The sequence below is a fragment of the Mirounga leonina genome, unplaced genomic scaffold (genome assembly GCF_011800145.1).
Source record: "Mirounga leonina isolate KUSES-001 unplaced genomic scaffold, KU_Mleo_1.0 Mir_115, whole genome shotgun sequence".
NCBI classification, from domain to species: Eukaryota; Metazoa; Chordata; class Mammalia; order Carnivora; family Phocidae; genus Mirounga; species Mirounga leonina.
Genome location: NW_023270268.1, coordinates 84,260,818 through 84,331,724, shown reverse-complemented (window position 1 = coordinate 84,331,724; position 70,907 = coordinate 84,260,818). Strand labels below are relative to the sequence as shown.

General features: G+C 49.1%; 1 protein-coding gene across 3 annotated transcripts; it reads right to left on the bottom strand.

Moving 5' to 3' along the window:
* Positions 1 to 26,114: 26,114 nt before the first annotated feature.
* BDH1 (3-hydroxybutyrate dehydrogenase 1) lies at positions 26,115 to 64,877 on the bottom strand. 3 transcript variants are annotated; one of them, XM_034999868.1, is made up of 7 exons: positions 64,650 to 64,877; positions 57,415 to 57,541; positions 44,957 to 45,026; positions 44,181 to 44,291; positions 34,447 to 34,588; positions 28,141 to 28,293; positions 26,115 to 26,940 (listed from the first exon to the last, which is right to left on the bottom strand). In XM_034999868.1, the coding sequence occupies exons 2-7, from the start codon at positions 57,495 to 57,497 to the stop codon at positions 26,471 to 26,473; spliced, it is 1,029 nt and encodes a 342-aa protein (XP_034855759.1). In that variant the 5' UTR covers positions 57,498 to 57,541; positions 64,650 to 64,877; the 3' UTR covers positions 26,115 to 26,470. The 3 variants fall into 3 exon arrangements, with proteins under 3 accessions (XP_034855759.1, XP_034855756.1, XP_034855760.1); XM_034999865.1 differs by lacking the exon at positions 64,650 to 64,877 and adding an exon at positions 63,120 to 63,393; XM_034999869.1 differs by lacking the exon at positions 64,650 to 64,877 and adding an exon at positions 63,178 to 63,393.
* Positions 64,878 to 70,907: the final 6,030 nt, after the last annotated feature.

Genomic DNA, 70,907 nt, shown 5'->3' with positions numbered 1-70,907 from the left:
AAACATTTTGCGAATGAATGAGTATTTTCAACTGGACTCAGTAGAATATAGTGAGCTGATTTCCAGAGCAGCCAACACAAGGGCCTGGGGCTGCCCCTGTAAGCGAAAGGAAGTGTGCAAATCTATCATGCCAAAGCAACACACTAGAAAGAGAACATTGACATAAACCCGTTGTTGGGTATTACACCACTTCTGAAAATCTTAGAAATCAAAGGGAAAAAAAAAAAAGAAAATTTTAGAAATCAAATTTAAATTTTTTCTCACTGATTTCATCAAGTGAGCCATCAAGGCAGCCTGCAGTTTATAAAGGCCTCTCCCTATAACCTGTCTTTAGCTTCTCACAGGAGTGTGCACACATCATTGCAGAAGGGGCAGAAGCTCCGAGGGAGGACGTGGTTTGCCCGGGGATGGCAGGGCCAGGATAGGGGCCCAGGCTGGTCAGACTCCTTGGCCAGTGTCCCCGAAGGCAGCCAGTGTTGGTTTCATGGGCCCTGGTCAAGGTCAGTCAGACAGTGTTTGTGCAGAGCGGTGTGATAAAGTCTGAAGAATGAGGAAGAAGACAAGATGGGAGGAACATTGTTTAGCTTTAATAGAATCTAACTAGCCAGGACTTGGATATTCAGAAATGAGACCGATTCTGCACATCGATTCCATTTTAAAAAACAGCAACAACAACTCTATTTTAGAGTAACATCTTTTGAGATCACAGCTTCATAGTATTTTAGAGCTGGAAGACACTGTTAGGTTGTGGGAAGAGGCCCTTGTCCTCAAGCAGGATGATAGCTCAGGAGTGGGATTAAGTCCCGAATGGCTCTAGGACAAGCAGAACATCCTAAGATTGTCACCAAAGTTCCAGGGGCTTCAGAAGTGAGACTGAGTCTCTCTTGCTTTTATCCTTAAGGAAACTTCATAGGGGAGGGGAAGTCCCTTTGACATTGGTCTGGAGGGAACAAAGTGCAAGTTTCACAGTGGAAATGCATTCTGAAAAGAAGGAAGAGCTTGAGCGAAGGAGACTAGAAAGGACTGGATATGTTAGTAATGTGGGGAACAGTGGGGGACATGATGAAAAAGCAAGTTGAGACAAGCAGCTCATTTTTCATGGGGACCCTTCAGTGGGGTTCCAGCCCTCGCCAGGCCCCGATTCCCCAAGGGACCTCTCCCTGGGTCTCTGGGCCTGTTTTCTCATCTATAAATAAGAGGGTTTTCTAAAGATATTAAGTGAGGCCTCACGTTCTATAAAGATGCTGCATTGCTAGGCTTCCACGTTGAGCTGCATGGTAAGATTTTATTTTAAGAATGGTTTTTGGGCTTTAAAAATGTTTAAAAGTCACTGCTCTCCATTATCAAGTTCCCTCCAACTGTACAATTCTATTTCTTTCTGCTGCAGGATTGAGCGTCCCTCTGGTTTGTTATTCAAATGAAGCATGACTCATTTAGGATTTACCAGGTCCCTCTGAATTGTCTATGGCTGTATTAAGTCATTTGACCTGTTTCCAGTGGAAAATCCATTTTTATTTATATCCTTAGGAGAAAGAGCCTGGTGTGGCTAAAAGAGTCCTGAGAAGCAAGTCAGCAGATCTGGTTCTGTGCTGGAATAACAAATATCATTCATAAATAAGTACAAATAAAACAATGAAATTTTGTTGAATAAATGCTAACTAGGGACACCATCTTGAGCAAGTGCCCTTGCCTCTCTAACCTTGGCTTTTACCATCTCTAAAATCAAGACAACACCTGCCGGGTCTGCCTCAGGCCCTTTTGTGAGGCTCAAATGAGAGAATACACTTGAAAGCTCTTTACAAACTAAGGCACTCCACATGTATAATGTACCAGGTGGTGCTGGGTGGGGGGCAGAGGTCGGGGCTTGAGAGAGCCATTCTCCTGGGTGACTGTGGAGGGGTGGTCTGATGCTGAGACCTCAGGAAGTGGCTGATATTCTCTGTCAAGCATTTCTCAACTTGATCATATTAAAAAAAAAAAAGCAAAAACTAAAAAAGAGAAGAAGAAATGCATGTGCTTCCCGCTTTAGATGTTTCACCTCACTCCAGGTCCCAGCTAGCCTTCCAAGCCACAAGGTAACCAACACTAAGACTTGTCCTAAAAACCGGGGGAGGCCCACTACAAGGAGACATAACCAAGACAAACCCGCAGGGAAGACAGAAGCAGAAAGTCTTGTCTGGCTTCCAAATATACTTAGTAAGTCTTTGCAATACTTGCGAGCTCAAGACGGGGCTTTAAAAATCATTGTTGAGTTCCTAATTAAAGCCGTATCATTGGGTCAATGAATAAATGGGCATGATTTCTCCTGCAGCTTAAGGAAGCACTGATTCTTCCATTGAACTTATTCACTGACAATTTGTCTATTTACCAAAACTTAACCAATGACATCTGTCCTTCTTGAGCCCAAGCCACCATCCCCACAGTCTCTTTGACCTGGCATTGTTGGAGCTATTTCTCAAATATGCCGGATTGAGACACCCGGAGATCACGGTCCCAGCTGGGCTGTCAAACAAGAATGCCAGAAGGGAGGCCTTTGCCCAAACACATTCTATGGCTCCCCATCTTGTGGAACCCACATGCCTTAGCCTGAAGGTCTCTCCAGTCTGGCCCCACCCTGGAGGACGTTGGTTCTACCGGCAGAAGCCCTCAGCTGGGGAGAGGAGACAGACCTCAATTCTTAGGTGTCTCTGCTCGGGAGAGCAAATGATCATGTTCCCTTTGCTCTCTACGCCTCAGGCTCCCTGCTGGTCTGCTAAGGAAGTTGAACTGGTCCAGCTGTAAAGCTCCATTCATTTTCTGGGGACTAACCCTGGGGTAAGAGGAAAGTTGAGAGGACCGAGCAGTTCCGCTTTGAGCAGGTTGACACATTCTGAGTAACATTTCTTTGGGTGAAGGATTCTACTGCCAAAAAAAAAATGCTTGAAAAACACTGGCCTTCACCCAATTCCAAAGCTGCCTGGACACCCTTCCTGCCCCTGGGCCCACGAGAAGCTCTTCTATATTCTTGCTACAGTGACCTTACCCAAGACGCTCATCCCAACGTGCAATGCTTGGGCTCATCTGCAGAAGATAACACCCCTAACACGGTCCTGAGGTTGAGGGCTGCCTAGAAGAGGGTCACTCCCAACTCTGGGCCCTCCCCACCCCAAAGTGGGGGCAGTGCAAGGGGCGGAGGTGAGGTAGCTTCCCAGGGCTGGCAGAAAATGGGGCAAGTCTGATCCAGACTGGCTCAGCTCCCTCTCTTGGTATCTTCCCACTCCCTGCTCCCACTCCCCTTGCCCAGCCTGGGGTGAAGCTGTTGCTGCCCTATTAATAGGATCTGCTGCTCTACTCCGTTTCCTCAGGGACTTGCTCTGTTGTTCCGGCTGCCTCTTCCTCTCTGTTCTGAGCCTACCTCTTCATCCTCTGAAGAGCCCAACCCTGCCTCTAATTCGTCTCTGCCCCCTGACAGTGGGTGAGCTTCAGCAGGTCCCTTCTGCTCTCTGGACTTCTGTTTCTGATGTCCTGCCTCATTGGATTTTCCAGAATTCTGGAATTTCAGAATTCCATCCCTTTGCACGGATGCCTTGTTAGGCTCCATCCTGCCTGTGCCCCAGAGGTACTCTGGGACCCTCATTCTTGGCTCTCAGGCTCCAGCCCTGGGTCCTGCATTGCCACAGACACCAGCCTAATTTGAGGCTTCAGGCCTCATCCTAGCAAGGGAGTTGGTAGAAAGCAGGCTTGGTCTTCTGACGTTGTTCACATCATAGACTGGGGGCCTCCGCCTGGGCCCTGCTGTGGAATAGCAGATGCCTTGGGGTCTGGTATCAGTGACTCTTGTGGGTGATAGAGAGCCAGCCTTACCTGCTGAGGGCACTGATTAGAGTGGGCAGTGCTGAGAGGGGGACGAGCAGCTCTCCTAGTGGCCAGCATGCCTCAAGAGAGAGGCCTACAGGGAGGCCCAGGTACCTGTGTGACCTTGGGCAAGTCTTCTTTCCCTCCACCCATCTTCCCTTACTTTCTCCTTGTCACAAACTTTTATTGAGCATTTTCTAATGACCAAACGCTCTGCTAGGCTTTGAGACTTCAAAAACATAGTCCTGACCCTAGAGAACCTCATAATCTAATTGTGGAAGCAGAAATGTGAACCAATAACTGTGCTTGTGACTCAGTTTCCTCATCTGTAAATGAAGGAGTTCTGGCCCCGATACTCTGTGATCCTCTCAATTCAAACACTACTCTGGGGGATGCCTCGGTGGCTCAGCCAGCTGGGCATCCAACTCTAGATTTCGGCTCAGGTCATGATCTCAGGGGCTTGGGATTGAGCCCAGCATTGGGCTCTGTGCTGGAGTCTGCTTAAGATTCTCTCTCTCCCTCTCTCTCTCTGTCCCTCTCCCGCCATGCTCACATGCATGCACCCTCTCTCTAAAAATAATAATAATAACAACAACAATAATAATAAAATAAACCACTACTCTATGATGCTCTTATCACAGTAGACTTGTCTGTACTCACCAGGTTGGAGAAGTGGTAGATGTCTTCCCAATCCAACAGAGGGTCTTCAGCTTGGGGTGAGAACCACTGGAATAACCATCTCCTTCAGGAAACCAATGTCTTCTTACCAGTTCTATACTAATGCATCAGTCTCGGTCACTTGTCTTTTCTTTTTTCTTACACTTGTGTCTTCTTGCTATCTTCTAGAATTTGGTTTTCAAGGTCCTTGCCTTACATTTGCATCATCTGCAGAGGAAGTGCCAGATATTGCATTAACCAGTCCCAGCTCCCATGAGCCAATTCCCTGGCCGAGGAGGGACAGACCTTTCAGGTACCCAGAAACGCAGGGGCTGACAGTGCACTTTGCACTGCATTGTCCCACTGGAGGATCAGGCCAGAGATGGGGACGTGACCAGGCAAACTTAAAGGGTAGTTGTGGAGTTACTGCGAGTCCTGTGATGAAAAATGGATCTAGAGACTTCCACCTCTAAATGTGCACTGTGGCTGCTGCCCGTTCAGTCCAAGCGGGAGCCATTCTAGCTGCTTCCCTGGGAGCTTCCGAAGATGAGAGGGCACATGGAAGCTAGAGGGAAAGAACAGTCTATCCCACACACCAGCTGAGTGTCAGCCCTGGACACAAGGAGTTAAGGAAACCTCCACAAGAAGCTTTCGGGGTGTCACTGCTGCCCCTGACAGGCGGATATCAAAGCATCCAGCTGGACCAACAGCATATCTCAGACTGTATTTGTCTGGCTTTACCTTTAACTTTGGAAGTAACACTCATCCCCAACGGTGCTATTGTTTTTGAAGGACAGCTCTGGAGTAGGCCTAGGATGGTATCTTGCAGCTTCTTCCTGAAATTTCTGGATGAACCCTGAGGCGAATGATGAAGGCTGCACTGACTGAGACACCCTGAGCAGCTGCATGGGTCACCACTGCTGTGAGCATGACTCACGGAGGAAGCCCAGGCCTGCCCAGAGGCGGGAAGGCTCGCACTTAGGGACTAAGGGGCCCTGTGCCGTGACAGACAGAAGCAGGTGGGGTGAGGACCACAGGGGCGATATGCCATTCTGGGGCGGACCTGGACAGTGCCAAAGGCAGACAAAACTGCCGGGAGGAGAGCTGTTCTCTCACCTGGCGGGCTTGCAAATTCTTTTCTTTCGCCGTTTTCTTAAAAAGAACCCTCTTCTGAATTGTCTGTGGTTTTAGTTCAGCTCTAGCCAAGCTTTCTTTGAAAAATAGGACACATTACATAGTTATTGAATTATCAAGCTTTGTCAACATCAACATCATCATTATCAAAATATGATCCAGGTGTTCAGCTGAGCAGATCCTTGCACAAAGTGATTTACATGAATAAACACCCTTCCTTCTCATCTTTGGGAATTTAGCTAAGAAGCAAAAAAACAAAAATTGGTGTGGATGGAAATATAAAAAGGCAGACATGCACCATGTGCATAAAATCTGAGAATAGAACATCATGAAGGGCTAAAAGGGGAGGGTGCTTGACCCTCAGTCTTACCAGTGTCCAGCTGAGGCACGCTGACGGCTGTCCGATTGGGCTGGGAGGGAGAGAAGAGTTGATTTGAAGGGTCATTTCAAACCTTTGAGTCAATGACCAGACTCAGAGCCCTTGAGGACAGAGATCATGTCTTGTTTATGTTTGAGTCCTCATTATCAGACATAGAGCTCAGCACTTCCACTGTAGTTTGATTATAAGAGCTATTATTTTATTGTTGTTATAATCTCTGTTATGAATGTCCCGGTATCACCTACTAACTATCCCAGAAGATGAGGCTGTCATAATGAGGGTTGATGCTCACAGACAGCTTCAACCTGTTCAATTTTGTGGGAAGTACCCTGTATCACTGTTCTGGAAGCTCTTTTCCCCAGAATTCTGTAAGCTGGACCCACTAGTTATGAACCCCATTTATGAAGAGATAACAGTTGCCAATACAATGAAATAGATGTCACGGGAAAATGAAATTTAGTGTTCTGGTCAAATAATTAAATATATATGCAGGGCAGAATGGGTTTTATATCCCTCTAACCCTTACTCTATTCAGGCTGCTCTATCAAAGTACCACAGCCCGGGTGGCTTACAAACAGCAGAAATTTATTGCTCACATTCCAGAGGCTGAAAGTCCCAGATCATGGTGCTAGCATGGTCTGGCGATCCACACATGGTGGAAGGGGCAAGGGAGCTCAGGTGGGATCTCTCTTCTAAGAGCACTAATCCCATACATGAAGACTCTACCCTCAGGGATCGAATCACCTGTCGAAGCTCCACCTACCAATACATACCCTTTGGGGGTTAGGATTTCAACATATGAATGGGGGGGCACAAATGTTCAGATGATAACAAACCCTCACCTCACTCTCCTGCCTTTTCCTGGGGCCTGACAAACCAAAGCTAGGCCAACTCAAGGGGGAGAAAGAGCAGAGATCCATAAACACATCAATACACAGGATATACCAAGGAGGCCAGCTTGGCCAAGAGCAAACTCTGCTCATCTTACAGAACCCATGGCCTGTTTCTCCAGCCCAGGCAGAGCAGAACCCAAGGTGACCAAATGCTGCCCTATCTTAGAGGCTGAGGATGGAGGTGGGATCTGGGAGTGGGAGCAGTGGGGTAAAACAGTCAGAAGGAGCAGGATTTGGGGAAGGGGTGCTGAAGGCCAAGTGGGAGGAACCCCCAGTCTACCTTGGTCTAGCTCCAAGGACCAAGGGCCGAGGAGGACCCAGGGACTATCCCCAGGAGTAAAAGAGCCACTTCTGAGCCCCAACCTCACAGTTTCTGACTGGTTTAGAAGAGACAACTCACTCTTGAAGGGCTGTTTTGGACATTCTTTGGATCCATGGTACATGGATAGGCTAAGAGTAAAACTCTAAAACTGAAAACTGCTCTTCCCTTCCACTCTTCAGGGAAAAGCTCCAGTTTTGTTTTGTTTTGTTTTGTTTTTTAAGATTTTATTTATTTATTTGAGAAAGAGAGTAAGCGGAGGGAGAGGGAGAGAGAATCAAGCAGACTCTGTGCTGAGTGCAGAGCCTGATGCAGGGCTTGATCCCACAACCCTGAGATCACGACCTGAACGGAAATCAAGAGTCAGACACTTAACCGACTTAGCCACCCAGGGGCCCCTTTAGGTTTGTTTTATATGCATTTTCCCTTAGTTCTCATACAATAAAAGGAATCATATTGTCATCAGTTTTCTAAAGGCAGTACCCAACTTCCTCTAATTTTCCTGTGTCTGATGGGGGCCAGCCAGTCTCAGGGACCTCACCACACAAGCAGGTAGAACTCTCCAAATGGACATTTATGAAGCCCTGGGTGCTGGCTGGGCAGGGCAGCTCACAGAAACACAAAGCATCCCAGGCATCAGGCCGGAATTTACTCCCACCCTCTCCTCTGCCCACAGAACAGCACCTCCAGGCCTCAGCATCCTCTACTTGGAGCTGAAGGCACCCTGAGACCTCTCATGGAGATTTACCCTGTTGGCCCAAGTGGAAAGAGGGGGGAAGAGGCCCAGGTCCGAGGGAATGCCTACTGAGTCATCATGCAGAAGGAAAGAGCAGAATTTGAACAGCTGCCTCTGCTGGAAAGGTCCAGAGAAAAGGCGTTTCCAGACCCATGAGTTAGGTGGACAAGCAAGCAAGAGGAGGACCCACGCAGTGGGGATAAGATTCCTGGAAAGTGGGCTGACTCGAGGGCTGGCTGGAGGGGCCGGGCCAGGGGTGCTCTCCCTTTAGTATAGCCTGACACCCTCAGTGGAGGCAGGATAAGAAGGAGGAATGAGAATGGGGATGAAGGATTAAAATAGGTTTCGATGGGGGCGGGGGGGGGGGGGCGCGTTCTAGCCTGAGGAGAGGAAACACATGAGAAAAAACACATATACCGAGAGACAGCCCAGCATATTCCAAGAAGAGGAGGCTTGGGGGCGAGGAAGCTTAGGACAAGCAGTTCTTTTGCAAACCTGGAACGGAGCAGGGAAAGGGCACCTACAGGGTATCCACTTGGCTAGCGAATGGCACGCCACCAAGTGTGGTCACAGCCAACACGCCCCAAAATAGGACCACAGGCTGGACAGGAGTGTCGCTGCCGCGCCCCACCTATTTTACGGATGAGAACACTGAGATCCGTGCCCGATCTCGCCTGCGGGGCTGCACCTCAGAGCAAGGGCAGGAGCCGACTGCTTGCCCACGAGGCCACTGAGGGCTTCACGGTGAGCGTTTTTACTTCAATGCCACACATTTGTTGTAATACGCCTTTAAAAATATAACTAAAACCATCAAACCTGTGGTTTCAGGGATACTGTTGCTTAAGAGGATGCGATGTTACAAAAGTGAGTTTATTTAAAGTTCATTTAAACGAAGTATCAAATAAATAATACTACATATGGCACTGGGTTTTGCTTTCTTTTAAAAAAAAAAAAGCAAAGGTGGGAAACCAAGTACTGATAATGATGAGGATGAGGATGACCAGGATAGCTACTCATTTTATAACGCTCACTATGTTCATACATGAAGTCTTATTCTCGAGACGGCTCCCTGGGGCTGGCACAGTTATTCTGGTTTTCCACAGGGGACTGGGAGAGACCCTGAAAGGCCCCCTGGGGTCAGGATCAGACTGCCTCTGGGTTCTGAGACCGCAGAACTGAGCTCAGCACAGAGGGACTGGCTGGGGCCTCTGGGGGGGGGGGGGGGGGGAGTCCCCGGGGGGGGGGGGGGGGGGGGGTCACATGTCCGCCCCGCTTCGGATGCAGAACTTTAGGAGACTGAATTTCACAGCAGCCTGTCCTCCTGATGCAAATGAGGACAAGCCAGTGACAACACACAGCGAGTCGAGCCGATTTCATTAGCAGCTCCAGGGCGGCCTGTTTTTTGCATCGATTTCATTACCAGCTCCAGGGCGGCCTGTTTTTTCCATCGAGCAGTGATTACGTTGCAGTTGACAAGAGGGCCTCGGGCAAAATCCCTGCTAACTCAATTTCAGGTTGGCCTTCCTGCCTGCCTGCTAAACTCTTCCAGATGATTCTGGTGCTGGATTTGCGAGGCTTTACCAGACAGGTTGTCTCTGCGTTAGACGAGAGGAGGGACATCTGGAAAATGGCTGGAGAGAGGAAAGGAGAGCTCTGAGTTCAAAGGCTCACCTTGGCGGGGACCAGGACGGGGAGAGAAAATCAGAGGCTAATAGGTCCTAGGATCCCTCGGCTGAGAGCATCAAAGACAGTTGTGCTTCTTACTTTTAACACGGTTCGTTAAAAATCTTCCAGGACATCCTCCAGGTCAGCCTGTTTAAGAGCAAGAGCGTTGGAATCTCAGATTCAGCTCTCATTAGCCAGATGGCCTTGTCTCTGGCCATTTAACCTCTCTGGGCCTTAGTTTCTGCATCTGCAGGGTGGGAATAAAAAAAAGTGGGGACGATTCAGTGCGATCATGTTAGCACAGTATAGGAGGGGTGTTAAGTGCTCAGACAGGGTACTTGTTACTGTTACAATCCTCCAGAATGGGGTGAAGGTTTACACCTCTCTGAGGAGACTTAGCTCACATTTTAAGTCCGGGCTGAGCTACCCACAGCCAAGTAAAATTTTAGAAATCCTTGTTTTGACGTAGTTCATGTCCCAAGATGATACTAATTTAAAAAGAGGCACGTGGGTAAGTACAGATTTAGTAGAACATTTTAGCCAAAGTTAAGAAATCAAAGGGGCTGGGAAAGGGGTCCAAAGCTGAATTCACGATCTCTCACTCAAAACCTACTGTTCCTTCAGTGTTCCCTACCTCAGGAAATACACCTCTCATTGCTGGGGCTTTGGTGTGGAGGGACTCCACTGTCAGGGCAGAACCATGGTTTGAGGCTGGCTGAACTGGTTATGTCAGCCTGAACTGAACGCGCATCCCAGAATTCGGGCTTCTACCTCCGGGGCAGAGCCGGCCCCACGAAGCTCCCTGCAGGGCTCAGAGAACACACTGAATCACACCTGTCTGTGGCAGGTAGAAGTGACCAGAAAACCCAGAAGGCTCTGAGTCACACTAGCCCAGTCCCTCCTCCCTAATACAGAAGGAGGAGCCAACAAGACGAAGCCCAGGAGTGTACTCTAATAGAAGTCCCTCCACATGGAAACATGAGTAGAGAACAAGCGTTCCCCTAACACCATCCACCTGGTTGCATTAGTCACAAGCCTTGAATCTGTTCGCTTTGTTCCATTCCATAGCCACCACTCAGTAGGCCAGGACATGATTATTTCTCACCTGGATCCTCATAAGCCCCCTTATCCACCTTTGCCCTCTCCAATCTGTTCTCCACTCTGCCGGCCCCAACTCCTCCTTACATTTTTTTTTTTAAACCATTCCTTATTGCTCTTTGTAAAAACTAAAATCCATGATGTGAGTCCAATGTTCTGCTGGTCTGGCCCATGCCTACCTCTCCAGTCTCGGGGGGCATGACTCGCCCCCTTGCAGTAGGAGCTCCAACCACCCTGCTTCCTTTAACTTCTGGGAGGAGATAAGTTTCATTCTGCCTCAGAATCCTTGCCCATGCTATTCCCTCTACGTAGAATGCCCTTCGTTCCTCCCTTCCCCCTTCCTTTCCCTTCCTCTGGCTAGCTCTTGCTCATCCTTTACATCTTAACTCAAATTGTCACCTTTCCATGGAAGCATCCCAGACCAGAGCAGGTCACCTACTAACATATTCAAGGTTTTGGTGAGCTTTCCCTTCCTAGTATTTATCCCAGTCGGTAATAAGATATTGTATGACTCTTTGATTAATGCCTGTGTCCTGCACTATAAGCTCCCCAGAGCAGGGTTGTCCTATTCCTCAGCACCCAGCACGGTCATTGGCACATATAGTTACCTGGTAAACATCACTGATTGGCTGGATGAGGGAGAAAAGTGATTGGAGAAAAAGGTATGATCCTAGCAGATGGTTTTGGAGATCAGATGCCCTTCCTCTGGGACAGTGGGGCAGACCAAGGAGACATGGGATAGGGTGTTTGTGCATGAGTGTTTGGGCAGGTGGACAAGGGTTGATCTGGAATGAGAGGCCAGAAGCTAGCAGCTCCAATAGTTGAGTGTGGAAAACATGACAATAGCATCATAATGAATAAATAGGGTAGAGCGAAGGAGAGGATTCCTGGTAGGACCCTTCTCAGATGGGATGCACATGGGACTCTGAAACTTCACTAGAAGAATAGGAAATGCAATTATTGGCACCAGCCACAGCAAAAATCACCGTTTCTTTGGCTGTAGAGTCTTTCCGGCTGCTCCGTCTACAGGTGAGTAGAGAACTTGTCATTTTGTGGGGTGCACAGCATCTAAATCCCCTCTTTGGTTTTGGGGAATCCCCACAGGATGAGTCTTTATGGGAGGCAGTCAGATTTGTTTCTACCTGTTTTCCAAGTCTGGCTCTCTAGCCTTGCTGGTGAGTCCCAGTGCTTCCCACTATCCTTAAATAAATTCCCTCTCAGCTTAAGTCAGCTGGGATTGGTTTCTGTTGTTTTCAGCCAAGAACCATAACTGGTATAGTCTGGGGCCAGCAGGGCAATGACATCTAGCCTCTCCATGAAACCATGCATGCAGATGCCAAGCATGCAGGCACTCCAGCAGTGGGCGGGCTGGAAGTGAGAGGCTCCTCAGGAACAGGGAGGGAAGGTGGCCATTTTGCGCCAGACAGAGCCCTTGGATGGAATCAGAATTCCCGTAAATCTGTGGGTAAAGGCCACATCACAGAACTCATCCTGTTGTTGGGATATGCCCACGGGGTAGGTCATCTAATACATCCCAGGCTGGTGGCCTGGGAAACACCTGATAGGTGGAGGTCCAAAGAACCCACAGCTGGCTCAGGGCCTCATGGGAATGCAAAGTCCTGCCTCTCCTGGGCCTTCTCGTATTTGTTGTATTTTTCCTGAAGAGGCTGTACTCTGGTAATCTGTTCAAGATATTTTCCACTTCTAGGACCCTGAGTCCACTATAAAGAATAAAACATGGAAGGAAATAAGCAGAGAGTCAAAGTGCACTTACCACACTTCCTGATGCCTCAAATAATAGGATGTCAGAGACCTCCTATAATACGGACCATCTAGTCTTGTGGTCTCAGACATCAGTGGGCCTCACAATCATCCAGGGAACTAGTTAACACTGTGGATTCCCACAGATTTCTCCATTCCTAGGTCTAGGGTAAAACCCCAAGATCTGGGTTTTGGACAAACTTTCCCAGGTGATCCTAATATGAATTGTTTGAGAATAGTGATTCCAGTCTTTCATCCCATCTTACAGGGGAAAAAAACTGAGACTGAAAAAGAAAAGCCCTCCTGACCAAGGCCCCCAGAGAGTCAGCTGTTGAGCCAGACCCCACACCCAGGCCTCCCGACTCCCACTCCCCTAGGCTGGTGGGGACTAGGACAGGGCATGGAAAGTGCCTATGTCCAAAGCCAGTTACAAGATTTTTGACCCCTAACAAGGCCCTCCCTTTTCTGACTGTAAGAGGTGCAGCTTGTCATGGGCAAGTGCTGGAGATAAAGATCGATCTGCTCTAGTCTCTGCCAGAGAGGCTACGGTGGTCTTCGCCGAGTAGGAAGCCCCACAGGCAAAACCAGGAATTGCCACAGCAAGGCCGTCAGCCTGACACAGCAGCAGCCCAGGTTCTAGTTCTGGGTCTTCCAATGCTATGCGTGAGCTTAGGTAAGTCACTCCCCTCCTGAGTCTCTGTTTTGTCCAGTTCATAAAATGGGGATAAATGTGCTCTCTGCTGTCCACCCTGCCTGCCTCCCTGGCCTCTGGTGTGAATGCGCTTTGTAAGCTCCCACGTGCTGCCCAAGCAGGAGGGATTACAGACTCTGGAGATGTGACTAGAATCCTGATTTCCACTCAGGGTCCCTTGAGGACGTGCTGGGCTCATCTTAGAAACAGCAGAGGAAGCTAAGAAGCTGCCAGCAATGCCCAAGGGAAGATTCTCAGAGCCTTGTGGGCTGGCTGGCAAGGAGGTCCCTTCTGCTCACACAGCACTCCTGTGTCAGGGAACCTGCCATGGGTGAGGACCCCTCTCACCGCCAGGTGCATGTGTGGGGGTGGGGATCACCAGATCAGGGTCTTCCTATCTCTGGTCTGGTTCTGCCGGAAACTTTGTCCATCTCTCAAAGTGTCCTAGCTCAGGAGCCCTAGGAAGTGTTCGGAGGACCCCGGGGGACCAAGAGAAGTCACACCCCACCCTTTCGGGCCACAGCCTGTTAGAGCAGGTTCAAGAGGGTGGATTCGCTCAGACCGTATCTTTCCATCTTGCCACATCACACTTCTCAGAGCCATTTCCCCAGCCGGCAGGAGTCCTGGCTCACCTGAAGTAATCAGAACGCCAGCATTCTGACACCATTCTGCTCAAAATTTGCTTTTTCACCTTGCTCAACCCCCTCCTCTTTGACCCTGTTTTCTCATCTGTAAAATGGGGGAACTAATTCCTGTCCCTCCCTCCGTTATAGGTTTGCTGGGTCAAATGAGAGCAGAGTGTGGGAAGGCTTCATTGTCGTTACCTTGTAGGAAAAGACAGAGGCCTGGAAAGGGAGGGAGAGGAGGTGGGCACAGAAATGACCTGCAACTCCAGGAAGCAGGAGAGCTCTGCAGAAGGACTGAATACCTGTCTCTCTTTGGGGCTACCCAGCAAGTCCTTTGTTGTATGATGCTCTTCATCCCTTCATTTTTCTCATCTCAATATTTATAGTGCATTTAACCAAATTATCACAATCATTACCTGATCCTCAAAGTGCGTCTTCACATTAGTAATACTTTACATCCTAAGAAGCCCCATCTAGCAGCCCCAGGTCATGAAAACTGGCATAGCTGCGTTTGACGAGCCAGTCCAACTTAGTACACAGACATGACCAGCCGTCCAGTTCACTTGGCATTTTTGTGCCTCATTCCCCAATAAGAACTTTCTATCGCATGACTATCAAGCACAAAGCATTCACTATCACATGCCAGACCCAGGGACCTCACAGTGATTAAGGCTAAGAAAGGTCTCCAGTCAGAAACCCAAGCAGACAATTCCTTGACGCAGGTATGAGGTCATCTACGTCGGTAGTTTTCAACCCCCCCCCCCCTTTTTAAAGCAGAATACTTTCTTCACAAGATCTTAAAGCAAACCCCTCATCAGCTACTTCTGAAGAATCGCTGAGACTCGAGGAAGCACCACTGATTTATTGCGCAGATGTGGAAAATGAAGCTCTCGGCACACAACAAACTAGTGGGGAAAACAAACCAACCTAAAAAACTGGTGCGGGAGTCGGGTTCTTGAGCTCACAACAGATAACGAGGCTGGACCCAAAAATCAAAGGTACAAGCAAGGGTTTACTTAGTTTACAGTTCAAGCTATGGGTAGATACAACACCGACAAACAGCAATTACATTACCCTACCGGGACAGCGGGGAGACCCTGCTTATATAGAGGAAGTTCCAGCTCAGGTTCCCATTTGGGTCCAATATACTAATGAGGGAAAGGGAGGAAAAAAATGCCTCATCCTGATTGGTTCGAAGGGCCGCGTCCTGATTGGTCGAGATCAGAGGCAACTCTCGCAGCTCATTGGTGTTTTTTGGAGCCGGGGTCCTCTGGTTTAAGTCTGGCTTGTATACGGGCGATATCCTGGCTGCATCCTGGTTCTGCTCTGTTAAGACTAGTGGTTTAAATGTTTAAAGATAACAGCCAAAGGCACCTGGGTGGCTCAGTTGACTAAGTGGCCAGCTCCACAAGGGGTATGGAGCCTACTTATTTAAAAAAAAAAAAAAAAAAAGATAACAGCCAACAGAAAGTGCCCTAGGTGCACAATGTTTTTCATTTGGGGCTTGGTCCCATGGTCCCTAACTGTCTCAAAACCACCTTCAGCTCAGGTCTCTAACCCGCAGCGCAGATGTCTCCAGCTCAGTGTGGCATCAAAGAGAAACAGAAAGTTTCCTTCATCCCAAGGCCATTTACACAGCCTGAGGAGAGGCTCATAAAGGGGGTATGGCTTGTAAACGGAGGAGGGGATGTATTGACACGGCGATAATAAACAAATCTGGCTGGGAAGCAAGGGACTCACCATCTCCTTTGAAAACAAGAATGTTTGGCAGGACGTTTCTGAGGCCCTGAGCCCCTTGCTGAAATAAAGCAGAAGCAGGCCTGGCGAGAATGGACAAATGGAAATTCCTTCCAGCTGCCCTGGCTCGGCCTTCTCCATGGTTCCCTGGAGCACTGGCAGCCAGGCGTTGCCAGTGGCCAGCCTGAGACTGACCCACCTGCAGAAAGGCCCCTGGTGTCTCCTACCAAGGGTCCACAGGGCACTTGCATGAGCCATGAGCCAGAGAGTGACTTTTTGGTGGGCCTTTGCGGTTGGCTTCCTGCCAAGGGGAGCTGACAGCCTGGGGGTGGGGAGTGAGCAGAGTCAGACACGCAAATCACCCCACCGTGTAAATATGGCAAAGGGGCTTGAAGGGAGGTGCACTCCACACAGGGGAGGGAAGGGCCGACAAGGACTGAAGGCCAGGCTCACGGCTCTGTCGCTAAGAGGTTGGCGAGCCTTGACCCAGGTCCCACCGTCATGAACCGAGCGGGGGCAGGGCGCGGCCTCCGATTTGTCTGACTCCCAGCGGCCCAGCTGCTCAGCCAGGAGCTGGGGAGGATCGCGACTGCGAAGCTTCAGGGGGGCACGCGTGGAGCCCGGCCGGGCGCCCGGCGAGGCCCGAGGCCCGAGTGCCGGGAGTGGCGCTGAGGACGCGGCGGGGGAGCGGCGCCTCGGGTGGCAGGAATGCGCCCCGGGGCCGGCGCGACGCCGGGGAGAGGGCGGGGACAGCGGCGCCTGCCCGGGACGAGCGGCTGCCGAGGGTCTGTCCGAAGGACGTCGCTGCCTGCGTTCCGCCGCTCCCGGGAGGAGGTGCTGCGAGTAGTTTGAAGCGGAGTTGCTTCCTGCAAGGAGCCGAGGTCAAGCAAGAAGCCCGGGGCCCCCAGTTCTCACCCGGAAAATAGGCCATTTGGTGGGGGGCGGGGGGGTTCATCATCGTGCAGGCGGACTCCCAGGCAAGTTCCGATCAAGCCCTTAGTCCCAGGCCGAGCAGGGATGGCAGGGCCCCACGTGCTCTGTTCAGGGCCTTCCAAACCCCAGAGATCCCCCGTCACCAGAGACTCTCAGGATGTTCCAACTGGAGAGCCCTTAGAGAGTTTGGTGGCTTTCACACTGTTCTAGAGCGCAGGGGAGGCCAAGGGGTGAGAGTTTAGCCCCGCCCCCATTCTACCCAAGACCCCCACTTTCTTCTTGACTGCGTGAGATGTCATTTAAACCAGAGACTGTTGCTGAGTTCCTCTTTCAAGTCGATTGTTCACATTTTCACTTTGTTGTGCTGACCTTGGGCAACTGGAAACCCTCTGTGTCCCAGGTTCTTCACCTGTAACATGAGAATAGTAATATGCCTCCTTCGTGGGGCTGTTATGTGGATTAAGTGAATTAATGCATGTAAATGCACTTAGAACATGTTGTGCCTGAGTCACAGTAAAAAAAAAAAGTGGTAAGATGGTTTTTGTTATCGTTAAGATTGTCGTTTTTGTTATCATTACTATTATTTTAAGATGAGGAGAAAGGCCCAGAGAGGAGAGGGACTTGCCCAGGTGACAAAGGAACTTGGTAGTAGAGTGGGGGATAGTATCGAGGTTTCCTGTCTAGATGAGTCCTTTATGTCTTAGGCATTTTGTGGTTGATGCTCCCTGGAAATATTAGCAGATAAACAAAAGCCCACCTGGAAGAGACCATGCTGTATAAGGGCCCTCTGGTACAACCTCCATGAATCTCAGGAAATGGAGCTGGGGGAGGGAGTTTGGAGAGAAAGAGGGAGAAGAGAGGAGGAAGGAGAAGGAAAGGAAGGTGGGGAGAGTAGGAAGAGGTGGAGGAAGAGAGGTCTTAAGCCCTCTTAGCTCAGCCATTCAACAGGAGATAGTGTCTTCATCAGCTTGGGCTGTTATAACAAGAGAGCACAGACTGGGTAGCTGATAAAAAACAGAAATGTAATTCTCATGGTTCTGGAGGCTGGAAGTCCAAGATCAAATCACCAGCATAGTCCAATACGGGCCCTCTTCCTGGTTCATAACTGGCACCTCTCACTACTGGGTCCTTCCATGCTGGAAGGGGGTTAGGGATCTCTCCAGAGCCTCTTTCATAAGGCATGAATCTCATTCCTGAGGCCTCCACTCTCATGACTTAAGCACAGAAGTTGGGCTGCCCAAGATCTCAGCATGATTTATGGTCAAGTTCAACGCAGTCACAACTTTATGAATCTCTCTCTCAATCTAAGTTGAGCCACAGGCTCCAGTGGCCCAGGGGAGGTCAGGGAGGCTGCCGTCAGCTTGGCAGGGACCCTCATCATTGCCTGAGGAATAGTCAGTGCTTGCACCGAGCAGTTAAAGGGAGTCTGGTTCTGAATCCTGTCACTTTCTGACTGACTGGGCAAGGTATTTAAACCTAAGCTTCAGTTTAATCATCTATAAAATTGGGATTATAAATCTTGCCTCATAGTATCACTGGGAGGATCAAATGGGATAATGCATATAAAGTGCTTAACCCAGGGCCTGGCAGTTAGGAAGTGTTCAATAAGTGCTCATCACTATTACCAAATGTGGCTTCCTGCCCCCATGTGTCACAATAGCTTCCCTATCTTCTGTCCATCAAGGACCTACATTAGTTAAGATTTGGTTTGCCTGCAAAGAAATAATCCCAAAATAGTGGTAATGCAGAAAAGATAGAAGTTTATTTCTTCTCTCATAAAATCTAAATGGGTGGCTAAGGGAGGAAAGTGGTTCCCCAGTGTCTGGGATTGAGACACTATCTGGTAATACCACACATGGCCTTGACCTCATGATTCAAGATGGCAGCATCCAGGTTCCCACCAGACAATCAAGTGAAGGGATAAAGGAGCCAAAGAGTGCCTATTAGTCAATCTCTTAAGGAAGGTTCCTGAAAGCTGTTGTACTACCATTGGCCAGAACATAGTCACATGACCACTTCTAACTGCAAAGGAAGCTGGAAAATGAAGTCTTTATTTTTTTAATTTAATTTTATTATGTTAGTCACCATACATTACATCATTAGCTTTTGATGTAGTGTTCCATAATTCATTGTTTGCGTGTAACACGCAGTGCTCCATTCAGTACGTGCCCTCCTCAATACCCATCACCAGGCTAACCCATGCCCCCACCCCCTCCCCTCTGAAACCCTCAGTTTGTTTCTCAGAGTCCATAGTCTCTCATTGTTCGTCTCCCCCTCCGATTTCCCTCCCTTGAGGAAATGAAGTCTTTATTATGGGCAGCCATGTGCCCAGCTAAACATTGATGGATATATTCCTATAGAAGGGGAGAATGGATATCAGAGACTTATCACAGTCTCTGCTCCAAGCCTCTCGGTTTGTCCAGGCCAGCTAGGCCGCTGGGAGCCAGGTTCCTAAGCACTAAAACGCAGGAATGGGAGCGTGCCGCTTTTCCTCAGCCACTCCCCGTGGCTCAGTCTGCCCCTGAGAACCTGGAACTGGAACTTAGCCCTCCTGCCACGGGTCAGAGAAAGTCCTGTCCTGTTTAATGACTTCCCACACCCTCCCTGGCCTCAACTGGAAAGGCAGGAAGGCTCCAGGAGAGGCAGCTGACTGCCCCCTCCTGGCTAAGGGGGGGGACACTGAGCAAAGCCGAGGTTCTGAGGGGCAAAGTGGCATAGCAAGCAGGTGGGCCTGTCCCACGCGTCTCCCCTAGATGTGAATGCCCAGCCAAGTGCCCTGCCTCCTGATCCTGCCAAAATCCTCTTCACACAACCTCTTTCAGGAAGCACCTGTAACCTGCCCTGTCAGAAGTCCCCTGTCCCTTTCCTGGGCTCCCACACGTGGTTGAACACCCAGTGTAGCACGGGCTGTCCTGAGTGATGGTCAGCTTCCCTAGATTGGTGCACAGCCCACCTGCCCCCCAACAGCTGGGAGCACCTCCAGGCTAGGAATGAAATCTTACCACAGATCCCTTGCGGCCTGATTCTAGATAGCACTTAACCCTCAGAACTTGGATGCCGAGAAAGAAAAGACGGGAAGGAAGCCAGGCCTGGCTAAGGCGTAACTGAGAGGCAACAGGAAGAGCCCAAACCCAGGCAGCTGGGGGCAGGAGGAACTGGACCGTCCTCCTCCCCTAAACTGAAAGATTGGGATGATCCCCCCCAGGCAGTTGCAAGAGTTGGTGCTTCAGAAAATACCCCCTTCTCTGCCTGGGATGCACTTGTTGCCTGGACTTTCGGGCAGAAGCCCTTCTGGCCAATAATTCCTTAATCCACCTAGCATCCCCTTCAGGGATTTCTGGCAAGGAGGTGATATAGGGCTGTTGAGTTTGTTCTGTGTTTAGCGATCAGAAGGAGGTATTGGGAGGAGGAAGTTTCCTCCTTTGCCCCAGGCCCCTGGAAGGAGCAGGGTGAGCAGGAAGGTGGGCTCTAGTCGCTGTGGTTCAGCCTTGAGTGTTTCCCGATTTCTGTCTCTGGCCCTGAAACACCCATGGATGAAGGCCTATGCATTCTCAGAAAGGCCAAGGTGGGGTGGGTGGGGATGGGAGAAGGTTATTTAGGCCCCGGCCACGCTAACTGGCGTGCCTCCAGAGTCTCTCCCCCGGTGCCAGGCGCTGGGCTGCGGAGGTTCCACACTCACCCCATCTATGTAACAGCCCTGCAGGAGACCCACTATCACCCCATGTAAGACAGAAAGAGCCCGAAGCTGGGAGAGGCTAGATTACTTGACCCTATTGTACAATTGAATGGTTGCAGAACAGGATTCTCCAATGGGACACAACCAGCAGGCTCCCTTCCCCAGGGGTTGTCAGCTCCAGGACCGCCAGATTTACCCCTTCTCTCTTTGCTTTCCCAGGAGCATCTCTCTAGTGTCCTATGGTATTTGTTGTACACTTAGCTTCACAGAAGATAAACACTCAAAGCTGAAAACTCCAATTTGTCACATTCCTCCAGGTGGTGTCCCCTCTTCCATGTCTGTGCTCAGCCTGAGCATCTGATCCGGTTCGGTCTTCAGCCTCCAGATCATGTGCCCAGCCCTGTGGGTCCGAGCCCCCTGCCTGGCCATTCTCCAAGTGGTTCCAGCACTGTTGGCTTGGCTACCTTATGTCTTTGGCATTTGGACAAGGCCCAGCCATGCTCTTCCAGGGACATTCACTTTTATGTTTCCTTTGAGAAAGTTAGGGACTCCCCAGGTAGGGAAGGATCCCTGTCCTTTCATGCCCACCCCCCATCTGCTGTTGCCTGGGGCTCCAGAGTCATGCAAGGAAGAAGCCAAATTAGGTTGTGTGTGGATTGAAAATGGCCATACTTTTATTCATTTCTGGTAGAATAAAGCATTGCAGTTCCTCCTCCAAATCATGGCACCTGTCACCCTGGGTTACAGTTTCAGGCTTCGTGGGCTAGCCTGGGAGCTCTGGGAGGGCAGGGGGCTGCCTGCCATTGGACAATGTGTGCCCAGTACAGGGCCTGGCACAAAGAAGAGGCTCAATTATTACAGGGGGCACTGACCATGGGGCCGATCCTCTGAATATGGGAACACGAGGGGCATTTGGGTGATAACCAGCAATTGCTCCCCCATTCCCCCCAAAGTCCCCTGGAATCACATCGTGCCTTCCGCCAGTTCCTTTTATTGGAACCAGTCCGTCGATCCTGCCAGCAGCAGGGAAGTTTTCGCTGCCCTTCATTACATCACTAGTGTCCCGGGCATGGCCTGCTGCCCTTCACCCTATTTCCTCGAAGGTGCCTGCAGAGCCTCACAGAGCGCATGCATTCTCATCCATCCAGCGCCACGCTCTTTCTTCGTTTCTCATGGCAAATCCCATGCCACTTGGTAGACCTTTGGTCACATATGATGAACCAAAACCTCTGGCCAGAACACAACAGAAGTCGGAGGGAGAGAGGCCCCAGCAGTGTAAACAACCCAATAATGGACTGGGAGGCTGGATGGCCCACAGAGAAGGGTGCCCAGAGCTGTCCGCCAAGCCCACTGCCGTTGTCAGGGAGCAGAGTTGAGCCACACTGAGGCCCTGAGAACGAGCAGCTCCTCCGGAAACCGGGGTGGCTGCGGCGGACGCTGAGAGGGGCGGCCCACCCACTGCTATTTCCGAAGGAGCCCGGTGTGGTTACTCAGTGTGCTGGAATTAAGCTCATCTGTAACTTGATAAGTGGGAGCAGCCTCACGTTTTACGGAGTAATTAAGTCTGAGAGAGCAGAACAAGGTGTTTCTGGGCCCCAAGATGCCCCGAGGTGGGACCCCATTCACTCTCTCTCTCCTCTAACACATGTCCCTCGATGCTGAGGCAGGACGGTCCTCACCATGGTCCCGGGAACGCCGCCTGGCCCTGCTGTCTCCAACCCTCAGGACTTCTCCCAGGGCCCAGGCCACTGGCCGAGCCCACAGACACAACAGCCACAGCTCCAGGGAGACGCAAGGCCCAGCCTCCCCTCCACGCTGCTCTCTGTAAAACTGTGGGCTAGGAGAAAGTTGAGTTCAGCGCTCCCCTCATCACTCCCTCACAGGCTACATGGCTGGCCTCTGAGTGGGCTCCAGCCCAGCTCAGGGGCCCTGATGGGGAGACTGAGGCAGCCTAGGAGTAAAGGAAGGGACCCCAAGGCTGGAAGCCAGGCTCTCCCACTTCCTGGCCCTGTGATCTTGGGCGAATCACTTCACCACCCCGAGGCTCAGTTTCTCTATCTGTAAAATGGCAGTAGTCGTCCCGCCTAACTCATAAGCTGTTTGTGAGGAGCAGATGAAAGACGAGTCATGAGTGCACTTAGTAGTGAGGGGGCCCATGTGTGAGAAGTTGTCAGCATTTCCCCGAAGGTATTAAAACCTGTCTCCAAGTTCTTGCCGCTGGAGGGGACGCAGGTGGTCATTCAGCCTGGTGTGTGTCATTAAGAATGAAAGCTGGGATAACCACAGCTGAAACCTCCTGGGCAGACAGTGAGGAGTATGGAAACCTTGTCAAGTGAGGGACCTGGGCTCTTGCACTTGATCTGGCCATTTTTGAATACCTGATGTTCTGTGCAGTTCTGGGTCACAGCCAAGTGCCAAAGGAGTTAGGTTCCAGGTGGTAGACTTCAGCTCAGTCTTTGGATCAATTCTCCCTAACCAGGGACATGCTGTCTCAGGAAGTAATGAGCTCCTTGTCGCTGGAGGGCTTCAAGGCTTGGCCAGCTCCCCGGAGGCTGGGAGTCAGGCTTGGCGGTGGTTGGATCCCCTTTCCCTCTCTGAGGTTCTGGGGCTCCTAGTAGCCTCTCCCGGTCTTAGTCCAAGCCCTGGTCACTGGTCCCTAGCCCGGCAAGGGCTCACCCAGTACGTCTGAAGGGCCACTCACAGACCAGCTGCCTTAGCGCACGCACATACCAGGAGGGCTTTATGATGCTCTGGGCTTGCCTGTTTGGTCTCCAGCAGAGCACCAGGCCCCACAGCTCTCCTTGTTCCACAGCCTTATCTGAGGACCCTCCAGCCTTGTGCTCCTATAGCCCTCAAGCACTTCGGGAGCAGTTATACTCTGTCTCTGCCCGAGGTTGGGTCTCGGTGTTCCTAGAGCCTGCCCTCAGAAAGGCCCCTGATGGCGGGCAGTGTTGGCCCCGGGAAGGCACATTTCCTCCCGTTGGGACACGAACGGGCTCCCCCGGCACCCCCTCTCCCACAGGGGGCTGGGAGGGAGGGGATGGATGGCTCACTCTGTGCTTGTTACTGTGTATATGCTTACAGATTTTTCTCACTGTTACATAATTGAGGTATTTTTTCCCCTCCTTATTTTAGATCCTGGTGCCATCTGCCCTGCTTTTCATGCATCGCTAGCTCCAGGCTGGAGGTTAGAGCTGGCTTGGCCACCCAGTTCTATCCCTCCCTTGGCAAGAGACTTGGGGTAGTCGGTTTCCTTATGTGTAAAAGGAGATAGTAACCCTCCCCCACCCCGTCTCCCTCCCAGGGCCGCTGCGGGACGCCGGGGAGAGGCAGCGAACTGGCTGTGTAAGGCAGCCAGCACCGCACAGATGTGCCTCCTGTCATCTGGCAGGCTGAGCCTGGTGCCACCCAAGCGGAGGGAGCCTCTGCCTGCTCATGTCTGCCCCTGCAGCAGATGAGCTGCGCAGAGCTTTGTAGAGCCAGGCCCTGTGTGAGATACAGGAAGCGAAGAGGCCTCACAAGTGGGGAGTCTGGCAGACCCCCTGCCACGGGTAGCCGACACACGGCCCCAGGAGCCTGGGGCAGGCAGGGCCAGGCTGGCCTCGCACCTGCTTGCAAGCCTCTTGGCCCCAGGTGGCATGGTAAGCGCCCCCTGTCAGAAGCATCTTGCAGAGAGCTCTCACCCAGCCTCCAGCCACCAAGGACAGTACCCTAGAGATCATGCTCCAACCCAAGGCGGCAGCTGTGGACGCCATTTGTACCCCGCAGAACGGGAGCCCTCTCTCTCCCCTCACCCCCCCACCCCACCCCAAGAAGGGGCAGCTCTCTGCTGACAGGCAAGCAGGGAGGGTCTGGGTGCCAGGTTAGTTCCCAGGGCTGTTGGGGTGAGGTGATGGTGAACAGCACCGCTCAGACTTTTGTCACAGATCCACTGTGACACTGGGTGAGTCACTTTCCCTCTTTGGGTCTGAGTTATGTCATCTGTAAAATGGGAACAACCACCTCTGTTCTGCCTACTTCCACGTCCCTTGGAAGGATCAGAACTAGACCTGCACCCATGTAGTCTCTAGGCCACCAGAGTGAATTTGGTCATTTAATTAGCATCGAGATTATCTGGAAAGGAGGTGCTCTGGGCTTTGCAGTCACTGGGGTAAAAATAAAACTCAGGGCGGCCTGCGGGCCAGCCTAGCAGTCCTGTCCTACTCCCGGAGACCCCCGCAGAGGAAGATGTGGCTTGTTCAGTGCTCAGGAGCTTGCCCCCCCTTTCCTCTAGTTCCCGGATGTCCACACACACGTGTAACTCCAAGTGTTGCATCCGTCCCTCTCTCAAAAAATCGAGCATGGAAACAAAATCTCCCAAGCTGTGGAAATGCGACTCTGAAAGGTCAGCTCTGTGATTCAAAAGGATGTGGCTGTAATGTGAACACGATGGCCATCGGGTGTCCGGCTCTAGGCTCTGGAGGGCTTCAGCCCTGCCGGCCCATCCCCTCATCCCCACAGGCCCTCCTGGCCTCACCTTGCAGACAGGTGGCCGGGCAGGGCGCCCCTGATTGAAGACAAAGGGGACCAAAGCCCGTAAGGCAGGCTGAATTTCCTCCTTGTGAGGCCCCCTGTTCCTTGGCAAGGCCTGAGGCCGGAGGCCAGGCCTGGCTGCCCAGCTCTTCTTCTGCCTTCTCCGGGAGCCAGGCTCCACGTTTATGCCAGGCAGCTACTTGCAGAGCAGGGATTCTGTTTCTAAAGGGGTCTTGCTCTTTGTGCCCGGACTGGAAGGTGGGGATCAGGAACCCTCTGAGACCTCAGGCTTGGGTGGAAGCAACCGGGTCGGGAGCAGAGGCCGCTCGGGCCGCAGCAGAGGCAGAGCGCCCTCTAGCGGCAGGCCTGCCCCTTCCGCCAGTTTGGTTTGCGGGGCTGGCGCGCCGGACCGCCTGCAGCCACCTGGGGGCGGGAGTGGGGTCTGGTTTGGGTCCAAACAGCCAGGCTCTGGACAAGTGCAGGGAGAGCAGCATTCAAACCCAAACCCAAGAAGGGATAACACAGACTCTACCTACCAGTGACCTGGCTTCTTAATTAAAAATAAGGCCACAGCAGGCAAGCAAGCATACAGTAAAGGCCCCCCTGAGTGTATGTGTGTGTGTGTGTGTGTGTGTGTGTGTGTGTGTACACCACATGAGACAGGCAGGCAACCTGGACCTACCCCAGCTGCAGGCTGTGCCATGGCTCCTGCCAAGGACGCAGCATCAACATGGTCCCACCCCAGGCAAAACTAAGCAGACTCATACCAGAAGCAAATCAACCTCTTAGCCAACAAGCACCTCTACACAAGTCCTAAGAGAGGTTGCAGAAATCGCAAATGGAAATTTCCAGAATGTCCCCACCCCTTGGTATTGCTGGCTCTGGGCCACACACACAGGCACCATGGAAATGCAGAGGGGTGCACAGTGGGCACGCGGTGTGTCTGGCTCAGGTGAGGGTACAGAGCTCATCACAGGATCCTCAGATAACTGGATCCAGAGCAGCCCTGGAACACACACCGTGAAGCATTTCTACAGTGGTGGCAGAAACACATAACTTGGACCATGTATCAACAACAAACGGTTACTCGTGTATCCTCTTTGGGCCACACATTCTTCATATACAAAAGAAAAAAAAATATCTGTCCTTGTCACGCATGAGGCTGGTTTAAGGATCAAATGAGATAAATTTCTGAACAGTTGTTTGGCTTTAAAACGTAAAGGATTGGGGCGCCTGGGTGGCTCAGATGGTTAAGCGTCTGCCTTCGGCTCAGGTCATGATCTCAGGGTCCTGGGATCGAGTCCCGCATCAGGTTCCCTGCTCAGTGCAGAGCCTGCTTCTCCCTCTCCCTCTGCCACTCCCTCTGCTTGTGCTCTTCTGTCTATCTCTCTGTCAAATAAATAAAAATCTTTAAAAAAATAAAATAAATAAATAAATAAATAAATAAATAAATAAATAAAACGTAAAGGATTCATATTGTATTTCATAATACATCTGTGTTTGATATAAATGTGTCTTCCCAAACTCTTTGTATGAAATCAACTTGAGAAAGATGGATGTATCACGTTTGCCCTGAGGTGTAGGGAGCCTGCCCACCACTCTGTTCGCCGACCGAGAAGGCCCAAACCACTCGCCGTGCACCCAAGTAGGGCTGGGCTATCCCCTCTAGTTAATCCTGCAACTGGTGGTAGGTTCTCCTGGGACTGTGGGTAATGCACAAGGTGGTACTCAAGCGGCGACCACACAAGACCCTCCCTCCCTGCACCCCTCTCTCTTCCCTCCCCCCAGGGCTCCCCAACAGAGGCCAGTGGGACCGTCTTCAGTGTATGTAGATCCTGTCGGACACTGCTGCGGGCAAGTGGGTCATGACCTGCATCCGAAGCCACCAGTAATAGTCCATGGGGTGGTAGCGCGTGTAGGGGCTGGCAGAGGTCAGAGCGTGGGTGACAGCACTGATGACCGGGGATGTGTCCGTGGAGCCACTGTTACAGTAGGTCTCCATCTTGGCGATCTTCTCGTCGAAGTACTTCCTGCCGTAGTCCTGGCGCACGACCTCAGGCAGCTCATGCCACATCTTATCGGCGATGGCCTGGATGCGCTCAGGGCTGTAGAGGCTGGTGGCGGCGATGAAGTTGCCAGGTTCCACCACGCTGACCTTGACGCCCAGCGGGTGCATCTCGTAGCGCAGGCAGTCAGAGAAGGCCTCCACCCCGAACTTGGTGATGCAGTATGGGGAGCGGGCCAGGTTGGCCATGCGGCCCAGCATGCTGCTGATGTTGACGACACGGCCTACAAAGGAAGACAGCAAACCCCTGCTCAGGAGGCACTGACTGGTCAGGCAGAGGGCCTGGGGCCTGGCAGGCTTCCAGAGGCCCAGCTGGAACCTGGCCTCCTAGCCCCGACACCCCGAACCTGAACTAGCCAGGGTCAGGGCGCCTTCTAATTCATAATCGAGGCCGGCTCAGGCCCACATGGCCAGATTTTCCCTGACTGTGCCAGGCAGGACAGGGGAAGAGAAATGAGCAGGCCTGCATACCAGGCGGGCACAGCATAATGGGCAAACTGCTAGGACCCACTAGGGCTCTCGCTGCAAGCCGGCCGAACCAGGGTTCTGAACCTGATTTCAGGGCTAGAACATGTGGACAGTCTCCGGCACTGGAAGAGAGTGGTGACCTCAAGAGGCTTTCCACAGGCCCGGCCTCAGGTAGTGGGATGGAGGTGGAGCCCTTCCAAGTAAGCCCAAGCGGACCTGGGACCTGCTTGCCCTGGGAGTGCCCTCAGGAAGTGAAGGCACGGCCCCATCCTGGGCGCCACAGGGAGACACCTTTCAGAAACCTCTAAGTTGGAAGTCACTGAAGGGTTGGGGTTTTCTTCTAAAATCCTACAGCTGCTCTCTGGGTTCATTCTATCATTGCTGAAACTTTGGGATAGATTGTGTGGATCATCTCCTTTTGCCATCATTGTTTGCTATCTAGGGAGAACATCTAAATCAGTGACTTCTTTGGCTACCTAACATGGTTTGAGAGTTTTGTCTGTTCTCTAAATTTCTAATCTTGATTATTATTATTTCTATATTTTACACTTTACCACAACTGTCTTATTTTTTAACTGTGGCATAGTAACCCATAGAATGGATATACCAAAACTGACTTAACCATGCCTCTCTCGATAGTTGATGTATATACACACAGCTCTGTGCACAGGGTGGTTATTTCTCTAGATTAGGTCCCCAGAGTGGGATGACTGCTGTAATCTTTTAGCCTTTGAGACAGCTGACCTCTCAGCTGCCCTCCTTTCTGAAAACCACACATCCCTTCCCATCTGGCTGGCCAAGGCACTTCCACTTGCCACCATCCACAAGACCTGCACAGCCCCCGAGAGTCCTGTGCTCAGCCTACCTGGGGTATGGAGGTTGGCTCTGCTGAGACCTCTGTCCATTCTAAGCAAAGATGAAAAGGTGGGGCAGGAGGAAATCCCTTTCCAACTCACCTTTGGCCCTTCGGATGAGGGGGAGAAAGGATTTTGTCATCCTTACTGTGCCCCAAAGGTTCACTTCCGCCACTTCCTTGTAGGTCTCCATGCTGGTGAACTCTACTTCTCCGAAAGTTGAGATGCCCGCATTGTTAACGAGGCCCCACAGGCCTGGACAGGATGGGACAGAACCATGGTCACCACGCACGCTTGGCCTCAGACACCATCAGCCTGCAGCCCATGCCCCTCTTCGCTTTGTCCCTTCTCCCCCAAACTTGCTACTTCTTGTCCAAGGCTCTCAGGACACTTTCTAGAATCACCAAAAATAACAGGAGACAGAGAGGCCTACGGTGCTGGCTGTGACCCTCCCGTAAGTCTAAAACGTCCAATTACTATCTCGCTTCTCCCTGCATGGACTCTCTGGGCCCACCATGACCCAGCCCTGCCAGGTGTCCGCAGCCTGGAGTCCCACCTCGGCTCACTCAGTCCCCCTGGCTCCGTGCAGTCACCTCCCCTCACCCTGCACTGTGTATTCATTTCTGCCTCTGCACCTTCGCTTGCCTTTGACCTCCAGCCAGAAGCCAGGAGAACCTCAGGAGTCTTCCAGGCCAAGTCTTCTCTGGAGGACCAGGGAGGGGACCCAGTGTCCAAGGTCTCACAGCAGTTAGAGGCTCAGCTAAGACTTGACCTCAGGTCGAGCCCCAGTCCTGATCCATCCTGAGACCCTCCTGACCATGACTCCATTCTCGGATCTTCCCCTCTCTGAAGCATGCACTGTTTGCGGTTATCACTGGTGAGCCCCCACGGCCCATGTGTATACACCTGGTCTCTGCAGGTCGAGAACACCCCTCAGCCTTGTGTGGCCCCGGGTGGGGTACAGAGTTGGAGCAAGCGTACATTGAGTACACTTGGGTGGACTGTTTCCTGTAAGACCAGCTAGGGGACAGCTGGCTTCTGTACCTGTAGACTCAGGGAACACTGGTGCTAGAAGGATCCTCGGAGCTCTCACGACTACTTTTACAGCCAGGGAAGTAGAGGCCCTGAGGAGGAGGATGGTTTCAGCACGCCCAGCAGGTCAGAGGCAGAGCTGAATGAGGGAAGGAGGCCCCGAGGAGGCCACCTTGCTTTGCAGGGCCTCTGAGTGCCATCTGTGGGGTGTGAGGACTGCATGGGCTGCAGCCTCGGGGCACAGCTGTCCTCCTGCCTGTGGGAACCCTGGCCCCGCTTCGCTTTCCAAGTTAATCATGGAAATGAGTTGGTGTAAATGACAGAGTAATTGGTCTCTAGCTGCTTTCCTTCCATGTTACCCAAATTAAAGCTTCAACTGACCTCTGGTGCCTTCTCCTTCAATTATGGAGAATTAAGGACATTTATTAGGGAAGGAAATTGCTGGTTAACAAAGTGCTCATGAAGCTCTCACTCTCACTCCCCACGGCGGCTGAGCTGAAGCCGCAGGCCCTCGGGTCTCACCAGTGACCTCGCGGTGACGTGGCCACCACAGCCACCGCCCTGCAGACCTCCCCGGGGGTCTTCACCCCTCTCTTCTTCCCAGGAAGAGCAGGAGGCCTCCCACCACCTGCCAAGGCTGACACTTCACCCTCCGCCTTCCAAACCATAAGCCATCACTCCTTGTTCCTTTTTTATGCAACTTCAACCCTTTTCTTACCCCTGGCTCCCTCCCTCCAACATTGTACACATTAGATGCTCAATAAATGTTTGTCAGATGAATGTCTACAAATACCATGTCTCAAGATCCTAAAGAACCTCCTCTTTACCATGTTACATCCTCACACCACCGTCTGTTCTCCTTCCTTCCACCACCAGGCTTCTGAGAACACAAGCCACACCCTCCAGACCCCATTTCCCTGCCATTCTGGGTTCCAGCCCTGTTGCTGTCCACAGTGTCTGGAGTGCGACATCCTAAGGATGCCCCATCATCTCTCCCTCCCATCCTCACTGCTCCCCGGTATGAACACTACTCATGGTTCTTGACACTTATTCCTTCTTTGGCATTAATGATACCCAAGCATCTCTTCCATCTCCCCCCCCACCCTTCTTCTGCCTGCCCCCTAAATACAGGCATCCGCCAATGTCCTATCCTAGACCACCTTCTCCCAAATTACACTCAATGCCTAGGCAGGCTTGTCTTCTTTATGTTCATGGAAATTTCCAGCTGCTTTGTGTTTGATTCACACGAGACCGTATCACACCTTCAAATACACAGTTGTGTTTTTTTTCCAGCTAAAAACTAATTACATCTGACACTGATATCCAAAAGAGTGTAACTGAACTTGACCTGTGAAAGCACACTGTTCCTGGATTATAGGTCTGCTGACTTGATAAGGAGTAATAGTTTGCGGACCTAGTTGCTCTCTGGAGTCCTCAGCCAACTTCCAAATAAACTCACAGTGAACATTCCTGCTGGTCTGAGGGACGGCTGTTTTCCTGCAACAGCCCCGGCGCAGCCAGACGTCAAGGGTTCCCGTGTACCCCGCGGACTCACGGCTCTCTCCCGACTGCAGTCTCCTCCTGACGGTCACTTTCACCTCAGTGCCCCAAGGTCGCCCTCCCACATACCAGCACGGCGCGTTTCAGCAGCTCCAGCCCACGCCTCACTTTCCTCTTCGCTAACAGACCCCTGGACACTCTCGCTTCTCCCCCATCTGATGAGAACTGTTAATACTACTGGTCAAGATCAAAAGGACAGTGGCCAGGCCCTGGGCTCAGCATTCTGCGTGCATTCATTCAGATGCTAAGTTGTCCCAGGTCTGGAGGACACAGCTGAGGCTCCAGGAGGTTAAGCACCTTGCTCAATGTCACTCAGCTAATAGGGGGACAGGATGGAATTTGGACCCAGGTCTGTGTGAAGACACAGCCATCATGCTCGGCCCTGTGCTGTTGCTGGCTTCCTCTGCCGTGTCATCAAATCCATGTCTTCTTTCCTCTTGCCACAGCATTAGGGTGGGTCCTTGTCATCTCCATCCTGTATCACTGGAGAACTTCTCCCAGGTCTCCCTGTCACAGCCTCTGTCCTCCACCTCCATCCTGGCCGGCCCCTCAGCCAGACTCTCCTCCTCTGTCGGTCACTTCCTGCTCTGGCAATTCCCTCCGCAGGGGTACGTGAGGCCTCCTTTGCCATGCTTCTTGTTCTGCCCTCTGGAAGCCTGAACAACCGGCCACTCCTCTGCCTCGTGGCTTCTCCCGGCTTTGCTCAGCTCCCATCCCTCAGCCTGAGGACAGCTTTTGCTGATATTCTGCCCATGTTCCTGCAGCGGTCAGATCTAGGTGTGAGCACCGGATGTGTGAGCAGGGCACTTTTCCCACTTCACAGACAGGCAAGCTGAGGCCCACACAGGGGAAGGTACAAGCCCAAGGTCAGGCTTCTAGTAAGAGGGTGAAGCCCACAGTAAGTGCAGTCTTCTCACTCGCAGACTGAGGGTGTCCCAGATGTAAGGCAGGGTCTTCCTTCTCCATGGCACAATGTCCCCAGTGCTGTAACCGTTCTGAAGAGGTCCTGCCATGAAGCCACCGACTTACATCTGGCTGGTGTCCAACCACAAACTCCTCCTGCCAGGTCATACCTTCACTGGTGTTCAGCACACTCCCAGGCATACAGCAGGTACTCAATAAGTATCTCCGGACTGTGAGGTTAAGTGGTAGTTTCAATATCAGGCCTGCCGCTTGGCTCACTCAGCCCTTCGCTGGGGTGCGGGTAGGCAGTGTCCAGATGTCCAGCCAGTCCCTCGGAGCTCTGCTGGCGAGTGCAGGGGCTGGTGGCAGACGGCTCACCGGCTCTTATCAGACAATCCCCTTCATCTCACCCCCCGAGGCTGGCTCCCCTGTTCCACGGAGCCAGGATGAAAGGCACCAAACTCGCCATCAAAACGCGCACTCCACTTGTCTCCTGGAAGGATCCTGCCTGGGTAGAGTGAGCCAGAAGTGGCCACCCCCTTAGGGACCCCAAGCTGGTCGGAAAGCCCTAGAAGGGCGCCACCTGGAGTTCAAAGACAGCATTGCCGGAGAAAGGAAGAATGGCAGCCGCTCTACAGGGAAAACGACAGCCCTTGGTGGGGCAGGGGTGCGGGCCACAGGGAAGAAAGAGAGGTGGAGGGGGAAGTGGGGAGAGAGAGACCTGGACAACCACATGTCTGACAGATTTCTCATCTTTTTCAGACCTAAAAAAAATCTTCAAATCTTTTTCCAGAAAATGCAGCATTGGGTAAATGAGGTCATGCTGTGGTTTATCAACCCTCACTGGAATGTGTCATGTGGAAAAAGGCAGCAGGAAAAAGTTTATGCATCGGGGTGGGAGTAGGGTTTGAGCTCAGTCCCAGGGCAGGGGGGTGAGCGCCTCCCCCTTGTGGTTCCACTCAAGCGAACTGGCCGGACCAATACAGGGAATGGAGGTGGTTCTGTCCTGGCGGCAGGGGACCGGGACCAGGGTCCCGAGCAGCCCCCAGCTCTGGTGCAGCCCCACTCTGTGCTCGGGTCTACAGCGGCGGTTTCCTTCCGTGGGCATTTTAAATCACCACAGACCCTCAGGCTGCCACGAGGGGGCTTTATGGCACCGACTGCGGCTGTTTGCCTGCCTCCTGGTTGACAAAGGCGGGCGGGAGGGCCGAGGCAGGCTGTACCTCCTGAGCTGCGAAGCACCCCATGGGACCCATCGTGCCTTTCCGTAATGGGACGGGAGCCCTGGCCCTGCGAAACAGATGTCCAGTGAGTGAGGGAACCCACAGGCCTCTCCTCTGAGAGCAGAGCAGCCTGGGAATGGCCGGCTTTGGAGGTGGGGGCAGCCCTGGGCTGACAAGGGGACGTCAGTGACAGGCTGGCAGCACAGGAGCTCTGAGGCAGCCGCTGGGAGATGGCAGCCTCTCTGCCTGGCTCCTAAATGCTCAACAGAGCCCAGCACCGGCGCGTGGTGCCCTCTCCTCCCCCCTCCCTATAGTGCCTGAAGTCACCACTCAGGAGAGCTGCCTCGTCCATCTGTGGGGAGGAGACAACCCTCTCGCCTGGTCTGCCGGGAAGCTCAAAGGTAAACGTCTGAGAGGAAGCAAGTAGCCCAGAATGCACCATGGCTGTGTGCTCCCTGAATGGGGTCTCCTCCCCTCTGTTGAACAGAGCCCCTCCCACCAAGGTCCCTCCATGGGCTGAACTGGGAGAACACCCAAGTCCTTATGTTACTGGAACTTTCTGCAGCATGTGACCCTGTGGGCTACTGGCCCTCAAACTTTCTGTTCCTTCGGCTTCTGGGGGCACAGTACCCAACCTCTCTGCCAACTGCCTCTCCCCTTCTCCAGCCCCTGATTGCTCACGTTCCCAGGAGGCCCACCTTGCATCTTCCCCACTCTAGCCTCACCTCCAGCCCTGGACGTCTGGTCTCCACTAAGACATTCCCGCAGGGCATCCCATGGGCACTCCGCAGCCCTCACCCTGCTCCTCCAGTGGGGGGGCACCATGTGTCAGGAGAGGCCTCATGCCCCTCCCTCATCCCCCGCATGCATGCATCACCAAGTCCAGCCAGCCGTGTCTTCCCGTATCTGATCTCTCCTCATCCCCAACACCTGCTGCCCTTGTTCAGGGGTACTCCTGCACTCATGCTCTCCCTCTAAATCCACCTTCCACACTGCTGCCCCAGTCCCCAGACTGACAGGTCATTCCCCTTGGGAAATCTACCGTGGCTCCTGGTTCCCTCAGGAGAGTGGCCATAGACCCCAGGCTCTGCCTGACCTCCCTCCTCAACCCCTCAACCCCCACCACCTCCACCAGAGTTGACCATGGACTTGTCCCCCAGCATACCCTGTGTGCTTCCCACCATTGTTCCTTCTCTCCCCCACTCCTGGAATGGCCTTCCTGCACCCTGCCATGATCTGCTCTCACTAACGGGCTCCCCACCCCACCCAGGGCTGGGCTGTGTCCCTCTGTCACGTGCTGCTTCCTGAGAGGGGGTGTGGAGATCATCTGGGTTAGCCCCACAGTGAACCATGAGGTCTCTGGGAATAAGGACTGTGTCTTGGCCATCTCTGTGTCCCCAACACTTGGCCCGGAGTGGGCATTCAATGAGCATTGTCTGAACTGACCTGCCCCCATGCTCATCTATTCACCACCCCTAGAGATTTTGAAAGCGCCTCTGGCTTTATTTCACATTGCCTTCTTGCATGCGTGTGTTTAATTTAACCCACTTCCTCCCGCTGTGCAAGAAGAGCTTCAACAACAGGGAAAGCGGCCTTTTGACAGGATACCGGCAAATGGGGGTTAGTGTTTAGGAAAGGTGCCCTCGGAACGGCTGGTGCACTAACCCTGCTGCCCCAACGGGCCCCCTACCTTTCTCAGGGTCCTCCAGGCTCGAGCGGACAGTCTCCACCACTTTCTCCACCTCCTCACTTTTGCAGACATTGAGCTGGACAGTTCTCAGTCGATCACTCTTCAAGCTGTCCAGCTCCTTGACTCCAGCGTCTCCTTTGTCCTGGGGAGGAGAGAGTTGCTGGTCAACCACCTCCTTCCCACCCTGCCTCCAGTCGGAGGACCAGGGCCAAGGCCTTGCCAAAGCCTGGGGCTTACTAACAACTAACAACTGCAGGACGGGGTCTCTGGAGACCCCCTGGGGCTGCTCAAGCGGCAGGTGGTTCTATTCAACCCCAGGACTGATGACAGATCAAGCCAACCCAAGTGCCACACACACAATTCCCCAAGGCCTCATCGGCAGGAGGCTTTCTCTAAGCAAAGGTTGTGAAGTCAGTACCTATCAGGGCTAGGCATGCAGGTGTCTGACACCGGGGCGGGGAATGAAGCACGAGGCTTCCTCTCCCCCCCGCTAGCTGCCGTCCATGTGGCTACACGTGTAACCCAGGCTCGCCAGATACTCAGATGTTTAAGCTAGTAATTAGGAGTTCCCAATTTTTTAAGTGTTAGCAACTTACTCACATTTAAAAAAGAAACACGGTGTAGGCCAAAGCGCATCCACAGGCCACACGTGACTAGGGGGCTGCCAGTTTGTCACCTCTGGTCTAAGCCACGGGCCTGTCACCACCAAGGTGGTCAGAAGCCAGAGCAGGCTCTCATTCCAGTCCCGCCACTACCCAGGCTTTGTGCCCTCAGGTGCAACCCTTAACAGGTGCCCAGTTTTTCCAGCTTAGAAATAAGGACATCGCCACCTGTCCTGACCTGCTCAGGTTAATAGAATGACGGAGTCATCTTTATTAAAAACCTGTTAAACTATACAGTGCTATGTAAATCCAGGTATTATTAAACACGAGAAAGTGTCACTCACTCAGCAAGCATTTCTTGGGCCTCCATTATGTTCCATTATGAGCTAAGAACTTGGAGACACAAAAATAAATAACTCATCCCCCGTTCTCAAGGAGGCACGTTTTTGGGAAGGGGGAGGATGCATAAGTGAACAATATGGGCAGTATTTGCAGCATGAAAGCTTGCAGGAGGGGACACGGCCAGGGCAGGCCTTTCAGGAGCAGTGACAGCCAAGGTCATGGACCAGAAGGGCCCTGGGGATGGGAAATTTCAGGCAGAGGTAAGGCCTCTGCAGGCAGAGCAGGGGCATAAGGAAGCAGTTGCACAGGAGGCTGGGGAGGTGGGCGGGGGTCTTCTTGGGACGCAGTGGTGAGCTGCTAGAGGGCGTGAATAAAAACGAGCATCATTTACTGAGTGTTGACGATGCTTCCCACTGTGCTAAGCACTTGACATGCATTTCTCATTAGTCTGCACACCATGAGACAGGTTCTATTACCATATTTCATCCATTCTATGACCCATATCTTTTCCACCTTAGGGATGAGTACAATGGATGTGAAAATCAAACACCATCAGTTATAATGTAATTGGAAGTGACTTTCTCAGTGGTGCAGGAAACAGGAAGGCATCTAGCAGGAGGACGGCAGGGGCTGCCAGGGGCTGAAGTGAGAGGGAAATGCCTACTCTCAGCCAAGATACAGGTGGTACTGAAGCTAACCTCTCCGGCAAGGCCAAGAGTAGGAAGCACAAGGATGTCCGCATATGTCCACAGTGAAAAGTTCTCTGCGAATTAGGCTGAGCCTGGTTTAAGTGGTCTGAACCAGGAGGACCCCAGGATGAGATGTTTGCATCATGCCATGTCAGAGAGACACAGGAGAGAATGGTGATGGGCCTGTGTCAAATGGGGCCCGAGGTGCTGGAGGTAATCACTCTGGAGAGAGACTTGGGGAGAACATGAGAGCGAGGGAGCAGACTGGTCCCATGCCACCCACAAAACAGAAGCAGGGCCAAGAAGTCAAATTCAGCCCAAGATGAGGAGTGCCTTTCATCGTCCGGAGATGGCGAGACTGCCCGGGAAGAGTTCAGACGGTGAGGGTGGAGGTCGGGGTTGGGGCAGGGTGGGGGACATGGTGTGGAGAAAACCCAGGCATCAGACAGGAGGTCAGGCCAATCCCCAGGCCCCCAAGATCTCTTCCACTCCTAAACAGTCATCCTCTACAGGGAGCCTCCGCAGTGGTCCTGAAGAGAAGCAACACGTGTGGCCCTCTGAGTCTCTGCCCCGCCTGACACCAGGCACGCCAGCTACGCCCGGGGTCCCCTCTGCACAGCTGCCAGGTTTAAGACTCGGTTAGTCCAAGGCTTGGCTCTGAAATCCCTGGAGGTGCCAACCTTCCCGGAAAATAGGCAGGTGTTCTATCTACAGGCCTAGAGCTCCTGCTACAGTTCCCCGAGAGGGTCTGCCAGCAAAGAACTCCCAGGGACGACAGCTTCCAGTCCAGAGGAGGGAAGGGCCGGTGCCCACAGACACCAAGAAATCACGTTATCTTGTTTGAATGCAGTCTTCACGTCGTGCCCCCTCAAGTGCCCCTCAGAGCAGAGCCCAGGTGGTCTGGCTCCCTGAGCGGGTGCTGATGTCTACTTCCAAGAGGACAGGCACCTGAGCATCCTGTCCTCTTCCTGGCCTTTGTGAACCCTGCCACCACCTTTCAGCAACTCTCGGACTCCACACCAGACCTCTCCTTGAGCCTCTAGCCAGCATGGAGCCCATGCCCCCAAAATCCCCAGGGGAGGCTCTTCATCCAGCTCAGGGGGCCCACGTGAATTCAGTTTGGCAACGTGGCAGCTAAGAACCCTTCCTCAGAGGAAACCAGGGGTTCGTCCCATGGCTCACAGCTTCAGACTCAGCATTCAGGATCTCAGGAGAGAAACCCACCTCCTCCCTTCCCGACAGATCTCCCCAGGAGTCCTCATTACTCTGAGCAGCCTCCACATCCTGCTCCTGACGGCCACGTCAGTGGGGACAGAGACTGTCAGTTTGCCTTCAGCTGTTCAGAGAAAACCTTTCCTGACCACCCTCAGCCCAGGGGCTGCAGAACACAGCAGCCGGTCCCCTTCCAGATCCACTTGTCCTCAGTCCAAGGCCACACCGCCTCCCAGGCTCCAGGGTTTCTGTCCTCATCTTCATCTGTCTTGCTGCTCGGGGACAAGCTTTCAGTCCTGCTGTGTCAGTGCCTATGGAACTGGTTTACTGATAAACCCATTTCTTTCCTTACCCCTTTACATTTCATCTGTGAGCTCTCTTTTCTACCCCTGGATGAAATTTTAAGCACTTCTTATAGTGTTTCCACACATTCTCAGATAATAGAGAACCTCTTTGTTTGACTTAAAGAGTCCAGTTCAGTCTACTAATCAACTGACTCAAGCCCAGCCTGGTTTGAAAACCCAAGCCTTCCACCTTGTATGCAATTTAAAGCCTGCCCTGACCCAGACCTAGGGGAGTGTAAGGAAGCCCATAGGACGCCAGATAGGGGTGAAGACTGCCTTTCTCCCTATTTTCTAGCTCCTTCTCACCTGTTCCTTAATCTCTGACCCTTCCAGGGTTGGATCCAGGGGCTGGCAAATTAGGGGGTAACACTGTAGTCTTCTGAGGCTGGTCCTGTTGTCTGCTGTTGGTGACCTGGTATGGCAGGTGCATGAGAGCTGGCCCTCCCTTCTTGTGCTGCTTTTGTGGGTTCCGCAGAGATCCCTCCACTGGACACCTCCAGCTTAGCCTTTTCTCCCTCAGCCCGGGCTTCAGGGAGGCACCCCTCTGGCTGGGAACACATGGGTGTTCCTAGGAGTGTCACTGGATAGGCACCCTTACAATGACCCCAGGAGCTCTCCCCCTCGTCCACATCAGGTCCAGGCAAGAGTGTCTGGCCCGGGCAGAAGGACAGCCCTTTCCTGGTGCAGCTCTCTCTGTTCTGCTTCCAGATGAGCCACTCCAGCCCCATTCTTGGGCCTCTAGATATCTTTCGGTAAATATTAACACACCGTTCTGTGGCCTCAGACTCCAGGGCATAAATGGTAAGCTCTCTAATAGTTGTTTTTTTTTAAAAAAGTTTTTTTTTTTAATTCCAATTAGTTAACATCCAGTGTTAAGTAACTCAACCTTCTCCACCTCCATTTCTTACCACACTGAGGCAGGTGACAGACTGAACCTGGCAGCAAGGTTTTATAGACTCTCAGCCTGTCCTGCTAGATGGTCCGGCACCTCAAGGCAGGATGAGGACACTCAGCATGTGAAATGGGAGCATCTCTCACACACACAAGAAACAGTGAAGAGGAATAGACCTGGGGTCTTGTAATAGTCACAGGATGAGCAGTGAGAGCAGCTAGCAAGGAAGGGGAAGAAAAACCAAGAGAGGGGTGTCCAAAAGTCACGAAACAAAGGGTAACATGCAAGAGTGGTTTGTTCGTTAAAGCTGTGATAGGTTCAGTACGATATGGTCTGAGAAGTGGCCAATCGATCTGGCAACATGGGGGCTGCTGACGTCCTCGATAAAAGCCATGTCAGAGGCACCCTGTGTCCCCCTGGTCCGGCCCTGCCTTCCTTTCCCAGCTGGTCTGCTCTTACTCCATGAGGGCTCTGGGCTTCAGCTTCCTCAGACTAAATATGCCATCACCACCCACCACAAGGGACTCCCGTTTGTCCTTCCAGATGGCAATGAGATGCCACCTTGGCCTATCAAGCCTTCCCTTGCACCCAGAGAGAGGCAATCTGTCCCTTCTATGATGCAAGATCTGCCCCCCAACTCCATTCTCCCCCCTCCCTCCCTCACTGCAGCCACAGAGGCCTCCTGCTGTTCTCTGACACAAAGGTACATGCCCTGCTTGGGGCTCTGGCTTGGCTGACTCTTCTTACCCCTTCTATCTGCAAGACTTGCTCCCTAACCCCTTACCTCCTTCCAATATCACTTTCTCGGTAAGGTCTTTCTTTCCTCTTTAAAACCCAACACCCCCTCTACCACATTCACCCTCCATCTCCTTTTCCTGCTTTATTTTTCTCCATAGCTTCAACATCCCATAGGAAAGCAATCTACTTATTTATCTATCTCCTTGTGTGTCTCCCCCCTCCCCCATGTAAGCTCCACAAGGGCAAGAACCTTTCATTGAATTAGTATATGCTATATCTCCAAAGCAGAATATTGTTGGCTCTTGTAGGTACTCAAGAGATATTTGTTGGATGAAAGAACAAATAAACAGAGGGGAGGGGCCCAAAGCCCAATCCATGTGGGTTGAAAGGAAAATGGGAAGTAAATAGGTGAAACTATCTAGTACAAACAACCCTCTGGGGGTGCAGAGAAATGAGCTAGTAGTGCACACAGGATGGGAGGTTGTCAGCGTGTGTGTGTGTGTGTGTGTGTGCGTGCGCGCACGCCAAAATGATCCAGCAGAGAGTAAGGAGTTAATGATGCAGGAGATTACAGACATCTGCTGGAGCCAAGCCCTTGCGCTGGCCCAACGCACTGAGACCTGAGGCACAAGAGGAGGGGTAAGTCTAAGCAAGACCAGTATATCTGGGGTACAGATGTAGCCAGAATCCACCGCGTGGCTTAACGTCTCAGAAGCAGGCTGGAGGACTTAATCTGAGGTCGCCAGTGGCTCTGACTGCTTTCTGATTGGCATCATTAACTCAAACCTCTAGTGACTTCTGCCTCCTCTAGCTTTTGACCAGCAAAGACGTCTACACATGACACCAAAACAGGCAGCAAGTAACACCAACAGACACAATCCGGCAGTCACCTGGTCTGGTATTTTAAAGAGAACACCAGCCACTAAGTCAGGATCATGGCTGTGGGCGTGGGAGGACGTCAGAGCACCCAGTCCAACGCCCTTATTATAAGAAAGGGGCTCAGGGAGGGGAGGTGTCTGCCTAGTCCCTGGGCTAGTGGCCGATACGGGACTAGAATCCACGGCCCTGACTCTCTCTCTCAAAGGCTCCTCCGCACAGCTCTGCACCACGGAGTCGGGACATAGTCCCTGCATCCCTGGACAATCCAGCAGGATGGCACACGCGCTGGAAACATGGAGAAGGAACTTCAAAGGCATGAAATGTTCTGTGGCATCACAGCTCCTGCGAGGACTTGTTGAGGCAGGTCCACATGATGCAGAGAACGCGACTCCAAGCATACCTCACCCATCACCTCCAAATCCGTTTTGGAACAAGTTTTTGCATGCATGTCAGAGGGAGTGGGCACTGGTATAACTTTTGGGAGCAGCCGTTTGACAGACTTGAATAAAACCTAAAATCTGCACACCTTTCTAGCCAGTATTTTCAAAGCTAGAAAATTTTCCTAAGAATTACTAATGAAAACCAGCAAAGATATGTGTAAGAATATTCACTGTGGCTTTGATTATTTTAGCAAAAGTCATAAATAATGTACACACATACATTTTAGTTGCTCTGGGGCAAGAGACTGCAGTAAAAAGACTTTACTTTTTTTACATCATCCACTTCTGTCTGATTTGAAGCTATTATAAATATGTATTACTTTCATGATTCAAAAGAAGAAAAATTAAAAGGACAAATAAACCCTCTCTGATCTGAACATATGTTCAAACCGTGGCAATGCAAATTACTTTATTATTTTTGTTTGTTCATATTATTGAAACTTTTACACTGAACAGGTATTATTTTTACAGATATTAAATCTAGTATAAAAGTAATTCCTTCTCTGGATTCTTACTGCCTTCAAAATAAAGAAAAATATCTCATCTACAGAGCAGAGGCAGCAAATTGTCCTAAACGCCCATTCTTCCCTTCTTCTATAGCAGTAGAACCCCTGATTTTAAGCAGAGTACATAACGTCTCAGAATAGAACTATATTTCCCAGCTTCCCCAGGGAGGGAAATTTCTGAGTGATGCACTGTGGTGAGGTTACACAACTCTCCAGACTGGAAGAACCATCCCCTATTCCTTTTGCAGCCTCATGTCCCAGTGCTTCCCCTCAGACACCCTAAATTCCACTTGATGAATCACAAAGGATCCTCAGTCTCTACCTGGGACAGCATTACTCATTCTCCATGACCCAGAACGAATGTCAACTCTGTCACGCCAGGATCATTCCCTTCCTTCTACGCACTCTCATTAAACACTCCACACAATTATGAGAACCCTCTTCACTCTAACTCTTCCAGGTGGATCTGTGCATGACTGTCCTTCACCACTGGACAGTGAGCTCCCTAGATGCAGGGACCAGGTAATATTCTTCTACAGTACCTATCAAAGTGGCAGGCACATCATAAGCATTTGGCAAATGAATGAGTGAATGAATGAATGAACAAAGCTATGAAGAACAAGTGAGACTGAAGTGAAGAGAAAAGGTATGGACTGTTTTAAGCAACAGATGAACCAGCTGTTTGGAAAGCAATTAAAAAACAACTACAAATGCTGGCCCAAGTCCAGGGTAGTCCTGGGATTAAATACTCAGCTTGAAGTAGGATTCTGGGAAGATGGTGGAATAGGAAGCAGCAGGAATCACTTTCCCCACCTAGACAAGTGCACTATTTTGGAACTCTGGAGTCTGTTGAAGAGATGAAAGGCATCCAAATTGGAAAGGAAGAAGGAAAATTATGTTTTCAGAAGATAGGATCTTATATGTAGAAAACCCGAAAGATTCCCCCAAGAACTTATTGGAACTAATAAATGAATTCAGCAAAGTAGCAGGATATCAAGTCAACACACAAAAATCAGTTGCATTTTTGTACACAAACAACGCACAACCTGAAAAGGAAATTATAAAATTACAAAAATAATTCTATTTTATTCCATCAAAAAGAATAAAATACTTAGGAATCAACTTAACCAAGGAAGTAAAAGATTTGTACAATGAAACTATGAAACATTTCTGAAAGAAATTAAAGAAGGCAGAAATAAATGGAAACACATCCCACATTCATGGATCAGAAGACTTAATATTGTTAAAACATAGATACGACTGAAAGCAATCTACAGATTGAATCCCATACCTGTCAAAATCTTAATGATGTTTTCTGCAGAAAAACATATCCTAAAATTCATAGGAAATCTCGAGACCCCAAAGAGCCAAAACAATCTTGAAAAAGAAGAACAAATCTGGATGATATAGATTTACTGATTTAAAACTTTCCACAAAGCTACACTAATCAAAATAATCTAGTACTGGCATAAAGACAGACATATGGAACAATGGAATAGAAGAGCGAGCCCAGAAATAAACCTTCACATATATGGTCAAATGATTTTTGACAAGAGTGCCAAGACTATTCAATGGGGAGGAAAGGACAGTATTTTCAACAAATGGTGCTGGGAAAACTGGGTGTCCACATGCAAAAGAAAAAAGTTGGACCCTTACCTAATACCATAGACAAAAATTAATTCCAAATGGATCAAGGGCCTAAGTGTAGGACCCCCAAAAGTAACATGCTTAGAAGAAAACAGGACAAAAGCGTCACAACTTTGCATTTGGCCATGATTTCTTGGATATGACATCAAAGACACAGGGAACAAAAGAAGAAATTGGCAAATTGGACCTTATAAAAATTTTAAAATTTGGTGCATCAAGAGACACTACCCATGGAATAAAAAAGTAACCTGTAGAATGGGAGAAGATATCTGCAAATCTTATATTTGATAAGGAATTAATACCCAGAATATATAAGCCCTAAAATTCAGCAACAACAATAACAACAAACAATCCAGTTTAAAACTGAGCAAAGAACTTGAATAGACATTTCTCCAAAGAAGATATATGAATGGCCAATAAGCACGTGAAAAGATGCTCAGTATCACTAATCATTAGGGAAATGCAAATCAAAACTACAAGGAGATACTACCTGACAGCATTAAGATGGCCACTGTTAAAAAAAAAAGTATTGGTGAGGATGTGGAAAAATTGGAACCCTTGTGCACTGTTGGTGAGAATGTAAAATGGTGCAGCCACTGTGGAAAACACTATGGCAGTTCCTCAATTAAAAAAAGAATTATCATGTGATCTAGCAATTCCACTTCTGAGTATATACCGAGAAGAATTGAAAGCAGGGTCTCAAAAAGATATTTGTACATCCATATTCGTAGCATCCTTATTCACAATAGCTAAAACCTGGAAGCAACCCAAGTGTCCAACGACAGATGAATGGGTAAGCAAAATGTGATATATACATGTAATGGAATATTATTCAGCCTTAAAAAGGAAACATTCTGTAATATGCTACAATAGGGACAAACTTTGAGGACATTATGCCAAGTGAAATAAGCCAGTCACAAAAAGACAAATACTATAAAATTCTACTTATATGAGGTACTTAGAATAGACAAATTCATAAAGACAGAAATTGTAATGGTGGTTGCCACTGGGTGGACAGAGGGGAAAATGGACAGTTATTGGGTATAGAGTTTCAGTTTTCCAAGATGAAAAGTGTTACGGGGATGGATGGGAGTAATGGTTGTATAACAGTGTGAACGTTACACTTAAAAATGGTTAAGATGGTAGGGGTGCCTGGGTGGCTCAGGTGGTTAAGCGTCTGACTCTTGATTTTGGCTCAGGTCATGATCTCAGGGTCATGAGATCGAGCCTGCCATCGGGCTTGCGCTGAGTGTAGAGCTTTCTCAAGATTCTCTCTCTCTCCCTCTGTCCCTCCCCACCCCACACTCCCTCTCCCTCTCTCTTAAAAAAAAAAATGGTTAAGGTAAATTTTATGTTATGTGTATTTTACTACAATTTTTAAAACTCTACAAAACAGAAACTATGTGTAAAGGACAATGGTGACAAAGATGATCCATCTCTTACCTTCATCAAGCAGCCGGCAAACACAAGGAAGCCTTTTGAATGCAGATGCTTGGCCAAGGAGAACCCAAATCCCGAGTCACAGCCTGTGACCAGGACGGCTTTGCTGCCAACCTGTTTTAGAAGGTCAGACCCCACATTAAGAACCCAGGATCCTAAGAGCATGGTGAGCAAGCCTCCTCTGGGCAGTAACAATTAGTGTTTCCTGAAGGGGCCAGTCCTGGCCCTCCCCACCTGCCTCTAGCTATTAGAGAAGCACCATAGTAGAGTGGAAAGTGCTTGGGACTCAGAATCAGGAGATGAGGTTCTAACCCAAATTCTGCCACCAAATGACAATGTTACCTGGGGAAGTCACTTCTCCCTTCTGGACCTCAGGTTCCTCATCTACAACCCTCATCATCACGACACCCATCATCAAGGTATTTATCATTTCTTACCATATGCAAGGCACTGTGCACACATTTTTCTTATTTAATGCCCACAGTTACTCCACACAGTTAAGTATGATCATTACGCCACATTACAAGTGAGGAAACAGATATTTCCGAAATGCCCAAGGTAGTCAGTCCGTGGTAGAGCTGGAACTGAAACCAGGACTGAGAGAACCGGAGTCTAAACTCTTAACCCCCAACTTCATTTGATGGTGGAAGTGGGGTGGTTGAGAGAGTGAGAAAGTGGCTCTGAGCATCCCAGAGGCACTAAAGTCCCCTCTGAGGGTGGCCCAGGGCTGGGGGCCCCTAGGGAAGGGCTGTGACCACCGTAGCTGGGCTGCCACTCACCGGCTTCACCTGATCAGAATAAGCACGGCTGATAGGGACCAAAGAGGCGGAGTAAAACATCAGCATGCGCCTGCAGGAGAAAAGGAAGCCGTGAGCAAACGCTGTGCTCCTGCCTGGACCTCGTTCCTGGGGCAAACAACTCAGAGGACCCTCAGCCACCAGTGTGCCCCCCGACTGCTCCCCACCCCAAGCCCCTGAGGACAATCTGCTGGTACTGCTGAGGAAGACAGCCTCTTTCCTCCAGGCTTGCTGAGCTGGGACAAAGTCAGCTCGCAGGTGCAGTGGCCATTTTTGCCTCTGTGTAGGAATCGCCCTCCGGGGATACAGCTTTGTTAACAAAGCCTTCTGCAAATTCAATGCCTTCACCCTGAGGTTTTACGCTGCTTCCTGATACTTTTTTTCTTTCCTTTTTTTTAAAGATTTTATTTATTTATTTATTTGAGAGAGAGAAAAAAAAGCATGAATAGGGGGAGGGGCAGACTGAGAGGGAGAAGCAGACTCCCCACTGACCAGGGAGCCCAATGCGGAGCTCGATCCCAGGACCCTGGGATCATGACCTGAGCTGAAGGCAGACGCTTAACCCACTGAGCCACCCAGGCGCCCCCTGATAGTTTTTTTTCAGTTAAACTTTTATCTTGAAATAATTATGGATTCAAATGCAGTTAAGAAATAACACAGAGATGTCCTGTAACCTTTTACCCAATTTCCCCCAATGGTAATACTTTGCAAAACTATAGCACCATATCACAAGCAGGATATTGACACAGATGCAGTGAAAATACAGAACATTTCCATCACCACAAGGATCCCTCATGTTACCCTTTCATAGCCACACCCACTTCTGTCCCACCCCACATCCTCGTTAACCACTAATCTGCTCTCCATCTCTATAATTTCGTCCTTTCAAGAATGTTATATAAATGGAGTCACACAGTATATAACCTTGCAGGATTGCTTTTTTCACTCAACATAATTCTCTGGAGATTCAATCAGATTGTTGCACGTATCGGTAATTTGTTCTTTTTTTAATTGCTAAATTATATTCCACGGCACAGATATACCACAGTTTGTTTAACCATTCAACTATTTTTGTTTGCTTGTTTTTGTTTTTAAGGAGGCTCCATGCCCAATGTGGGGCTCGAACTCAACCCTGAGCTCAAGAGTCGCGTGCTCTCCCGGCTAAGCCCGTCAGGCACCCCTAACCATTCAACTAGTCAAGGGCATCTGTGCTGTTTCCTGTTTGGAGTTATTACAAATACAGCTGCTATCAACATTCCTGTGAAAGTTTTTGTACACATCTGTCCTCTTGAGTAAGCGCCCAGGGGAGCAATTGCTGGGTCATACGGTAGATGCATATTTAGTTTTTAAGAAACTCTCAAACTGCTTTCCAGAGTGGCTGCAGCATTCTACATTCCCAGCAGCAATGGATGAGTGATCCAGTCTCTCCAGATCCTCACCAGCATTTGGTGATGTCACATTTTTTTTAATTTTAGCCATTCTGATTATGGTGGTTTCAAAGTATATTTCTCAAATGGCTAACGATGTTGAACATCTTTGCATGTGCTTATTTGCCATCTGTATATCCTCTTTGGTAAAATGTCTCTCCGTGTCTTTTGTCCATATTCTTCTTTAAAAAAAATTTTTTTTTTATCTTCAAGTAATCTCCACACCCAGTCTGGGGCTCGATCTTAAAAACCTGAGATCAAGGGTCACAGGCTGTCCTGTCTGAGCCCACCAGGTGCCCCTCTTTTGTCCATATCCTAATTGTATTGTTTGTTCTTTCACTATTGAGTTCTGAGAGTTCTTTACAGGCTTTGGATGCTAGTCCTCTGTTACGTATGCAGGATGCAACTATTTTCTCCTATTCTACAAGTTGTCTTTTCTTCCTCTTCACAAGGTCTTTTGCAGAGGGTAATTGTTTCATTTGGATGAAGTCTGATTTATCAGTGTTTCCTTTTATGGGTCACGCTTTTGGTGTCAAGTTTTAGAACTCTTTGCCTACCCCAGAACCCAAAGATTTTCTCTTGTGTTTTTTCCTAAAAATTTGATAGTGTTATGTTTCACATTTTAAGTCCACAATCTATTTTGAGTTTTGCATACAATGTGAGACTTAGGTCAAAGTTTATTTATTTGCTTATGAATGTCCAATTGCTCCAGGACCTTTTTTTTTGGAAATGTTCTCTTTTCTGCCTTGAATTGCTTTTGCACCTTTGTCAAACATCAGTCGGGCATATATGTGTGGGTCTATTTCTGGATTCTCTCTTATGTTTCATTGAGCTATGTGCTCCCATCTTATTTTTCTTTTTCAAAATTGTTTTTGCTATCCTATCTTCCTTGCCTATTCATATAAATTTTAGAACAATCTTGTCCTTATCTACAAAAATCTGACTGTGATTTTGATAGAAATTGTGCTAAACTCCTATATCAATTTGGAGGAAACTGACATTTTTACTTTTTCGAGTTCTTCAATCCCCCCGAACTTAGTATGGATCTCCATTTATTTAGATCATTGATTTTCTTTCATCAGTACTGTATAGTTTTCTGCATACAAATTCTGTACATTTTTTTTTTTAAGATTTTACCTACTTATTTGACAGAGAGAGACAAGTGAGAGAGGGAACACAAGTGGGGCAGAGTGAGAAGCAGGCTTCCTGCTGAGCAGGGAGCCCGATGAGGGACTCCATCCCAGGACTCTGGGATCATGACCTGAGCCAAAGGCAGATGCTTAACGACTGAGCCACCCAGGCGCCCCAAATCCTGTACATGTTTATTGTATTTATACCTCTGGTATCTCATTTTTTGAGCATTTTAAATGGTATTGTTTTAAATTTTGATATCCTCAAGTTCATTGCTAGAATATAAAAGTAAACTGATTTTTGTGTGTTATCTTGATTCCTGGAGAAACCTATTTTTTCATGGTTTCTATTTTTATGTATTCTGAATTCTATTTGCTAAAATTTTAAGAATTTTTGCATTTATATTCATGAGGAATATTGGTGTAAGGTTCTCTTTTTTTTGTACCGTCTTTGTCTGGCTTGGGAATCAGGGTAATACTACCTTCATAAACTAAACTGGGAAGTGTTAGTGCGGGGTAGGGATGGGAGTTTCGGCCTTTACTAGGTCTCCACTCCTACTCCCTGGCTGCGAGGGGTTGGAGTGCCTCACTACTGCTCCCCACGTGCATGGGAGCGTGTGGTCTCATTACTGCTGAGAGGCTGGTCAAGTCCTGACTCTCCCAGACTCCCACCTGAGCAGGCAGGGTGTCTGATTACTGCTGGGTGAGAACAAAAGCTTTCTCGGGCACTACCTCTGCTGGAGGGACTGGGGTACCCCCTACAGCCTGGTGATCGTGGAAGTCGAGGCTCAGCACCGGCTTTTGCAGGTGCAGGTAGGGGTGGGGCCACAGTTTTTCCTGTGGTGTTTGGCTGGAGTACAGCAATTACTGTCCCAAGTTTTCTGTCTTGCTAGGCTGGCCTTTGGGCTAGAGAGAGCAGGCTTCTGCTGGGGCTTTTTGTCCTGAGCTCACTGGCATTTCTGGGTTGCTAGCCTCTTCAGCTCCAGGTGTGGGAGAGATGAAGGGCAAAGTAAACCTCAAGAACTCATCACTGTGTTGTTTCTTGGACCCTGAGGTCCCTAGCTGATCCATCTTCTTCTCTCCATCTTCTAGAGCCTTGTTATGCTTGTTTTATATAACCTGGGGGTTTTAGTTGTATCCGATGGGAGGAATAGAGAAAAGTACATCTACTCCATCTTTCCAGAAGGAGAAGTATTGTGAGGTTTTTTTAAATCTTTTTTTTTTTTTTTAATTTTATTTATTTATTTGAGAGGAGAGAGAGAGGGAGCAAAAGGGGGTAGGGGTAGAGGCAGAGGGAGAAGCAGACCCCCAGCTGAGCAGGGAGCCCAACATGGGGCTCGATCCCAAGACCTGAGATCATGACCTGAGCCGAAGGCAGACGCTTAACCGCCTTAGCCATCCAGGTGCTCCAAAGTACTGTTAATTTTTAAATAAATATTAAACCACAAACAATAAATGGAGGTGGTAGGGGTACCTGAGCAGCTGGTAACAGGGGAGAGGAGGTAGGAGGTAAACTTGTTTACCATGTACTATTTTGTACCATTTGAATTTTGTACTATGTGAATATATTACCTATTCAAAACATAAAGTTTTTAAAATATTCATAAAAATGTGTTATCCAGGGGCACCTGGGTGGCTCAGTCGGCCACATTTGAGATGCCACCCCATGCTGGCCCAGCATTAATTCTGGCTTCTTTTCCATCTTACCAGTCTGTGTCCCGTCCATCATGAATCGGCAACAAAAACCAGTAACCCAGCTTTCTGTGGCAAGGAGTCATGATTAAGTAATTTGACAAGCTGACTATAACAAGATGGGGTCTAGGAGGGACAAATGTTATTGACACAGTGCAGCCTGGGAGAAATATGGTCTCACATGGCGGCATATACGAAAACAACGTAGTCTGGTCAACCATGAATCACAAGTGATGTGACTGCCAACAGAATCTGTGTGAGCCAGGGCTGGAAGGGATAAAGGAGCCTCCTCCACTCTGCCCAGATCAGGCTATCCTGGAGTATTACACATCATGCCCAGGCAGGCGGAGCTGAGCACTGGCCTTAAGCCAGCTGGTATGTGCATCCAGGATCCAGGAGGTGGGGAATGCATCAGTAAGTCACCTCTCCTAGGGCAGGGCCAGGGCCTTCTACCAAAGCCAGAAACTCAAAATCCAAGGGCTGTGCAGAGCCAGTAAGCAGGGTGGCTTGCCAGGTCAGAGTCCTTCAGGAGAGCCAGCCTCCATTCCCCCTTCCATGGGATGTGGCCTCTGTGGGAAGGGCCATTTCTTACTCTTTTTCTATGATGTCCTCTACTAGTTGAAGCCCGTTTCCAACCAAGCTTCTGTAGCCCATGGAAATGCTTTTAAGCAAATGGTCCTAAAAGCCTAAATGCATGCTCTCCTAGACAGGCTTATTTATTGGCATTGAAAATGACCATCGATTTTCTAGCTGCTGAGACTTTGCATTTAACCTGACCCTTAATTTCACTCCTCTCAAATATAAAAGAACGGAAAGTGTATTATTTTTTCCTCACTCTGGCTGCAAAAGAAGAAAATGAGGTAACAGAGCACTCTGAATCCCCTTGAAAAAAGCAATTCCAGAAGTTCTCAAAGAAGAGCTCTTGTTTAATTTGTACTTAATGCTTTAATTTGTGCTTAATCACGCAAACCATTCAGGAAAGCCTCAGGACATTTTAATTAACTGCTTTCATGTGTAAGATTTAGAAAGAGCAGTTATCCAGGTGAGCAAAGGATTGAGACACATCAACATTCTATGCCTCCTGGGGCGCCTGGGTGGCTCAGTCGGTTAAGCATCTACCTTTGGCTCAGGTCATGATCCCAAAGTCCTGGGATTGAGCCCCTTGTTGTTGGGCTCTCAGCTCAGCGGGGAGCCTGCTTCTCCCTCTCCCTCTGCCTGCCGCTCCCCCTGCTTGTTCTCTCTCTCTCTCTCTGTCAAATAAATAAAATTTTAAAACAAAGCAAAACATTCTATGCCTCCTGATGCAGTGTTCCAAGAGGGGCATCACCTCACTTAGGGGGGGATCCTTCCAAACATACACATCTGAATGTACACACAACGAAACACCACACAAACCCAAACTGACAGGCATTCTTCCAAAGTGTCAAGGTTATGAACAACCAAGACTGGAGAACCGTCCCCAGTAGGACGAGACTGAGGAGACATGACAACTAAATGCACTGTGGGAGCCTGGTTTGTATGTGGGACCTGGAAAAGGTCTCTTAGTAGGCCATTTGGTGAAATCTGAATCAGGTCTGTAGATTAGTTCACCATATTACCACAGCAGTAATTTCCTGGGTTTGATGATTTCGCTACGGTTTGTAAGATGTTAACATGCAGGGAAGTGAGGTGAAGGAGAGACAGGAACTCTCTGTACTATTTTTGCAACTTTCACATAAGGGTAGTTATTTCAAAATAAAAAGTTGAAAAACACAAAGCAGGGATGAAAGATCTTCTTCTGCGCCCTGTGAAGGTCTTTTCTTTTGAGGACACCTTTGAGTTTCCGCTGTTGGTGGACAGCAGGTACTGACAGACATCTTTGAGAGTCAGGCCTTCTCACCTCCTGCAGCATCCATGTGTGAGGAGCTCTGTTTTGTCCACAAAGTGTGACCCTCGAGGGCACCTCCACCCTTTTGTTTCTTTTCTTCTTCTTTTTTTTTTAATGTGTGTGTTTGACCAGCTGCCTCCCTTCCATCCCTCATTGTATAGTTCTGCCCCAGGAATGCAAAAACATTGGTCTAGCAAGATTTTTCTTTTTAAATCTGGCCGGAGCCTCACTAAGGTGCATTAATCTTTAACTGTTTATACATTTTTCTGCTTAGAATATATGCCCTGTGCTTTCATTTCATATGGGGATTCAAGTTTTGCTTCCATATTGATGATGACTTAGGAGCCATATCTTCTTTCTGGGATTTTCTTTTCTTTTTTTTTTTAATTTAATTTAATTTTATTATGTTATGTTACTCACCATACAATACATCATTAGTTTTTGATGTAGTGATCCACGATTCATTGTTTTTGTATAACACCCAGTGCTCCATGCAGTACGTGCCCTCCTTAATACCCATCACCGGGCTAACCCATCGCTCCCCTCTCAAACCCTCAGTTTCTTTCTCAGAGTCCATAGTCTCTCATGGTTCATCTCCCCCTCCGATTCCCCCCCTTCCTTTTTCCCTTCCTTCTCCTAAGGTCCTCCATGCTATTGCTTATGTTCCACAAATAAGTGAAACCATATGATAATTGACTTTCTCTGCTTATTTCACTTAGCATCTCTTCCAGTCCCATCCATGTTGATGTAAAAGTTGGGTATTCATCCTTTCTGATGGCTGAATAATATTCCATTGCATATATGGACCACATCTTCTTTATCCATTCATCTGTTGGAGGGCATCGAGACGCTTTCCACAGTTTGGCTATTGCAGACATTGCTGCTATGAACATTGGGGTGCATATGGCCCTTCTTTTCACTACATCTGTGTCTTTGGGGTAAATACTCAAGACTGCAATTGCTGGGTCATAGGGTAAATCCATTTTTAATTTTTTGAGAAACCTCCACACTGTTTCCCAAAGTGGCTGTACCAACTTGCGTTCCCACCAACAGTGTAAGAGGGTTCCCCTTTCTCCATACCCTCTCCAACATTTGTTGTTTCTTGCCTTGTCAATTTTTGCCATTCTAACTGCAGTAAGGTGGTATCTCAATGTGATTTTGATTTGAATTTCCCTGATGGCTAATGATGATGAACATTTTTTCATGTGTCTGTTAGCCATTTTTATGTCTTCTTTTGAGAAGTGTCTGTTCATGTCTTCTGCCCATTTTCTGACTTGATTATTTGTTTTTTGGGTGTTGAGTTTGATAAGTTCTTTATAGGTCTTGGAAATCAGCGCTTTGTCTGTAGTGTCATTTGCAGATATCTTCTCCCATTATGTGGGTTGCCTCTTTGTTTTGTTGACTGTTTCCTTTGCTGTGCAGAAGCTTTTTATCTTGAAGTCCCAAAAGTTCATTTTTGCTTTTGTTTTACTAGCCTTTGGAGATGTATCTTGAAAGAAGTTGCTGTGGCTGATGTCGAAGAGGTTACTGCTTATGTTCTCCTCTAAGATTTTGATGGATTCCTGTCTCACATTGAGGTCTTTCATCCATTTTGAGTTTATCTTTGTGTATGGTGTTAAAGAATGGTTGAGTTTCATTCTTCTGTATATAGCTGTCCAATTTTCCCAGCACCATTTATTGAAGAGACTGTTTTTATTCCATTCCATCTTTTTTCCTGCTTTGTTGAAGATTATTTGACCATAGAGTTGAGGGTCCATATCTGGGCACTCTATTCTGTTCCGTTGGTCTATATGTCTGTTTTTGTGCCAGTACCATGCTGTCTTGGTGATCACTGCTTTGTAATATAGCTTGAAATCAGGCAACATGATGCCCCCAGCTTTGTTTTTCTTTTTCAACATTTCCTTGGCAATTTGGGGTCTTTTCTGATTCCATACAAATTTTAGGATTGTTTGTTCCAGCACTTTGAAAAATGTCATTGGAACTTTGATTGGGGTGGCATTGAAGGTATAGATTGCTCTGAGTAGCATAGACATTTTAACAATGTTTATTCTTCTGATCCATGAGCATGGAATGTTTTTCCATCTTTTTGTGTCTTCTTCAATTTCTTTCATGAGTGTTATGTAGTTCCTAGAGTATAGATCCTTTACCTCTTTGGTTAGGTTTATTCCGAGGTATCTTATGGTTTTTGGTGCTATTGTAAATGGAATCATTTCTCTAATTTTTCTACAGTTGCAATGTTAGTATATAAGAAAGCAACTGATTTCTGTGCATTGATTTTGTATCCTGCCACATTACTGAATTGCTGTATGAGTTCTAGTAATTTGGGGGTGGAGTCTTTTGGATTTTCCACATAAAGTATCATGTCATCTGCGAAGAGAGAGAGTTTGACTTCTTCTTTGCCAATTTGAATACCTTTTATTTCTTTTTGTTGTCTGATTGCTATTGCCAGGACTTCTAGTACTATGTTGAACAATAGTGGCAAGAGTGGGCATCCTTGACGTGTTCCTGATCTTAAGAGAAAGGCTCTCATTTTTTTCCCCATTGAGGATGATATTCGCTGTGGGTTTTTCATAGATGGATTTTATAAACTTGAGGAATGTTCCCTCTATCCCTATACTCTGAAGAGTTTTAATTAGGAAAGGATGCTATATTTTGTCAAATGCTTTTTCTGCATCAACTGAGAGGACCATATGGTTCTTCTCTCTCCCCTTATTAATGTGTTCTATCACACTGATTGATTTGCAAATGTCGAACCACCCCTGCATCCCAGGGATAAATCCCACTTGGTCGTGGTGGATGATCCTTTTGATGTATTGTTGGATCCTATTAGCTAGCATTTTGTTGAGAATTTTGGAATCCATATTCATCAGGGATATTGGTCTAAAATTCTCCTTTTTGATGGGGTCTTTGCCTGGTTTGGGGATTAAGGTAATTCTGGCCTCATAGAATGAGTCTGGAAGCTTTCCTTCTCTTTCTATATTTTGAAACAGCTTCAGGAGAATAGATATTATTTCTTCTTTGAATGTTTGGTAGAATTCCCCAGGGAATCCATCAGGCCCTGGACTCTTTGTTTTTTGGGAGGTTTGTGATCACTGCTTCAATCTCGTTACTGATTATTGGCTTATTCAGGTTGTCAATTTCTTCCTGTTTCAGTCTTGGCAGTTTACAGGTTTCCAGGAAGGCATCCATTCTTCCAGGTTGCTTAATTTATCAGCATATAGTTGTTGATAATAATTTCTAATAATCGTTTCTATTTCCTTGGTGTTAGTGGTGATCTCTCCCCTTTCATTCATAATTTTATTAATTTGGGTCCTTTCTCTTTTCTTTTGGATAAGTCTGGCCAGTGGTTATCAATCTTATTAATTCTTTCAAAGAACCAGCTTCTAGTTTCGTTGATCTGATCTACTGTGTTTCTGGTTTCTAATTCATTGATCTCTGCTCTAATCTTAATTATTTCTCTTCTAATGCGTGGCTTGGGCATCATTTTGTTGCTTTTTCTCTAGTTCTTTAAGGTGTAAAGTTAGTTGGTGAATTTGGGATTTTTCTATTTTTTGAGTAAGGCTTGGATGGCTATGTATTACCCCCTTAGGACTGCCTTTGCAGTATCCCATAGGTTTTGGACCAATGTATTTTCATTCTCATTGGTTTCCATGAATTGTTTAATTTCTTCTTTGATTTCTTGGTTGACCCAAACATTATTGAGCAGAGTAGTCTTTAGCTTCCAAGTGTTTGAATTTCTCCCAAATTTTCTGTTGTGATTGAGGTCCAGTTTTAAAGCATTATGGTCTGAGAATATGCAGGGAATAATCTCAATCTTTTGGTATCAGTTGAGACCTGATTTGTGACCTACTATGTGGTCAATTCTGGAGAAAATTCCGTGTGCACTCGAGAAGAATGAGTATTCTGTTGTTTTAGGGTAGAATGTTCTGTATATATCTATGTGGTCCATCTGGTCCAGTGTGTCATTCAAAGCTCTTGTTTCTTTGTTGATTTTCTGCTTAGATGATCTGTCTATTGCTGAGAGTGGAGTATTGAGGTCTCCTACAATTAACGTATTGTTATCAATATGGCTCTTTATTTTGGTTAACAGTTGGCTTATGTAGATGGCTGCTCCCATGTTGGGGGCATAGATATTTACAATTGTTAGATCTTCTTGTTGGATAAACCCTTTAAGAATGATATAGTGTCCTTCTGTGTCTCTAACTACAGTCTTTAGCTTAAAATCTAATTTGTCTGATATAAGAATTGCTACCCCAGCTTTCTTCTGAGGTCCGTTGGCATGGGAAGATGGATCTCCATCCCTTCACTTTAAGTCTGGATGTATCTTTAGGTTCAAAATGAGTGTCTTGTAGACAGCATATGGATGGGTCCTATCTTTTTATCCAATCTGCAACCCTGTGCCGTTTTATGGGAGCATTTAGGCCGTTCACGTGGAGAGTGATTATTGAAAGATATGAATTTATTGTCATCATGTTGCCTGTGAAGACCTTGTTTCTATAGATTGTCTGTAAATTTCTGTTGTATATCATTCTTGGGGTCTTTCTCCTTTTATAGAACCCCCCTTAATATTTCTTGCAGGGCTGGCTTAGTGGTCACATATTCATTCAGTTTCTGCCGGTCTTGGAAGCTCTGCATCTCTCCATCCATTCTAAATGACAGCCTTGCCAGATAAAGTATTCTTGGCCACATGTTCTTCTCGTTTAGTACCCTGAATATGTCTTTCCAGCCCTTTCTGGCTTGCCAGGTCTCTGTGGATAGGTCTGACGTTATTCTGATGTTCCTCCCTCTGTATGTAAGGAATCTCTTCCCCCTAACTGCCCTTAAGATGGTTTCCTTGGTTCTAAGATTTGCAAGTTTTACTATTACATGCCAGGGCACTGGCCTGTTTTCCTTGATCTTGGGAGGGGTCCTCTCTGCCTCTAGGACAGGAATGTTTGTTTCATTCCCCAGATTAGGGAAGTTCTCAGCTATGATTTACTCAAATATATCTTCTAGTCCTCTCTCTCTCTCCACCCCCTCAGGGATCCCAATAATTCTGACTTTGGAACGTTTCATGGTGTCACTTATTTCTCTGATTCTATTTTCATGGATTTTGATTTGTTTTTCCTGGCCTTCTCTTTTTCCTTCTTTTCTATCAATTGGTCTTCTAGATCACTAATTCATTCTTCTGCCTCGCTTACCCTAGCTGTTAGATTATCTAGATTAGATTGGATCTCATTGATAGCATTTTTAAATTCTGCCAGTTCAGCTTTCATTTCTCTCCTTAGAGACTCTATGTTGCCATTAATCGATTTCTCCATTCTAGCTATTGTCTTCACAACTGCTACCCTGAATTCCATTTCCGACATCTTGGTTATATCTGTATCCATTTGTAAATCTGTGGCAGAAGTCACAGTCTTTCCTATTTTGGGGGTTCCTCGTCCTAGACATTCTGTTGAGGGATGGTTGAGGGAGTGTACAGAGTCCAAATTATTGACCACAACCCAAGCAAGATGCACCTGTTTTATAGGGACCTTAGGGTTGTTGGCCTCTTGTTTTCCCAGCCTGTCTTCTGGGGGAGAGGCCTACCACACTGTTACTCAGGCAACCCTGTTTGGACAGAGTTGCCCTGCCCCCTGTGGTGGGGGATGGGCTCAGTGAAAACAGGATTTTGGGGGCTTTTGTTCTCTGGCAGCTCTTCCTGGCGGCTTTCCATGTCTCTTCCGAGAGTTAGAGCAGAGGAGATCATTTCCAACCACCTGCCTAAGAGCGGAGAGATCGCAGTCTGTTCTTCAGTGAGCTCTCCAGGCCACACTATCTCTGTTTCTGTCTGTGCTGCTATAAACTGCAGCATTCTGGGTTGTGTGCCCCTCAGCAGCGCTCCCAGTCCTCACCTCCAGGTCGGGGCACATCTCTGCCCTTTGTGCTTCTAAAACCACCAGCCGCCCCCAGTTTGCACATGCGGCCCAGCCACTCTGCGTTTCAGTCCGGGGGGGCTGCCCTAAAGTCCTTTCCCGGCCACTACCAGTCTGTGAGTCTGTGCCCTGTCCCCAGTGGGGGAGGCTATCACTCACCAGTGGTGTAGGATCACCACAGCTCCCTCCCCCTGTCGTTTATCTTCCCATATGTGCCTGCGGAATCAGAGCTCCCCACTTCGTACCTCGAAACCAACCACCTGCAATATTCTGTTTGTAGAGATCCAGATCCATCTTCTTACATCTCAGGCTGATTTTGTGGGTGTTCCGAGTGGTCTGGTAGATATCCAGCTCAGTTCTGGGGACTGGTCGGAATAGGGTCCTCTACTCCTCCGCCATCTTTTCCTCCTCCCACCCTTTCATTTCTTACCTTGTTCCATTTTCTCTATCGTAGCAACTCAGGGTTCTCCCTGGGAGCTGTGACAGGGGTCTGAAGAGGCGGGCGGTCAGCATGGCGGCCACAAGAGGTAGAATGGTGGGCCTCCTCCTGGTGGGTTCTGAAACACAAAATGCACCCTCAGTGTTGCCTTGTTGCCTCCATGGGTGTACCCTTCAGGGGCTGAGGCAGGAGTGGCCATTTTCGCTCCAGGTTGTAAGAATCCAACTGGGCTCTGTCTGTCTGGCCCAGGTCTGGTCATGGTACCAGGCAGGGTCTTCCTACACCTCCCTTATCAAGCTGCAGCCTCATCTGATGGAAAGAGTTGGGAGCTGTGTTCTAGTTCTGGCTGTGCCACCAACTCCTTGGGCAACCGTGGCGTGCTGTCACCCATCTGTAACATGAGAAGGTGGGACCAGACTGGTGATCCTACAACCAAGTGAAGTAGCAACCACAGGGGGCAGTTGGGGACGCATCCCCTCAGGGATTCCAACTCATGGGGCTCCATTCTCTTGTCTGTATTCCCCATAACCAGCAGATCATCAATCTGTGGTGACCCAGGGCATCAGCCTGCATGCTGTTTGGCCACATGCCTCCAAGGCAGCTCTTCCAACCCATGGCAAATCACTGGGCTCAACCTTCCACCTCTCTCCCACACCCCACCACACACAGGGTCTGGCTCAGAGGCTCAACTCATCAGTAGCTCTGGTGCATGGAGACTGGAGCTAGAAGGTGAGCCACATGTTCATCAGCCTAAATTAAAACACATATAAACACACACACAGAGTCTCTCCCACTCCCTACCCCCCTCTTTTGAAGTCAAATCAATCTTATTGCAACAAGGCCATGTACCACGTGGTGTCACCTTAAGGCTACTCAGCATCAGGACTAGTTGTGTATGACTGACTGTTGATTGCTGTGTGCATTAGTTTTGGCCCAGGGGCAGGAAGGGGAGGCTAGGAGGAGCTGAGCAAGGCAACCACAGCCTGACGAGCTGTTGCTCTTTTCCTGGTGAACCATCCTAGCCTCTCGTTTGCACACCTGCCTGTGCTTTGTTATACCATTGTTATCAGGAATGAGGTTGTGCCTGGGAGGCAGCTCTTTCCTGCCCTTGTGCTGCCACCCAAACCTAACTGATGACCAGCCACCCGGGCCACTAGGTCTGGAATCAATTCATTATCTAGCCAACCACTGCATGGTTCACTGTGGGCAGCAAGTGGAGGTATTTAATCTGTTTAATCCTCAAGAAAGGAAAACAAATAGGGATCCCTTGGCTTGTGTGATCTTTCCCTGACTACGCGCAGCAGGCTCTTGCTTCCCCTCCTGTCCCTACTCACCACACTATTCCCAGCACTGTAGCCAGAAAGATCTTTATAATACCAGTCAAGTGGGGCACGTGGGTGGCTCAGTCAGTTAAATGTCAGCTCAGGTCATGATCTCAGGGTCCTGGAATTGAGCCTCGCATTGGGCTCCCTGCTCAGCGGGGAGTCTGCTTGTCCCTCCCCCTGCTCATGCTCTCTCTCTAATAAATAAAATCTTTAAAAAAAAAACACCAGTCAAGTTATGTGACTCCTTTGCCTAAAAGGCTCCTCTCCATGCCTGTTGGGTGTGGGCCTCTGCCTCCCTTCCCAACCTTGTCTGGTACCACCCTCCCCTCTGCTCACTGCTCTATGGCCACATTAACCTTCTAAAAGCTTCTTGTGTGTGTGCCAAGCTCTTTCCTGCTTCTGTGCCCCCTCCCCCCACCCCCCAGCCTTTGCTCTTCCCTCACTCTAGGTGGCTGAGTCCTTCTGACTCTTTGGACTTCAAGGGGGCTGTCCAGATCCCCCATGCAACACACAGAGGTTGCTCTCTGTAAGATCACTCTTCAATCCAAAACCACGGTGTTTCTTTACTTTATCCTCCCCTTTTGGATCACAAGCTCAGTGGGGCCAGGAGCCTTGTCCGTCTTGTTCACCACTGAATCCCTCATGCCTAGAAGAAGCCTGACACAAAGGAGGCGTTCAGTGAGTCTCTGTGAGTGGGGATGAGCTGCGTGTAGAAAGTCAGCCTGCGGCCAACACTGAAGTTGCCATAGCAAGCCCTTGGCAGGCAACAGCAGAATGGAGCCCACACTGGCCCTTCAGAGAAAGCACAAGCCCACGTGGCTCAGAGTCTTCATGGGGGGTGCCCACCCGCCCCCAGCCCCCAACCTAGCTGCTGAGCTGGCAGAACACACGCCTCTCTGCCTCTCCTGTCGGGACTAGAGTCTGAGGTCACTGCCACTGGCCGACTCCTAATCCAGTAGTCTATAATTAAAGCCCTTCCTCCCTTCTGCTCAGTGTCTGTGGCAGAGACCACGTCAATGTTATCTCCACACAGAGGGCTGCTTTCAATTTTATTTTCCCTCAAGTCAGCAATATCGGAAAGCGCTGGAGTAAAAATAGCTTAAAGTACATGAAAACTCGGCCCTTTGAACAACGCACTATTTGTGATGTCATCTCTTACACACAGAATGGGAGGATTTTAGATCTCTTCTTCCTTTTTAAGTTTCTAAAACATGTTGCTTTTGCCACTGCAAACACAGTGCTATAGGCCGTGGGATTCCCATGCAGTCTTCGGGGATGTTTGCCATCTTAGAAGGCAGCTATGCTCGCCACCATACGCCCAGCGCTGCACTGTTTGCCATCTTAATGCCTAGTGCTGGGCTTTCTTCTCTGTAAATATGAAGTTCTCAAACTTGAAAAGCCCTCACTTGCCTTTTGGTTTGGAAACGGAGATGGCTGTGAGAGGTGGACGCTGCAAGAAGGCGGAGCATCTTTGGTGGGGGGGGCAGTCTCCTGGGCCTTGAACTCAGTCAGCTGCCCCACGGTAACTTGGCACAGAGGACTTGACATCCAGGGACCAAATTTGTAAGATACTGTCACGAAATCAAGATGCTCACATGCCAATCTGGAATCTGGGAGGAACTTTTCTTTTCCGCTCTTTTCTTTTCTTTTTAAAGATTTTTTTTTTTTATTTGAGAGAGAGAGCACAAGCAGGGGGAGCAGCAGAGGGAGAGGGAGAAGCAGGCTCCCTGCTGAGCAGAGAGCCAGACACGGGGCTCGATCCCAGGACCCCAGGATCATGACCTGAGCTGAAGGCAGATGCTTAACTGACTGAGCCACCAGGTGCCCCAAGGGAGAAACTTTTCTAACATTAAGAACACCTGGGCCTATTCTCGAGGACGCCTCTTTCCATTTTGAATGTGTCACCCACGCATAACCTGTGGAATGTACCTTCTTTCCAAAAAAACAGTGTGTGCATCCTCGCCCCAGTGTTGGGCTCCCTTGTGGCATGCTGACAGGACTATCTCGCAGAGGACGTAGCTGGTTGCATTCCTGTGGGTTAGGATCAGGGTCTCTCTTGCAAGGGACAGACATTCCCCATACTGAAATCCTTGGAAAAAGCAAGGCCACCAGCAGGCAACAGGAACACAGGAGGCAGGCCTTAGGCAGGAAAGAGAAAGTATGTGTTTCTAGCCACAAAGTCTGGATGAGCCTGGGCACTACCACGTGGGAAAGGAAGGACCTATCCGACTGAGGGCAGGATGGGTTTAGGCAGGAAATGTTCCTGTGTAGGGACCCCACACTGAGGAGCTTAAGACCAGTGAGCTTCTGTGTGAGATTCGAAGTTCTGAGAATTGGTAGCCTGCCTCCAATGTGTTCTACCTGGCTGCTTCTGTTTGGCCAGCCTAGTGTTTTAAAAGGCATTGTAGGGGTGCCTGGGTGGCTCAGTTGGTTAAGCGACTGCCTTCGGCTCAGGTCATGATCCTGGAGTCCCTGGATGGAGTCCCGCATCAGGCTCCCTGCTCAGCAGAGAGTCTGCTTCTCCCTCTGACCCTCCCCACTCTCGTGCTCTATCTCATTCTCTCTTTCAAATAAATAAATAAAATCTTAAAAACAAAACAAAACAAAACAAAAAACGAAGAGAGATAGGGGATCTCTCCTGAAAAGGAGTAGGGACTGTGATTACATTCTAGCTGAGGAACTGATATTAGTGATGGGGTGAGTGAATTGGAGGGTTAACAATAAGCAATATATCTAGAGCCCTCTGATACCATTTTTGTCTAAGCCATCTTCACTTCTTGCCTGGAATTATTGCAATCGCCACTCAACTTGGCTCCCTGCTTCTACCCTTGTCCCCTTCAGACACTGCTCAACACGGGCTTGCATGATCCTGTGAAATATAACTCAGATCATCTCACTCCTGCACCAAACTCTTGCTTACAGTAAAAGCCAAAATCACTACAGATTGCCCCCCAGACCCTCCACGATCTGGGTCCTCATCCCTCCCCCCCCTTCACTGCACCTTGGTTACAATAGCCTTCTTGCTATACTTAGAATATGACAAGTAAGCACCTGCTTCAGAAACTTTGCCCTTACTTTTCCCTCTGCTTAGAACATTCTTCCCCCTCACTATCCACAGGGCTCCTTCTCTCACTTCAGTCTTTTACTCAAATGTTTCCTCACTAAGACTTTCCCTGGCTACCCCATCAATCCCACCCCCACCCTGGCATTTTCTATTCCCCCTTCCCTGCTTCCATTTTCCCCCCTCCTTGACTTACTACATTATATCATTATACACATTGTACTTATTTCTCTTATTTGTTATCTTTCAGTCCCATTAGAATGTAAACTCTGAGAGCAGGGGGTTTTGTCTGCTTTGGTCACTGTCATACCCCCAATACTTAACAGTGCCTTCTACCTAGTAGGCACATAATATGTGAATTACTTAAGGGGGTTTTCAGCAGAGGAATACTATGATCAGACTTTTTATTTATTGATTTATTTTTAAAGAGTTAATTTATTTGAGAGAGAGAGAGCATGAGAGGGGGGAGCGTCAGAGGGAGAAGCAGACTCCTTGCTGAGCAGGTAGCCCGATACAGGACTCGATCCTGGGACTCCAGGGTCATGACCTGAGCCAAAGGCAGTGGCTTAACCAACTGGGCCACCCAGGCACCCCAATCAGACTTATATTTAATACAATAAGTCTCACTGGCTTAAGGATAAATTGAGGATGAACAAAAGCAGAAGCAGGGAGACCATTTATATGCTGGGGCAGTAACCCAGGGAAACAATTTATAGCCATGAAGTGCACAACTCCAGTGAAATGTGAAAAGGTACTCTCTGGAGATATACAGAAGGGCTGCCAGACCTGGTGGAAACTATGAAGGTAACTAGAAGTGGTCAGAGTCTGGCTACCTTTTGAAGGTAGAGCCCCATATGATTTAACTGACAAATTTAATGGAGAATGTGCAAGAATGAAAAATCAAAGATACTTCCAAGATTTTGGGTGCAGATGTAAAAAATAATAATAATAATATCAGCACAACTGACAAATTAAAGAGCCATTCTACTCATAAGTGCTTACCACATTTCAAATCGGGGTATACAAGCCGGGCCTCACTTGGCCCCTCCAAATCACTACACTTTTCTCATCTACTCATTACCACTTACTACCCCATCGCTCAACGAGCCCTGTACTCTCCAATTTCCATGTCTTGCTCATCCCATCCCACATGTGACTTGTTCATATGACCAAGTCCTGATTCAAAGAACACTCCTCCAAGATGCCTTTCCTGATGCCCCAACTTTAAAAAAAAAATCAATCTCTCGCCGACACTTCCATTCCATCCCTTCCTTCTGTGCCTCTGTAACAGCACTTAGAACAGCACTTACCTAAGCAAGCAATACTAGATAGAGGTAGCATTCACAGCCCCTATCCACCAATTCCCACCTGGTCTGTGCGCTCCGCACAGATAGGATCCACATGTTATATCACTGACTTCCGCCTCCTCCAAAATATCTACACTGGTGTCCGACAGGAAACAGACACTATACGCATGTGTATGGAGAGAGTACGAAAGCTACACCCATTCCAAAGGTCAGCTTCCACGCTGGCCAGGGGTGCATATAAACCCGTGCACGGCCGGGCTCCAAAGCTCAGGTAGAAATTAGGACAAATGCTGCGTCCTGAAGGATCCCGGCGGCAGGAGGCCTGCGGGCAGCCCTCCGCAATGAAACACGTGCCTCTGCATACTACCCCCAAGCAGGGCTAGCCCATGACGCCGCATCAGCTGACTCGAGGCCGATTTTGGCCGACTGGCTGGAAAAAAACCCCGCAGGGTTCAAGGACGCGAGCAGAGCTCAAGAACGCCAGCAGAGCTCAAGGACGCGAGCAGCGCCAAACCCTCCCCAAAGCGGCTGCGGGCGGACAGCCAAGAAGACACCTTCTCTCGCCCGCTCAGGGACTCGAGCGGAACGGGGGCGGCCGGAGAGGCGCTCGCGCCACCTCGCTCCACACCGCGCGGAAGGCCGCGCAGCCAATGGCAGGGCCGCAGGGCCGCAGTTCCTTCCCGCCGACGGGAGGCGGGAGCCAAGGGGCTCGGCTCGAGCCGCGCTCCCATTGGCTGGGACGGAACCGCCCAGACAAAGCCGCGCGTGCCCGGGCGTAACACCGCCTCAGCATCCCCACGCTGCCCCCGCGGCGCCTCCACCGTGCTCCCACCCCCCACCCCGCACCCCCCGTCCCCGTCCGGCTGCCTGTCCGGTCCTCCGGCAGCCGCAGGCTCAGCTCGTGCTCCAGGCGGCCGAACCGGCAGCCTAACCACTGTCTACCATCCTGCCCAGGGCGCCGCGGGCGGGGAGGAGCATTCCCCAAGTCCTGAGAACAGGGCTTCGTGAAGGACGCAATGTGGGGCAGGAGGAGGGAGATGCGGTGAAGGGGCGGGTCGAGCCTGGGGCTGGAACGACCGGCTTCGGTACTGGTTCGGCTTCCGACTATGAAATGACCTTGGGCCGCTTCCTTCCCTACTGGGGGGCCAGGGTGGTCTTTTGTAAAATGCGCAGGCAGAGAAGGATGAGTGCCGTGGGTTTCCCCTGGGCGCCTCGGGGCTGCGTGTTCAACCTGGGCCTCCTCCTGCTGAGCACATTATGCCTAATAAACGCCAGGCGGGCTCCCAGAGCGCGGACAGAAGGCCCAGGAAGGCGGTGGGTGAGGGCCACCTGGGACCGACACAGATCTGGACAGGATCCGTCCATCTTCCCACCCTTACCCCGACCGCAGCTGCAGGGCCAGACCTATAGGAATCTGTGCCCCATCCACATCCTGGAGACTCGGCCAAGGGGTCGCGCAAGGCCAAACCAAACTGAGCAGGGGGCGTCGGCGCATCCCTCCTGAGCTGCCGAGATACGGACCCCTCCTCTTACCCCAAACCAAATGGGTGGAGGGGCTCCGGCTGCGGAGGGCCCAGCTGGCGCGTTCCCCTGAGACCGACGCTTCGCCGATACCCGCGCTCCGGGCTTGGACGACCGAGGGGGGCGCTGCAGCCGTTTCCTTCTCGAAGCCCCTCTACACGCTCCCACTAGGGCGGCTTCCTCCTTCGGCTACCGGATGCGGCCGAGCCTAGACAAGGTGGGTGCACGCTGTCTGGCGGCGCGGGGCGGGGCGGGGCGGACCAAGGGTGTCGCAGGGGCGGGGAGTGCTCCTGCGCTTTCTCCTTCCTCCTCCCGCGTCTCTCCTGGCCCTCGTCCCGCAGAGGGTACCCCAATCTAGCTCCCAGCCCGAGATTAACCCCTTGCCGGGCGCTGATCTCCACCGCCAGGCGCGTTCTGGAGAGGCTGGGGCTCTCGGGCTGGAAGCAGCAGGTGCCGCACCAGGCACTGAGGGAACCTGGTGAGGAATGAGGCTCCTTCCAGCTTCTGTGCGTGTTTGCTGACGTTAGAACTCATCGGAGTTGGTTGGGTGGTTTTTATATTTGTCTTTAGATCGGATGGAATGCATTTAAAGAATTACTCCTATGAATCTTTTAAAAAAGTAATTTAAGAATGGCACAGCTCCCAGAGTTTTAAAAATAGAACGTCAGGGGCCAATTGGCCACAGATCAGGATGACCAAGCCAACTTTCTGCGATGAAAAACCGCCTGAGCAGAGAAGGAAACTATCCACAAATTAGTGACAGGAGCTATGTTTCCGTCAAATTACAGAAGCGCTGATTGGAAAGGGGCTATGCTATGCAGATGAAAACGGGAGGGAAGTGCTTGCCTGGTAGGGCTTTAAAAGAAACCTGTCAGCTCCGTTCCACGAGCTTCTTGAGAGTTACTGTTTCTTCTTTATCCCCAGCTCCTGACACATAGAGTCTTGAAGAATGGGAGGATCAAAAGGCAGGATGCACTTGATTCTCCGTACCCATTTTACAAACTCAAGCCTCGTACTTTCTTCGGTGTTTTGTTTCAGAATACTCACTCTGTACGCCATGCCACAGCCATAACATAAATCGTTACATAGGGTTGCTGGTTACACTTTGAGGGTTATGCATTGCTAGAAAAGCATTTAATTAAAGGAAGAATTCCTGTTTCCACCTAGCAAAACCAGAGGTCCTGACTTTGGACTGAGAATTAAATGGAAACGTAGTTCTATTTATGGAAGGCAGGGAAAGGACATTGCACCTGTAGTTATATCAGACTGCACCTGTGGCTGGCCTCACAGCTTCCCAGCCCATCTTTTTATTCCAGCTTTGCTGTGGCAAACGACTGCATACAGGTGTTACCTGAGAGCACCTTGCCTTGGCTGCACCTGTTGTCTTCTTGCCTCTGGTCTTCACTGTCACAGCAGCCAGGGACAATCCCTCCCCAGTCTGACACCTGCAAATGCAAAAGAACTAACGCTTCTTGGGACAAGCTTTGAGCTGGTGGAGAAATACTCCCCTCTTCCATTCTTCCGGTGGGCAGTTCTGAGGAGCATTCTGTGTAACTAAGAGGATAGAGCCCCAGTTGCCCACGGTGATGCCCAACTTTATCAGTTCAGTACTGCACCCTTGGCTTGCTTTTCTCTGTTCTTCCTTGCTTGCCTGATCGTCCCACCCCTCCACTCCTGTTCCTTGGGATTTGTTCCCAAAATAAACTACCTGTACCGAAATTCTTGCTCAGAGTGTTTTTCCCGGGAACCCGGACTAAGCCAGTCATTAAACCAAGAGGCATCTCTGCCCACCTTTCAGGGTCATTCTCAGCAGACCTTTCCCAAGTCTGCTAACAAGGAATCAATTTGTTCAGCCTGAGCTTTTGCTCCTTTTATCTCCCAGTTGCCCTGCCCTCTAGGGCATCACCAGTAAGCTCTCAGAGACAAGCAGGACGCATGGGGACTCCCAAGAGATAGGGCCAGCTGAAGGCCTGGGTCTAAATGAGTCTGACAAAGTCATTCTCAGAACCCCTTAAATTTCTCCCCTGTTTCCGAGGTCCTGGCTGCTGACTTTGAAACTAGAGAAACTCTCAGCTCTGGGGTTGAACATGGAAGTGGAGCTGATGTGGGACCCAATTCACTCCCAGTACAGCGTGTGCCAAGATTCTGTCTCCTTTCTGCCCTCCTCTTCCCTTCACCCCCTTGTAACAGCTGTTCCTCCACCCAGATACAAGGTCTCAGGCCAGGATGTGCAGCACATAGCACGTTTCATCTCATTTCAACACCAACGGTGCTGTTGGAAATTACGCAGCTAGTCTGGGAGGGAAGCGGCCCTTCGCCTCTGCCTTCAAGGAGGGAAATGAGACCTGTACATAAATTAATGAATCATTAGAAGTCCTATAAGTCTTCTAAAAGAGGGACATGTACGTGTAGTGGGAGTTCCTGGCAAGGCTTCAGGATGGGCTTTGTAGAAGAGGTAGCATCCTGAAAAGAGCCCCCTGAAGAGATCCCACTGCCCCGAGAGCCACAGTGTTGGCTCCCGTCCATATTAGTTCCTAACAGCCTCCTGGCTCACACGCTTCCTGAATCCCAGTCAAGCTAATCATTCCCTCATCTTCCGAGGCCCCAGCCCTCCCCCTCTAGACCTGGCCCTGTCCCACCTCTGAATGCCCTTGGTCTTCTCTGGCCTCAGTGTTAAGTGTTGAATGTCAATTGACACAGGTTAAATCCTGCCCTTGGCCAGCCACCTCGAAGCCCGCCCTCTGGGAGCCCATCTGTGCAGCCCTCTGTGCTGAGCATTGCTGGGAAAGAGAGAACAATAACACCATTTACTATTCCAAACCCTACAGGGCTTCTGTTTGTTTTGATACAATTGAATTTTCTTTAAAAAAAAAAAATGGGGGTGGGGGGGCTAAATATCATGCCCTTAATTCTGCAGAATTTGGAAGTATCAAGCAGCTTTTTTCTAGAATTTACAGTGAAATGAAGAAAAAGCCCAATGGATTATTCTAAAAGCAGTGGTGCTCAGAATCTAGTGCGCTGAAAAGAGCCCTTGATCCTGACGTTACTATAATACTGAATTCTGCTCATGACTGAGAAATGGAGGCCCAGCCTTTTCCCTGCAGTGAATGAGCAAGTAAGACAAGAGCTTGGACCTTTCTGGAAAAAGAGGGGCAGTATCAGGCACCCGCATCCGCACCCCCTTTCTGTCTCTTGACTCCGATGTATTTAATTAAAATTTTGGGGTTTTTTAAACCACAGTTTGGTATGAGGAGTAGTTTTTAAATTTTTTTTCTTTTTAAGTGGGCTCTGTGCCCAACATGGGGCCTGAACTCAGGACCCTGAGATCAAGAGTCACATGCTCTACCAAGTGAGCTAGGCAGGTGCCCCAGTAGTTTGGAAATTTAAGCAAAGTTTCTTTGAGATAATTGGGATCTTTGAAGAGGGAAAGTATGAGAAGGTAAAAAACAGTGCCTCTGCCCATTCACCCCAAGCTAGAGCAACCCATAAGTCTCCTTCCTTCCTTCTTTCAGTTTACATCTGAGCCTTATTATATATCACAGGCATTGTGCTTTGTTCTCAGAATGTAGTGATAACCAAATGCTGGGTCCCTCTCTTCAACAGCACAACTTAGCAGTTAATTGCTATGTACCAGACACTATGCCAAGAGCTTTGTGTGCATTATGTCACTTAATCTCTGTAACAGTCTTAAAGGTGACCTGAGATCATCCCCATTTTGCATCTAAGGAAGTTGAGGCCTAGAGAGGTCAGATAACTGCCCACAGCAACACAACTAGCAAGTGACAGAGACAGATGCCACGTGAGCCCATCCTATTCCAAAGACTTTATATCTTTCTTTTCTTAGAGAGAGAGAATGTACACAAGCCAGGGGCAAGGGGGCAGGATAGGGAGAGAGAGAATCTCAAGCAGGCTCCATGCTTTGCGCAGAGCCTGACGTGGGGCTCGATCTCACGACCCTGAGATCATGACCTGAGCCGAAATCAAGTTGAACGCTCAATGAACTGAGCCACCCAGGCGCCCTCCAAAGACTTTCTTTAAGCCTACCACCAATTGTCCTAAGGTTCTTGCTTAAAAAAAGAATGAAAATTCCAGTTTATAAGGGTATTTGGAGTAGAGAATTTTTTATAACCTGTTGGGCATTGTTTCTGTGCATGATCTAACAGAAGCTCAAACGCCTTATTATATGGAAATTTCTTTCAACAAATACAATACAGATGCCAAGATCTGATGCCCTCAACTAGGAAAAGTAATTATAGGTTCTAATTGACCATATAAACTTTGAAAGAGAAAAATATGGGACAAGATTCTCAACCCTTAAATCTGATTTAATTTTCTGACCTTCAAATTCTGTTTTTTCAAAGAATATTTGTTACAGTAAACTCTTAAAAATCAGGATACCAAACCATATGCTTATTTTTATTCATAGCTTTTCAATTTTTTTTCAAATGAATATTTTTTTTTTTTAAATATTTTCTGCTTCTTGCTACCAAGGACAGAGCCTACTATTTCAAAAGGGAAATCAAATTGCCAGGCTGCTGCCTCTCTATTTCCCAAGGCATATCTGGTCCTCCCCAACTCCCTCCCCCCGACCAGACTCTTCCCAAGACTTGAAGGCTTTCCTTCTGTTGATATTTCTCACATTCAGTGTTCACTCACCTTAGCTGGTGGTGGGGTAACAATCCCCTCAACAAGTGCCCCCTCAGCACTATCAGCAGGCAGGGTACTCTCCAGATAAGTTACAAGGCAGATACACCTGGAGTCCTCTTAATGCTCAGTTAATAGTGTATAATACACACCCCTGGAAATCTCTTCCAAAATGTATGTGTATTATTTCAATGCTTGCCTCTAGCAGGGAAGGGAAATTCTCACACTCATTTCATAAAACGAACTAATGATAAAATACAATATTTAGAGTTCTGGATGTTTATGTGTTTGTCACTAAATAGGCAAAGTTCAGCTTTGTAAATGTTTGTTTTAAGCTTAAAATGTCTGTAGGTTTGGCCCTCTGACAAGCAGAGGGTCAAGAGTAAATGCCACTGATTAGGGATAATTAAGAAAAAATTATGCCAAAAGGCAGCTCCAACCGACTTCATCTTAAGCTCCCCCTACCAGGTATATGTAGACATAAATGAACATAGGAAATGGCCTGAACAGAAGGAAATATCCAGAGAATGCCCTGAGCATGACCCAGAATCAGGACCTGAGAAAGACTTCAAGATGGCCAAGTAGCTTTAGACAGAGTCAGTTGTGACAAGGTGGAGCCAAAACATACCCCTTGAACATCACGATGGAGGTAAGGAAGAGTATGTCTGGGGTATAGGAGATCCCTTAAGGGTGTCTCTTAGTATTACCATGCCCTGTCATTAAAGTCAGTGGAAAATTACAACAATCAAATTCAGGCAAGATTACTAATGACCTTGATCCTCCCTGAATGATGGTTCGGGGCATCCTACCAGGTAAAGAAATATATCAGCCAAGGACAAAGGGAATATGGAATGAAAGTAGGAAAAGGTAATTATAAATATCAGCTACAACCGCTTTCCCAGTTACAGAAAACAAGGACTGTAATTGTCATGAGGATTTCTTCCTTATTTTGTGGTGTGTGTGTGTGTGTGTGTGTGTTTAATATCTTTGTTTTCTCTCCTCTATTATCCCCTTATGTAACATAAGATGTTCTGACTTTATATCATAGTATTGTTAACTTTACAGCATAGTATTTCAGTTATGGGATATCAAGGAGAAGAATAAACATCACCCAAGGACTTTGCATCCTCTTCTAGGGAAAGGGTTAGTGCATTTTCAATTATATACAAGATAGTCATATCAAGTTAGGTGGAATTATTACCTTATTATTGTCTTTATTTGGAGAGTAAGTGCGGTTTAAGGAGATATGTATGGATGCCATGTTGACATGGAATGGCTGTTGATGTTGAATCTTGTATGTCAACTTGGCTAGTCCACAGTGCCCATGTATTTGGTCAAACATTATTCTGAATGTTTTTGTGAATATGTTGTTAGGTGAAATTAATATTTAAATCAGTGGACTTTGAGTAAAGCAGATTATCCTTCATAGCGTGGATGGCCTCATCCAACCAAATGAAGGCCTTAATAGGAAGACTGACCTCTTCGGGAGAGGGAATTCTGCTGGCAGGCCACCTTTGGACTCTTCTCTGGAGCTCTTCCCTGGGTCTCTACCCTGCTGGCCTATGCTGATGATTTTGAACTTGCCAAGCCTCTATAATCATGTAAGCCAATTCCTTAAAATCTTTC

Excerpts from the sequence above, each read along its gene's own strand:
- BDH1 (XM_034999865.1), bottom strand. The coding sequence starts at position 63,150 with ATGCTACCTCTATCTAGTATTGCTTGCTTAG. Across the intron at positions 57,542-63,119 it reads ATCTAGTATTGCTTGCTTAG|AACCCACCAGGAGGAGGCCC; the intron begins GTAAGTGCTGTT and ends TTTGTGTTTCAG. Across the intron at positions 26,941-28,140 it reads CCTCATCCGAAGGGCCAAAG|GCCGTGTCGTCAACATCAGC; the intron begins GTGAGTTGGAAA and ends CTTCCTTTGTAG.